Source organism: Quercus robur, chromosome 4, assembly GCF_932294415.1.
Source record: "Quercus robur chromosome 4, dhQueRobu3.1, whole genome shotgun sequence".
Taxonomy (NCBI): Eukaryota; Viridiplantae; Streptophyta; class Magnoliopsida; order Fagales; family Fagaceae; genus Quercus; species Quercus robur.
In genome coordinates this window covers 50,072,590-50,144,678 of record NC_065537.1, presented here as the reverse complement: position 1 = coordinate 50,144,678, position 72,089 = coordinate 50,072,590, and the positions used below count along the sequence as shown (strand labels likewise).

At 36.0% G+C, this 72,089-nt stretch overlaps 1 protein-coding gene across 1 annotated transcript; it reads left to right on the top strand.

Moving 5' to 3' along the window:
- Positions 1 to 34,761: 34,761 nt before the first annotated feature.
- On the top strand, positions 34,762 to 60,034 carry LOC126722111 (ankyrin repeat-containing protein ITN1-like). The gene is made up of 2 exons (XM_050425261.1): positions 34,762 to 35,124; positions 59,426 to 60,034. The coding sequence occupies exons 1-2, from the start codon at positions 34,762 to 34,764 to the stop codon at positions 60,032 to 60,034; spliced, it is 972 nt and encodes a 323-aa protein (XP_050281218.1).
- The last annotated feature ends 12,055 nt before the right edge of the window (positions 60,035 to 72,089 follow it).

Below are 72,089 nucleotides of genomic sequence, written 5' to 3'. Positions count from 1 at the left end.
AATAGGAATGACCTATCCCAATTTAGTTTTCAAGCATGAGACATGGAAAACTGGGTGCACTGTAGTCTTTGCTGGTAGATCCAACTTGTAAGCTACTTCCCCTATCTTTTGTATCACTTGGAATGGACCATGGTACTTAGGAGCTAGTTTCCCAAGAGTCTTGTGACTAAGGGTCTTTTGTTTATAAGGCTGCAACCTTAAGAATACCTAGTATCCTGCTGAAAATGATCTCTCAAACCTATTCTTATCAGCTTGAAGTTTCATACTCTCTTGAGCAAGTACCAAATTATGCTTCAACAACGAGAGAATCTATTTTCTAGATTTCAAATGATAATCCACAGCTTCAACCTGTGTAGTACCAGGTATATAATCCATTAGCTTGGGAGAAGGGGGGGGGGGGTGTAACCATACAATGATTCAAAAGGGGTTAATTTGGTAGAGGTGTGAAAATTGGTATTGAACCAATATTCTGCCAAGGGTAGCCATTTCGCCAAACTAGAAGGTTTGTTAGCTGCAAAAGCCCTCAAATTATGTTCCAAGCTCTCACTAACCACTTTAGTTTGACCATCTGTCTGTGGATGGTAAGCTAATGACATGGCTAATTCAACTCCTTGCAATTTTATTAGTTCAACCTAAAAACGAGAAGTAAAGATGGGATCTTTGTCACTCACAATTGAAGAAGGCATTCTATGGATATTCAGAATATGTTGAACATATAGGTTTGCTACCTTAGAAGCTGTGTAAGGGTGGGTTAAAGGAATGAAGTGAACATACTTGGTGAGCCTGTCCACCACTACCAAAACCACATCCTTCAAATGAGACTTAGGCAATCCCTCAACAAAATCCATGCTAACAGCTAACCAAGGTTTGGAAGGAATAGGCAAAGGTTACAACAAACCAACAGGTTTACAAGTCTTATGTTTCACCCTCTGACAATTGTCACAATCCCTGATATATTGTCTCAAATCCTTCTTCAAGCCAAGCCAATAAAAGTCTTGTTTAAGTCTGTGCAAGGTTTTTAACATATCTAGAATGTCCCCCTAAAGGACCATTATGTACATGCCATAAAACAGAGGGTTTAAGCCCACATTGTGCCCCCAAGAAAATCTTACCCTTATACAATACAAGCCCATTTTGATAAGAAAATTGGCAATTCTCAAGCTGAATGGAAAGCTGAAAGGAGGTTTCGGACAAACTGATTCGTCTCATAACTAGCCTTAAGATCCTAGATCCAAGTAGGAGTAGGAAAAGAGATAATAAACAAGGTCCCCTCAGTAGGAAACAAATCAGTAACCTCTATAGAAAACAAATCAGCAATAGAAACATCCATGGACTCTTCTCTTTGTCTTGACAAAGCATTTGTTACCACATTTTCCTTGCCCTTCTTATACTCAACCAAAAAATGGTAACCAAGGAGCTTAGTAATCCACCTTTGTTGAGCTAGAGTACCCACTCTTTGATCCAGCAAGTATTTAAGACTCTATTGATCAGTTTTTATAACAGAAGGTTTACCCACCAAGTAGTGCCTCCACTTTTGAACGGCTACCACCACAACAAGGAATTCCTTTTCATAAGAAGAAAGAGCCAAACTTCTACCTTTTAAGACTTGGCTGTGAAATGCAATAGGCTTTTAAACTTGCATTAGGATAGCACCAAGACCAAACCCAGAAGCATCACATTCCACAGTGAAAGTGTTGGAAAAATCTAGAAGGGCTAACACTAGAGGATTAAAAATAGCAAGCTTGAGCTGTTGGAAAGCCTTAGCAGCAAGGTTAGACCAGACAAAAGAGTTCTGCTTCAAAAAAGCAGTCAAGGGTGTAGCTATCTGACCATAACCTTTAACATATTTCCTATAGTAACTAGTAAGACCCAAAAATCCCCTCAAGGCCTTAACATCCTTAGGGATAGGCCACTGTTGTATGGCTATAGTCTTCCTTGGGTCAGTTTTCACACCCTCCACAGAGATAAGATGCCCCAATTACTCCACTTCCTTGCAAGCAAACATACATTTGGATTTCTTGGAATATAAATGGTGTTTAGCTAATAACCCCAAGATAGTTCTAAGATGCCCCATATGGTTAGGCAAAGATCTACTGTAAACCAGAATATCATCAAAGAAAACCAAAACAAACTTTCTAAGAAATGGCTTAAACACCTCATTCATTAAAGATTGAAATGTTGAGGGGGCATTTCTTAAGCCAAATGGCATCACTAAAAATTCATAGTAGATTTCATGAGTTTGAAAAGCAGTTTTAGGGATGTCTTACTCTCTCATTCTAATTTGATGATATCCTAATTTCAAGTCTAATTTAGAAAAGAGACAAGCCCCATGAAGTTCATCCACCAATTCATCAATAACAGGAATAGGATACTTCTCTTTAATGGTAGCTTGGTTTAAAGCTCTATAATTGATGCACATTCTCCAAAAGCCATCTGTCTTCCTTACCAATAGGACAAGAGAAGCAAATGGACTCTGACTATTTCTAACAGAACCTACTGCCAACAACTCCTGCACTATCTTCTCTATTTCAATTTTTTGGTAATAGGGATACTTGTAGGGTCATTGATAGATTCGTTGTGTTACTTCTTTGAGGTTGATTTGATGTTCATACCCTCGAATAGGAGGTAACCCCACTTGAGTGGCAAAGACTGCACTAAATTCCAGCAATAAGCTTCAACATTCATAGGACATGGATGCTAAACCACTACAGAACCTTGATCTTCTATGTGGAGAATCAACCCTCTTTTAAAAGGTTTCTTAAAGAACTGAGCTCCTTCTTGGAAGTTAGAGCCTACAATTTTAATTCCTTGTAACACCACCTGTTGCCCACAATGATGAAATTCCATGGTCAAGAGCTTAAAATCCCAATTGATTACTCCTAATGTACTGAGCCAATGAGTTCCTAAAACCGCTTCACAACATCCTAAGGGTAACGCATGTAATTGCACCATAAAAGTATAACCTAGCACCTGTATTGCCACATCTCTACATACCCCTTATGTTTTGATAACATCTCCATTAGCCACCTCAACCTCCAATATTTGAGTAACATCCACTAAAGGCTATAATTTCGGCAACAAAGTAGCATCAATGAAGTTATGAGTAATACCAAAATATAAGAGAATGATCAACCCTTCTCCCATAATCATGCCATTAACCCTCATTGTGCCTGGAGTGGGACTACCAAGAAGTGCATAAAAAGAGTAATCTTAGCCTCTTCTATGCCCTCATCTTGAGACTTAATGACACCCACCATACCATCTTCTTCCATTTCAGTAATTTGCACCCTTGAAGATAGAACTATCTCTACATCTTCTAACAAAAACAGCTTTGCACTCTTACACTTATGACCTGGTGCCCATTTATCATCACAGTTATAACAAAGTCCCTTTTTCTTCCTCTCTTCCATTTGTGCTAGTAAAACTCTCTTAGTAGGTATTCTAGTCTTTGCTTCTATAGGAGAATTGAACTTAGGCAAGCCAAGTATTGAAGACTGACCTTGTTCTTACAGAAGCTTTGCCCCTTTCTTGCAACCCATCCAATATTCCTCTTGAATCATGGCAAGACCAAAGGCTGCAATCAAGGATGGAGGATTTAGCATCCTGACCGATAATCTGATCTCATCTTTAAGCTCACTTAAGAAACAGCCGAGCTTGTGCTGTGGAGATAAACCTTTGATTCTATTAGATAGAGACTCAAATTCGCTCTTGTAAGCTGACACAGTTGATGATCGTCTCAACCTAATGAGAGCCTCCATAGGATCATCATAAGCTGTTGTACCAAATCTGATCAACATAGCCCGAACCAATGAATCCCAAGTCCCAACTATCAATTACACTTGCTTCCTCACCCTATTGGAACCAAACTAAAGCTTTAGCATCGATGTGGAATGAAGCCATTAGTAATTTCTCATTCTTTAGGATCTTGTAATAGCTAAAATACTAATTTTCTTTATAGATCCAAGCAGCTGGATCTTCTCCAGAAAATCTTGGAAATTCTAACTTTAAAGGTCTAGGTGAAGAAATAACTACATTTCTAGGTTGGTTGGTTTGGGGGGTTTATGAAGTTTGTGGGTTTTGCCTCTGTTATACTTAATTTCTGCAGAATTGCAGTAAGTTGCTGATTCATCTCATTTAGAGTACATGTGTGGATATGGATAACTTGGTGAATTTCTTAAATGTCCTTGGAATGGTGATCTGAAGTAGTCCGAAGAGTAGCAATGGCTTCACTGAGAGGAGAGGTAGATCAAGTTTCAGTCATGGTGGATGTAAGGAATTGGGCTCTGCTACCAAATGAAAGAGTTCCCTAAAACTCTAAGACTGACTGAGAATGGTGACTGAGTTCGAGGACAGCTAAAGTCCAAGAAGAGAGAGAGAGAGAGAGAGAGAGAGAGATACAAGTAAACTGAATGTGTATTCTTATTGCTTATCATCAAAGTACATATATCTCCCTATTTATACAATTCAATTTACTAATTGAATACATCTCTTGAAAGAATACAAGTATAACTCATAACTACTAGCCAGCTATCTTAGCCAGCTAACCACATATCAATAACTAACTAACTGATTAAGCTATTAAGACCGCATCACCAATTACCCTCGATGGCCATCATAGCTAGTGTCTTAACATGCTTTCACTCAATATAAAATGCATGCGCCCCTTCATTGGTTGTAGCCAACTTATACGGGTTAGAATTAGATAAGACAATAATGTCAGAGCTAGATAGGTGTCATCGAAATATTGAAGATAAATGAAATTATTTTTGGTATGTTGTATTTGACATTGGATGCCATGAAGGGTTAGGAGTAGGTATATAAAGGAGTAGAAAAGTCTTGAAATATTGAACCAAATAAAACAAAATTTTAATATTTGATTGAATTTTGTTAGTAATGAGTTAATCATAAGAAGAAACAATTATAAATTGCACACACATATCCATTATAATTATTTAGTTCGATTAATGAGAAATATAAAAACGACTTTGGAGGAATATTGTAAAATAAAAGTTTTTGATAAACATATTTTAGAATAAAAGTTAATATAAAATGTGTCTTTCTCTTTGTCCTTAATTCTAAAACAAAATACGTATCTCAAACACCCACAATCAATCACATCCTTTACAAGACCTACAAATCTACAACGTTTGACCTTAAAATCAAAATTACCGCTGTCACTCAATATAAAATGCATGCCCCCCTTCGTTGGTTGTAGCCAACTCATACGGGTTAGAATTAGATGAAACAATAATGTTAGAACTATGTAGGTGTCGTTGAAATATTGAAGATAAATGAAATCATTTTTGGTACGTTATATTTGACATGGGATGCCATGAATGACTATGGGTAGGTATATATAAAGGAGCATAAGTGCAAGAGGTGAAAATGGTAAATTGAAATGCATAGAATTTTGTGTGTATGTGTGAGGAACGAAAAGTGTTGATACATTGAAATAAAAGATACAAAGAATTTTTACTTTTTAATTAGAAAAGTCTTGAAACATTGAACCAAATAAAACAAAATTTTAATATTTAATTTTTTCTTATATCTCTAATGTGACACTATTGAGAATATTTCTTTTCTTTGTCAAGAATGTGTCACTTGGCAGAATCTCGTGCTTTTTTCGCATAAGGTCTCAGCTTTTATATATATATATATATATATTGATTGATTGATAGTATGACTCTCTCTCTCATCCACCTCAAATTAGAAGTAAACGAGGAAGAAAACTCACATGGTAGCCTGTAGAATGGGGAATTATCACTGCACTTAATTCTCTGTACATAATACATATATATTTATTTATTTTGATAGTTCTGAAACCTTGGTTTTTCTATTGAAAAATAGTAGGTTGTAATGTTGATCTAAAAGGTTTTTATAAAAAAAATAGTATATTATAACGTTGATGTACAAGTTTTCTCTATTCAACAGAGTAGGTTATAAAAAACGTAGGGTGATGACAATATTATAGTTGCAAAAACTTTTTTTTTTCATTTTATGTTTATTGAAGATATATTTTATGAGATATATTACGTTTATAACATTTTCATAACAAATTATAGTTTTCAAATTGTTACAGGTTTTTAATTTAAATCCACTACTGAAATTACTTTCTTACCCACCAGTAATAGCAAGTAACAACCTACCACATAAGATTTGTTGTGAAAATGTTGTAGACATAGTATTTCTCATATTTTTATTACTATTATTTTATGTGTCTTAGCAAAGATCATCGCTCGTGAGGAACATACATTGCTCCAAATTTATACAGGAGGTTTTTTTTTTTTTTTTTTTTTTTTTTTTTTTTTTTTTTTTTTTTTTTTTTTTTTTTTTTTTTTTTTTTAAGGGTACATTTATACTGTTTGATTAACCGGTAACATTTTATTATGAAAGGTATACATATAGAAGTGGCTACAAGTCTTACCACCGATGAAACTCGTTTGAATATTCAAGAAGGAGAAAGACAAAAACGCAATAAAGTAAAAAATGCCGGATCAGGTATGTTGCTGCCTAGACTTTCTTCACTCGAGTTTTGGCTTCTAACAATGAGAATCATATTTTGGGCATTTCATTTGTTCTGTTCTGATGGGTATGTTAAAGATTACAATCATAAATTCCTTTATGATAGAAAACTGTAATTGAAGAACAGTTTTTCGTTTTGTGCTGCCGACATTTGTGAAGAAATTACTTTGCTTCGTGCACAATATTTCCTTAAAGTAAACATCGAACATCACATAGTTCGACCAGAAGTAAAAGTATAACAAGTAAATGATTACGCTAAACACTACTCTTTAAGAAACGTCAAACATATCCCAAGTGTCACGTCTAGTGTTTTTTCACATTTACCAAAGTCTGTGAGAAGATTGACACCGGAGTGTCCCAAGTTCCTGTAAGCTCAATCAGATACCAAGTCCGACCCAAATGAATAAGAAAGAAGTCAAATAGTATTTAATTAGTGTCTTCTAGGATGTATGAGACTTTATGTTTTATTTCTCTTAGGCAAACAAGTATTTTTATTGCTCTTCTAGTTCCTAAAAGTCATGTTTGACTTTGGCGCATGCGTGGACGGTCAACTTATTGACGATTTTTGTGCATCATCAATTGGCACTCTATGGGAACAAGTGATTCACCATATCATTGCTTCTAAGACAAAAAAGTTGTATGGTCCTGACGCAGTCAATGACTACCGTCAACCAGGAGATTGGGAACCCATCCAACACCTTGGAAAGACAAGTGAAAACTCTTGCTGCTGCAATCGAGCATCTTACCTAATGCAATCAGGAGTTGGAGCAGTAGTTGACCTAGAGGAATGAACGACGTCCTGACGACAAACATGACGAACGGGACAAAGAAGAGCGGAATGATAGCCACTCCCCGACAGGAGATCGGCGAGAGAGGGATGACCGGGAAGAAAGCAATGCAACCAGCAGGTGGAAATGACAAGAGGACAAGGACCATCCATCTAAATTGGAAAGTGGCATGATGCGCATCACAGGACATGCAGATGATGAAAGAGAATATGTACATAATGATGAATACCATGAGAGGGCGACTGTTTACCAACCTGGATGAACTAGTCCAGCAGACTGGCTCACTCATCACAGCGTAGGTCACTTCCTTCCCCCTCCCAGCCAAGTTCTAGATGTTGCAACTAGAAGCGTACAACGAATTGAAGGATCCACTCAATTATTTAGAAACGTTCAAGACCCTAATGCATCTACAAGTGTTTTTGGACAAAATCATGTTTAGAGCGTTCCTCGCTATGCTCAAAGGACCCACAAGAGTGTGGTTTAGTAAGTTAGTCACCAACCCCGTTTTTACTTTCAAGGAGCTGAGTGGACACTTCATCACCCACTTCATTGGAGGACAGAGGTACAAAAGGTCTTTAGCCAACCTACTGAACATTAAGCAATGGGAGGACAAAAGCTTGAGATCTTATGTCACTCAATTCAACAAAGAGGCTCTACTAATTGACGAGGCCAATGACAAGGTTTTGGTTACAGCTTTTACCAATGGGCTCTAATTTGGAGAATTTCTTTTTTCCATTTACAAGAATGACCTGAAGACAATGGCTGACATGTTGTACAAGGCCACTAAGTATATGAATGCTAAAGATGCCATGATGGCCTAGGGGGGCAGGCCAAAGAAAAGGGAAAGGCAAGATGACTCCTGTTAGGACAGAGAAAGAAAGTCAGCTCGGACGAATGAATGAAGGGACGAGAGAAGATCAAGACCCCTGCCTGGCAGGATGCTCAATTTCACCCTGCTGAATACAATGCTTGACCAAGTCTTTATGCAGATAAGGAATGACCTAGTGCCAATGTGGCTGGACAAGCTGGAGGGTGATTCGAACAAAAGGTCAAAGAACAAGTATTGCCATTTCCATTGGGACTATGGGTGTGACACTTCCAAATGATCCGACTTAAAACAACAGATAAAGACCCTCATCAAGCAAGGGAAATTATAGTGATTCGTTGGGAAAGAAAGAGACAGAGAAAACCAACCTAGGGATCTAGAACCCAATCGATAGACCGAAGAGCGACCAAGAGTCGCCCTCAAAGAGACACAGGTGATTGTAGGAGGAAATACGATGGCTGGCTCATCTAGGAAAGTAAGGAAGACCTACTTACGGATGGTGCAAAGAGTGCAGATCACTGGTCGTCTACCTAAACTGAAAGTTCAAATAGTGTAAAAACACCCTTGAACGTTTAGACCCCCAATTTACAAATTAACCAATTCAAGTTTTATGTCAAACAACTAGTGTGCGGAAAATGAACAACAGCTATAAAACAGAATTGGTAAACAATCTAAGCCAAATTAAAATCACAACCCACAGCAGATAATAAAAGGCAAAGATAAAAGGGAAGGAAGATGCAAACACAAGGACAACACGCGATCTGTTATCGAAGAGGAAACCGAAGCCCTCGGCGTAAAATCTCTCCGCCGCCCTTCAAGCGGTAAACAATCCACTAGAAAATGTAGTTGGGATACATGGACAGCAATAGACCCTCCAAGCCTAATCTACCCAGTGCACCTAAGCCCTCCAAGCTTCTTGCTCCAACGAGGTTTCGCCGAACCTATTTCTTTTCTAGCTTCCCGGATTCCGCTACTTGACCATAGCATCAACCAGTGTAAATTGGTTCCTTCCTAACTGCTTCCCAGAACACCAAACAGCCCTCTCACAGTAATGGATATGGTGAGAAAAAGGTTTTGGTAAAAATGCCTCTCAAGGATTTGACAATGGAGAGGAAGAGAGTTGAGGAATAGGAAGAGACTCTTATGTAAAGATTGTGGATAAATCAATCATGTTTTTCTCTTGGGTTTCTCTCTCAAAATTCTCTCTGGGAGCTCTCTTTCTTTGTATGTATAAGGGGTATTTATATTAGGGTGGGAGAGGAATGTGAAACGTTAGGTTTTTCAAAACAGGACTGACTCGCGGCTTGGCCTCGCGACTTGACTGAGTCGCGAGATCCAGTCGTGAGATAACCGAATAGCCAGTTGTCCTATTTTGTCCTGTAGTGCTCCAGCTAGCATGACGGTTCAACTTCTGGCATGCTTGGCACATGTGTTGCATCTGGCGGCTTGCAGCTGTGAGTCACCCGCGAGATCCAGCTGCGAGTCTCTGTTTTCTTGCACACTCTTGAGCAATCAACACTCTATCTCACTCACTACCCTTACAACAAACCCACTTAAATACAGGGTCACTAAATGCTGAAATACAAGCAAATTTGGCACGGAATAAAACCAACAAAATGGTTGATTAAATTCAACCTTACATAAACTAACAAGGGTCGATGACCCAACCATCAGTTTCGTAGAAGACGATGTCCAACGACTCCACCAACCTCATAACGATGCCCTAGTCATTAGCTTGTTGATAGCTGACTTCAATACTTGATGGGTCTTAGTAGACAATGGGAGCTCGGCTGACATCCTCTACTACCTTACCTTCTAGCAATTGAGGATTGACAAGGAGCAACTTCTATCGAAGGACACGCCACTCGTGAGGTTTAGTGGTACTAAGGTTTTCCTCGTTGGAACCATCACCCTATTAGTGACCATTGGCACTTATCCTCAGCAGCTCACCAAGGAGATCACCTTTTTAGTTGTCAACTATTCTTTTGCCTATAATGCCAACATCCTCAACGTGTGGAAAGCAGCCACCTCTACCTGCCACTTGCTAGGGAAATTCTCGATGAAGTACAAGATAGGAGAAGCGCACAGAGACCAAATGGCGGCTTGTGAGTGCTATATAGCTTTGTTGGAAATGGATGATCATTTCCAAACGTTAAACATTAAAGAATAACGGGTCACTGTAGAGCCGACAAAGGCTTTGGAAGAAATCTCCTTAGACGACAACCGCCCAAACCAAATCACTCGTATTGGCATGCAAGCTAACCTTGTGGTCCGCAAGGAGCTCACCTTTTTCTTATGAAACAATTTGGACGTCTTCACTTGGAGCCATGGGACATGCTGGGGATTGATCCAAGTACCATGGTTTTTTAGCTCAATGTCTCTCCGTCCTTCCCTCCTATGTGGTAGAAGAAGAAAGTCTTTGCCCAAGAAAGAGATAAGGCCATAGTTGAAAAAGTTCACAAGCTATTGGATGCAGGCTTCATTAGAGAGGTCTACTACCCTGAGTGGTGGGCCAATGTGGTAATGCTTAAAAAAGTGAATGGCAAATGGAGAATGTGTGTGGACTTCACTGATTTAAACAGAGCTTGCTCGAAGGATAGCTATCCACTTCAAGAAATCAACCTCTTTATAGACTCGACTGCCAGACATCTGTTGCTAAGCTTTATAAATGCTTTCCCAGGCTATAATCAGATCAAGCTTGACGAATCCGACCAATAAAAGACTTCGTTTGTCACAAGTGAAAGGCTCTTTTCCTATAAGGTCATGCTGTTTAGACTGAAGAACGTAGGGGTGTCGTACCACAGACTTGTGAATAAGATGTTTGCCCAATAGATTGGGCAAAATGTCGACATGCTAGTGAAAAGCAAAAGGGAAGATCACCACCTCGACAACCTTCAGGAAACATTTGAGACCCTTTGTCGCTATAACATGAAGCTTAATCCTAGTAAATGTGTGTTCGAGGTATCATTAGAAAAGTTTCTTACCTTCATGGTGTCTTAACGGGGCATCAAGGCCAACCCAGACAAAATTCAAGCCATATTAGAGATGACGCCTCTGAAGAACATCAAGGAGGTGCAAAGTTTGAATGGAAGGGTTGCAACATTCAACAGGTTTGTTTTGAGAGTGGTGGATAAATGTCTGCCATTCTTTAAAAACACTAAAGAAGGTTGTTAAATGGACCGACAAATACTAGAAGGCCTTTAAGGAACTAAAGGCATACCTTGCGTCTCCACCGCTACTCAATCCATCTAAGCCTAATGAGGAACTCTCCCTCTACCTGGTTATATCCCCAATAGCCATTAGTTCAGCTCTTATTCAAGAAGAGGGCCAAGTACAATTGCCCGTTTACTACACTAGTCAAGCATTTTAGGGGGCGGAAGAGAGATATCCTCCCATGGCACACATCATTGTGGTCCAGATAGACAAACCTTTGTAGAAGACAATGAACAATCCGTAGGTGGCTAGACGGCTGGTTTAATGGGCAATAGAGATCAGTGAGTTCAACATGTTGTATTGTACTAGGACTGCAATAAAGGCCCAGGCCCTAGCTGACTTTGTCATCAAGTTCACGACAAAGGAGGATGAGGGTAGGGTGCAGCATCATGGATAGTCTGAATGGATGGCTCGTCGAACCGACATGCTGGAGGTATTGGAGTTGTCTTGATTCTCTAGAGGGAGATTTGATAGAATGCACAATTTGTCTCCAATTCCTAACAACCAATAACGTAGCCAAGTATGAAGCTGTGCTAGCGGGCCTCGACTTGGCCAAAGCAGTAGGGGCATTGTCGGTAGTGATGTATAATAAGTCCCAGGTAATCGTGGTACATGTCAATGACGATTACGAGGCCAAAGGAGAACATATGTAGAGGTACTTGAGTATGGTTAAAGAAAGGGTAAATAAGAATTTTTTTGGTCAAATTTGTGCAGGTTCCAAGGGAAGAAAATGAGCAAGCTAACCATTTAGCCAAGGCAGCGTTAGAAGAACACATGGCCATTAGCAGTCAGGTACTATCATTCATTCAATATTTACCTGCCATTGCTAATGTGGATGTACAGGTAATCCCTACAGGAGTCAACTGGATAGCTCCAATAATTTCCTTCTTTAAAAATGGGACATTTCTGAAGACCACAATGCTTCCTAAAGATTGAAGGTGCAGGCGTTGTGTTTCATGTTGATAGGGGATGTCCTTTACAAAAGAGGCTTCTCTTGCCCATACTTAAGGTGTCTAGTTCCCGACAAAGCAAGCTACATCATAAGAGAGGTCCATGAGGGATTATGTGGAAACCATTCGGGGGCACGGTCGCTAGTCCACAAGCTTATACGAGCCGGGTATTATTGGCCCACCATGCAAAAGGACGCCTAATCTTACGTAAAAGCTTATGACAAGTGCCAGTGCTTCAGCAACATTAAACAACAATTATTAAAACCACTCACTCCAATGGAAGCTTCATGGCCTTTCACTCAGTGGGGGCTTGATATAATGGGACCTTTCCCTATGGACGTACGACAGCTTAAGTTCCTTATTGTAAGAATTGACTATTTCACCAAGTAGGTTGATAGCAACCATCATGGAAAAGAACGTCAGAAGTTTCATGGCCATGCACTACTACACCAATGTTAAGCCTCAGTACTTTGAAGTGGGAGACCTCGTTCTAAGGAAGGTAACAACAACCACCAAAGACCCCATACAAGGCAAGATAGGCCCTAATTAGGAAGGACCCTACAGGATCATTGATTGCTATAGAAGGGGTATCTACAACCTAGAGACACTCGTAAGATGAAGAGTCCACCACCCTTGGAATGTAAAGCACCTAAGGAGATCTAATAGTAGTGCATAAATTGTGAACTATGTTATTGCTTTTTCTTTAAATTTCGTTAAGTAGACTATTGTGTTTTTCCATTCTAACCAACTAAACTCCAATGGCCCTATGGGCACTTTATCTACATTTTAAAGATTATTTTTAATAAAAGGATTTTTTTTTTTTTTTGGGAAATCATCTACCAACAAGGGAAAGCTATTAAATTCTTAAGTCCTACCCATAGGGTGGACCAATGGACCATGACACTGATGGGTGCTTGGTTACTTGAGAAAAATTATAGGTCCTACCCACTAGTTAGGCCAACAAACCATGGTACTGGCAAGTGTCTGGTAACTTACAAAGCAGGTAGGGTTTTATGGGTCATGGTACTAACAGCTGCTTAATCACTTGAAAAAATTCTGAGTCTCACCCAAAGGGTGGATTGATGACCAAGGACACCGACAGGTGCTTGGCCACTTAAGCTAATTACAAGTCTCACCCAAAGGGTAGACTAACGACCAAGGACATCGACGGATGCCTGGTCAGTTAAGATAATTACAAGTCTATCGACAGGGTGGACCGACAGACCATGACACTGATGGGTGCTTAGTCACTTAAGATAATTGCAAGTCTGCCCATAAGGTGGACCTATAAACCATGACATCGATGGGTGCTTGGTCGCTTAAGATAATTACAAGTCTACCCACAGGGTGGGCTGACAGATGTACAAGTGCTTGGTCACTTAAGATAATTATAAGTCTACCCACAGGGTGGACTAGTGGACCATGACACTGATGGGTATTTGGTCACTTAAGATAATTACAAGTCTACTTATAGGGTGGATCGATAGACCATGGTATCCATGGGTGCTTGGTCACTTGAGAAAATTATAAGTCTACCCAAAGCTAAAAGCAACAGATGCAAAAACTTATCCAAGAAAATGCATCATGCAAACAATTATCAAAGAAAATACATCATGCAAACAACTATCAAAGAAAAAACATCATGCAAACAACTTATCAGAGGAAGTGCATCATAGTGTAGATGAAAAGAAATCAAAACTGATGGAGGCATCAAATATAATCATAGAGGGTGCTTTTTCTTATGTTTTAGGGCCAAAAACAAGGAACCTTCATTGCTTTTGAATTGCCAAAAAAAAAAAGAAAAGAAAAAAAATTCAAGCTTGAACGTCATTGGTTGGCTCAATTGTCTACGCTGGCTCGGTTAGCTGGGTTGGCTGAGTTAGATGTCTGTCGGCCTCTTCCTCCCCTTGACCGTCAGTCACATCAACCACAGGGGTGGTAGCCTTTGTCCCTCTAAGGTTAGTTTCTTCCTCGTCAGGAACATCCTCGCCATGGGGGGTCATGGGAATAGGGGAATTAATCTGGACTTGGGAGAAATCCACACCAAAGAAGAGAATGGTCACTTGCTTACAAAAGTCCTCAAACCTGTCACCATACTGGACCCCTAGTTCGTCAAAATAAGGTTGGTACGTCAGGAATTCATTAACGACGTCAGCCTTGACCTGATCCATCTATTTGCGAAGGGCTGTTAGCTCTGTCACCAAGTTGGTGTTCACCTTCTTGAGCTCCTTAGCCTAATGGGCGCTCCCCTCAAGTTAACATTAGCGTTTAGGTCCACATAGCCTCTTTGTATCTCGTCACTTTTGCCTCCTCGTCAACCAGATGAGTCCTCAACCTCTTGACCAACACCTCCTTCATAGCACACCTAATTTAGAGTGCCCTCATTCTCACCAAGCCCTGAAAACAAATGAGCAATAAGGTTATACAAAAGTTAGCACGAAAAACGACTAAACCACAAAGAGTAACTACTCACCCTCTTCATGTTGAAAAGGCCTGAGTACCTAAGAGCTTTGGTCTCATGCTTTGAGCACTCATCGAGATTAGGGTCATGAACGAGTGAGTGGGCTGTGTCAACTGCAAACACCTTGCTTTTTACTAGCAAAGGGATAAGAGGATGGTATAGGGAAGGGCCTTAGGAGGTCATCAGACCCTTTCCCACACCATGCTGACGAGGCTCAGGCACAGAAGGGGTGGAATATGAGGGGATGAAAGGAGTTGATGAGTAATGAGCCCTTTTGGTGCTCGGACCCCCTTTCGATGAAGGCCTCTTTTTTTGACCGATAGATGTAGAAGGAAGATTGTAAGCTCCTTGTTTAGCACGCAAGGCGGTAGCTTTCCTTACCTGTGCTTGCTTACTCTTAATAGGCTCCATCTCCGAAATTGATGAAAGAGTTAGTAACGATAAAAGGGAAGACACGAATTTAAAGGGACCAAGTAAATCACTTACGAATTCTAGAAATTTTATCTAGTCTTTGGGCCTTTAGAGTAGGAAAGGGTCCACCGCAATAAGCATGGATAGTGTTAAGGGTGACGTGTCTTTTCCAAGACCTTTACGCAAAGGGGATGGCCAATACCTAGCTTAGGAAATCCTCCTGCTTCGAGGTGATCGTCAGGTGTTCCTTAGTTGAAAACAACATAATAAACGAGCGGGGGTTAGTTAAACATGAAGTAAAACCAACGAATTAGAGAAAGGCAATAGACATCCTACCAAACGGATTCAAAACTCCCTAGGAATGATCGTGAAAATCACGTACGCTATCCCACTCGTCGGGTTTGCAAACCCAATTCACCCCTTGGACAAAGAAGAACCTACTTTTCCACATAAGGTTTGAGTCAAGCATCCCAAACACCAACCTCAAGGTAGCCCGACAACACACAAAGTTATAAAAACCCCTTGACGCGGCTATCTCCTGGGGTTTGTAGCAATAAAAAAAAATTCTTCAAGGGTTAGGACTTGGTTACCCCTACTAAGTTGTCCTCCCAACACCTCAGCACCTATAAAAATCCTCCAGGTGTTTGGGGCTAGTTGGTAGACGGATATTCCTAAAACATTTGCTAACCAACAATGAAGAAGGCTAAGAGGTAGCCTCAACCTCGCGATAAAGGCTACCTCGTAGAAGCCAACCTCTGGTGACCGACCCATGTAACACTTCTCCCCGTTGTTAGCCTTCCTAATAGGGATGTTGTCAAGTATCTGAAAACAAAGCCTAAGCCTCTTATAAACCTCCTTCGTCATGCTTACTGGAAAGTCATTTACTGAGCAAATCTAGGGGAGGATGATTTTTCTGGGGACTTGTCGAGTTGGACGGGTCTCTAGCAAAATTAGTCTCTAATCTCTTTCTTTCAAACTTGCTCCTTATGAAGCCGTTACCTCTTCATCCAAACAAATCCTCTAGCACTCCCGATCTATCATTGAGGCATTGTTCATTGTCATTGCACCTACTGGCACCTTCAACGCTGCCATGAGACCTCTAGACTACCTTATTGCCCCACCGGTCCTCCATAGCATTGTCTTTGTCCGTCGCTGCTGCCCCTGCCCTTAGAGATTAAGATTTGAAACCTATTAAGCCGTGACACCTACACGCTAGTCTATGCCATCCAAGCCTCTTTTTGAAGAAACCAACTCGAGTTCGGGGGAATGAGCGAACTAGCATTGTGTAGCTTTTCTATGTAGTAAGTTAGGCAACTTTTAAAAGAATAATAGGAAGTAGCATCTTGAGTTTTAGAAACTCGAGATCCATATTAAAACTCGAGTCCGAAAGGTTCGCTTTGCGAATGTGAAAATGCCACATAGATCTTGAGTCTTTAAGACTCAAGTTTTATGCAAAAAAAATTTCACCTATTGTGGCGTTTTTAAGCCTTACAGTGACGTTTTAAAGCCATATAGCGGCGTTTTCCTAAAAAAAAATTTATAAGATCTAGGAGCCCTATAGTGGCGTTTTTAAACCCTATAGTGACGTTTTAAAACTCTATAGCAGCATTTTTCTGCAATTTATGGAAATCGAATCTTTAAAACTCGATTTTCACGTGGATATTTTTCCACGTCATATCCATCCTCTTACAAATCGAAACTTAAAAACTCGAGTTTTATCTTGGAACTCGAGTTTTAGACACTCGAGATGCTAGTTTTCAACATTGTTTTGAAATGTGACAACTAACTAAATTTTTTTATATTTATTGTTATTTGGCAAGGACGATCCCCAGTTCCTTATGCACTTTCCAAGAACTCACGCAACACCACGCTTCCTAGATCCTTCACGTGCAGGTAACTTTCCAATCTCTAACATTCATTGCTACCGTGTCACCCATCTGTCCCTCACGTGCTATCATGAGCCTCATTGGTTTTTCACACGCCTTCATATGCTGGATTGCCTGCTGATGTCATATAATGACATCATCATATCACCTACACGCTATTCTTACTGTTGACTTTAGCTAAAAGTGAAAAATTTTCAGTTGGGCTATCTTATTCAGTTTCGGTCATTTGCCCCATTTTTCATTATTTATGGGTCTTTCCCACGTATAAAGACTCGCAAATCATGCTTCTTCACGATGTCGTCTTCGCCGTTCTTCTTCAGGCCTTTAGTGTCGCCATTCTCCATCCATAGTAGCTATTCTTGGTTATTGTTGCAACCCTTCATTGGCATTTTTCAAACATTGTCTTCCTTTTGCATGGTTCTTCCTCCATCGTGCCCGAACCTTCCAGTCTCTTCTAATGTCATTCTTCTAATGTCATTCTTAGGCATTCTCCAGACATTTTCATGGCTTCTTTAAGGCATCTTCAACAGATCTCTTCAAGCTTATCCAACCTTAAGGTTTCATTGATCTTCCACCTTGAGTTTGAGAGAGGATGTTAAGAGATATATTTGCCCAACAGAATAGACCCAAGCCCAATCGTACATTGTGTGCAAGTCAAGTCTCCTACTTGTATTTCAAGTCTATTAACCATAGTTAATGTATGGTTAGTTTAGGGTTAAGCCTCCAATATATACCCATGTTAGATTCATTGATACATAGAATTTGTACTTAACTCTCATATAATAAAGATGTAACATTTAAGGGTTTCCTCTATAGATGTAGATTGTGAGGCCGAATCATGTAAGTCTTGTGCTCTTCTGTTCTCTATTTTATACATCTGCTTTCGTGTCTATCCTAGTATATTCAACATGGTGTATGTTAGAACTAATATTCAACATGGTATTAAAGCTGATATTCAACAATAGAAATTGTGTACGTAGTTGGGATTAATGCATGACCAAACTTGGGTACTTGATGTGCTATTTTTAGTGTCTTTCAATGAAAATTTGCCCAAATAACAAGCAAGGAGCCTTGTAAATTTCCTTTTCAATCATTTACCTGCAACGTCTTACCTTATGCATCAACAGAGTCGACACCCATCTTATGATACTTGAAGTCATGGTTGTCAAAATCGCGATTTAAATCGTATGATTGCACAATTTTATGATCCTACCTTACTAAAACGTTTAGAATCGCACTAGGATCGTAAAAATGGTAGGATCGTAGGATCATATGAGATCCTACCAATTCTACTGATCCTAACAAAACATCAATTTTTGGTTTTTATTTATTTATTTTAAAGGGATAAAATTTTGATTTTGATGAAGTTTTAAGGATTTTTATTTTTCTATGTTGTGATGGTATGGCTTTTTATTTTTATTTTTTATAAAATTATGTTAACCTAAGTAAATGTTTTCTAATTTTTAGTACACTTGTAATAAAAATGAAGGAATGCTTCATTATTACTAAATGAAGAATTTATATTGGCTTTGCTACATTTTAAGCTATAATGTTGTTAAATTTTTTTAATCAATATACTAAATTGTGTTATAATATTACTAAAATGTTTTTCTTATATATAATTTTATTAGTATGCTTGTATTTGTATATTGATTAATTGATTTTTTTGAGCACGCTCTGTAATTGTTGCTGAGCGGTATAACTTGAATAGTGGTCATAAGAACCCTATAATGAGAATAATTAAATGTTCACTTCACCTTAATATTAATCTTGCTTTTGGATTTCATATTTTAGTTAGCTAGTTTACATTTGATAACTTATTTTGGATTTTAAACTTGGAACTTGGAACTTGGAACTTAGAACTTGGAAAATATTTCAAATTGTTGATAAATATTTTGGTATTTGGTTGCTAATTAAACATTTATTGAATTTTTTAGATACATTGGGTCAAAACGTAAATATATTTGTTTTGTTAGTATAGACGTAGCGATGTAAGACATGCAAATTACATCATATAATGCAAATCTTTGTTTTTTTATTTATTTAATTTTTATGGATAAATTCACAATCTACGTGATTATTCAATATACAATTCCATTATCAATGTGTTTTTTGATTTAAATATAAAAATATGTATGATCTTACGTTCTACGATCCGATTCTACGTAATTATATTTGTTTTTTAGATAAATTGGGTCAAAACGTAAATATATTTGTTTCATTAGTATAGGCGTAGCCATGTAAGACATGCAAACTACATTATATAATGCAAATCTTTTTTTTTTTTAATGTTATTTTTTTTATGGATAAATTCATAATTTACGTACTTATTCAATATACAAAGCCATATCAATGTGTTTTTTGCTTTAAAAATAAAAATATGTACAATCTTACGATTTACGATCCGATCCTACGTAAGATCCCAATTTTGACAACCTTGCTTGAAGTAATAGTGGAAAGATAACATAAATAATAAATACTTTTTACCGAATTCTTTAATTATTTCAAAGCCAATTTGAATGGAGAGGGAGAGAAAAAAAGTAGAGTAGAGTTAGCGAGAAATTATATGCCGAGGCTAGGCTGTTTAGTCATCAAGATGATAAGGCTCCATGCAGGCCGCATTCAACTAGCTTGTTTGATAGTTGTTAGGACTTAGGTGAAGGATCCGCCCCATTTAGCTTTGATATCGGTAAACTAGTCCTTACAAATGACAACGTTCTCTAGTCAAAGTCTTCAGAGAGCATACTTATACAAAATGATGACGTTTCACAAAGCGTTATCCTGGCAAGACACACGCTTGAAAGGAGTAAACGGTACCGTATAACTAAGCTGATAAATTGTAATAATAAGCCACCGTTTAACACGTGTTTATTTTCTAAATTGCCCATGTGTTACATGATGGCTGGGTGAGCCATGGTTGAGTCTGATATATATATATATATATATATATATATATTATGGGAAATACTGTAACTTTATTAAGAGGAAAACAAAATTTAATGCATCTTAAGCCACAGTCAACACAATCATATTTTAATTTCTTTTATCTAAGTTACTCTACTTAAACATGGCAAACCGGCGAGTTAAGTTAAGTTCGGGTCTAGTCAATCTAGATGTAGGTCAAGCCGGGTTGACCCATATTTTTTCATTTGAATTTTTTTTTTTTAAAAATGTATTTGTCATTTGGAAGGTAATGCAAGAAATAACTTGATGTAAAATGTATTACTTTGAATTCACCACTCATATCAAGAATGAGCTCATCTAAACAAATTAATACTTGTTGAATAATTTTAAAACTATACAAATTCCAACATTACTAACCCAAACAAAAGAGCTCAAAAGATAATTAAAATTTGATTATTTACTTGTACGTTTTTAGACCCCTTAAAATACAAGTTGTTTAACCTAGTTATTTAGCCAAGTGATTACTTAGATAAATTATTCAGATCTAAGTTAATACAAGAAAATCATATCATGTAAATAATGCAGAAAAGTAAATAACATATGATATGATAACCCAGGAAAACCAAACCGGTAAAAAACTTAGGGAGGATTTAACCTAACTATCCTCAAGGTAAAACAGATCTACTATAAAAGAATAGAAGTTTTTACAATAAGACTTAGACCACTAATATCCTATTGCTACCTCGAGTAAAAAACTTACTACCATGACCACATGACAGCTCTGAGTCCACGGACTATTTCTTTCCTTGATATTTTGCAGCCACAAGTTCTCCTACTTGTGATATTCTTTAGGGTCTATAAGCAGCAACTGAAACAATCACCAAGCTCTTGACATGAATCTTGATCTTGATAACCCTAAGTGTATATGAAGGTAAACACCTTTAGATTTCACAAGAGATTCAACACACAATACATCAATAACCTCTAAAATGTAGTTAGGGTTTTTCCTTTTATACTTGGAGTAAAATATAAAACCCTATATGTCAAACCGAGCTTGGGCTGAGTTGGAAAATTCTGCAGAAAAATAATTTGCACAAAGTTCGATCGATTGAGCCTTGTAGATTTGTCCAATAAATCCTGCAATTCACTCGATTCCAACTTTACAAATAAACACACTTTGAGTAGCCTAAATTAAGACTCTAAGTTTTGATCATGGTTTGCCAACACATTACAAATTGAAGTTCTAATACATTTAGTTCCTAAAGTCTTAGAACCTAACAAGCTCCCTCTTAGGCAATTCGTGACAAAACACATCACAAAGCTGAAATGCTCGAAGTTACAAAATAGGCCATTAAAAATAAAATGCCCAAAAACAATTCAACCTAACTACTATCTATCAGTTGCTAATGTAGACAGCAGCACGATTGAATAAACCTGTATATTTTTGAAACACTCAACAAACACATAAATGCATGTGTGGAAAGTACAAGTAAAATAAAAGTAAATTCTTGATTTTGCAAAATAGAAAATAGAAGACATATATCAGGAATAACCTTATAATATAAATCAATAACCAATGTAGCACATGTGAAACAAGAAACAATAAAAGAAAAAAAAAATAAAAAAAAGTGTCTCCTCCTAACATACACAACCCATAAAAATATAAATACATCATGTGCCAAAATAAAAGAAATACATCAAGAATCTCATAGATACAATCTATAAAACCAAAACTCCAACTCCCCTTATCTCCATGCACAATATGTACTCCCCTTTGTTGTGACGAATTGCCAAAGGGCAATCAATGCTCATCATCAAAAGGAGGCAGTGAAGGAGACCATCGAATACTCACCAAATCAGCATGTAGAGCCTGAAGCTTAGTAAGCATATCCACCAAAGTTTGTCCTTGAGCCGCCTGAACGGTCATGACAGTCTCCAGCATACTCCGTAGAGAAGTATCGCTTGAAAAAGAAGGTGGAGGCTCAATAGTGGCGGTGGGATCGACAAACTCCTCAGCAGATGGATCACCAAATGAAGAAGGATGAGATGCATCACCTATGGAAGACTCAACTTTGGGGCATTTAGAGCTAGCTTTCATTTGAGTTGCTCTTTGCCTAAGAAAGGTGGCATCTATGGGAGCAATGATATTGACAAGCTCGGAAGTAGGAAAATCCTTTAATCCTAAATGTAACAAAATCCTATGGATAAACGCTGGAAAGAAAAGACCATGTGATTTAGAACTACTTTTATGAACCTCAACTAGAGATCGAATGAAAAATGTAGGAAAACTCATAGGAGCATTAGTCACAAGGGCATACAAAAATGCACATCTCTCAATAGGAATGGTGTGCAAGTGAGAGATAGGCCAAATCAAATGACAAGCAATCCGGAAAAACAAATAATTGAGCTTATTAAGTTCATGAGTAGTGATATGAGGATCAGAACCTCATTTAATGGTAGTACCGGTAATGTGAGACATGATCTCATCAAGGGGAGGGACCTCAAAGTAAGGATAGACGAGTTGTCGTACCAAAGGTACACCAAGAGTAGAGGCCACTACATGAGGTGTAATGACATACTCTTTACCCCTTATCCAACTCATCACAAATTGAGTGTTGGAATCATCGGAGTGGATAGAGAGGTTCAAGTAGAACTCTCTAACCAAAACAGCCAGAAGGGGATGAGAAATATCCAAAAGTGGTAATCAACCCCTACTCTCAAAATTCCTTCATATCTCCGGATTTAACTCATCAAGGATCACTTTACGCTCAGCCCACACAGATCTATAGATATACAGTTTCTCATAATTCTCTTGGTTTTCTCAAATCGGAACCTATCACTCTCAAAAACAAGGTTAGAGGAAGAGGAGGTTTTCTTATTTGCTCTAGTTTTCCTAACCATGATGCTAAGAGATATGAATGAAAGGAAAACATAAACAAAGAAAGAAGCACAAGGGCAGACTGCATTAGAGAGGGTTAGAGTACAAAAATCTCAATAAATAACAATCTATATGATGCATGTAATGAATGCACATATGATGCATGCTCTAATGCATTGAAATTTGTTCAAATTTACTTCATAAACCATCAATTGACTTGAACACAGAGTTATGAACCAAAAAACCCCAAATTTTAAAAATCCCAATTTCAAAAATCCCAACAAATTGATCAAATTGTCACTACACTAGTTAGATAACATCATGTAATGATATAATCAATCAATAACACAAGTCAATTTCATAAATTTTAGCCCAATTGAACAAAATCCCCAATTTCTTAAACTTTCAAGCCCTAGAATTTCAAAATTTTCCCAAATCACAAAATTAATCAAATTAATGCATGAGAATCATGTTAATAACATCCAAGGCCAAAAACCCACTAAACAAAATTGATTAAAAATAATTGATTTGAACAAAAATCCCAAAATCCTTAGGTTTGAAATTTTGAATAAAAATGCATGAAAAATGTGAATAAATTGAAAAAGAAAGGGTAAAAGTGACTTACAAGCACTAGAAGACAAAAACCCTTGAGAAATTTGAGGAAGAAAACAACGAATTTGGCTTTGATTGGATTGGTCGAGCAAGAAAAGAAAAAAGAGTGTTTGAAAAGTTTTAGAAAGTGTGAAGAACACGTGAGAAAACTATTTTTAAAACACTCACTGACTGATTTTCGATCGATCGAAAATTAGCTTTGATTAGTCGAAAAAAATATTCAATCAATCCAGCATCAATCGAGCATCGATTGAGCCAGGCAGATTGTAACCGAAATTTTTATCGCATCTTCAATCGATCGAGCAATAGCTTCGATTGGTCTAAAATCTAGAAAACTCAAAATTTTGAAAAACAGAGAAATTTAATGTAGAAACTCCTCAAAGCACAGTGTTTTATGAATGAAATGCATGAGTATGAGATTAAGAGTTTTTCAAAAACACTTGCATTCAACCCAGATCTTCCAAAAACAAGTTTTTCAATCAATTTCTCTTAAAAAACTCAACCATAAAACACATTTTGCATTAAAATCAAGGGATATATAATCTTGGATGGCCAAAATAAATTCACACACAATATCATGTACTAAGTTTAGCAAATAAAAACTTGTTTAGTGTGTGCAGCTAGCAGCTTAAGATACATGTGAGGTAATAAGTAAATAGTGATCAATAATCTACACACCAATTTTATTTCATTTATGAATTTATCATAGCCCAATAATATACACACCAATTTTACCATCAATTCAAGGTTACACCTTATGTTCTTTTTGTGCATGTGCTACATCTTATCGAGCACAAAATCTTATGATATGTACTAAGGTGTTCATGATTGGCTAGTAAACAGTGGTGAGATGGTTATTTATACCTTTCTCATTAAGTTCAAGTCCACACAATCAAAAGAATGTTATTTCAGAATCAAGATTAAGTGATCAGAAACTATAAACAGCTCACACACAATATGTACTACATAGCTAAAACTAGTAAAGTACAGTAAAATAAGCTCATCCAATTTAAACACGGTACACAAGCATGTTATGTAAAGATAATATGGCCAACCTTGATTATAAGTCCAAGATAAATGATGCAAAACACCCTTTTTTTTTTCCAAAAAGAATAACAAAAACAACCTATCGTGAAATGCATGAATGTTATACAATGCAAATCTTAAAAACAAAAGGAACCCAAAACAACAAAAGAGGAATGGTCACAAAAAGTAGAGAGATGAAGTACAAGGACCAAGAAAGACAAAGATGACTAGGGACACAGAATCACACAAATTACTTGTCGAAGTCTCTCAAACTTACTTCTATCAAGAAGTTTGGTGAAGATGTCAGCATTCTAATGTTCAGTAGGGATATATTCAAGAGCTACAATCTTTCTTTCAACCAGATCCCTAATAAAGTGATATCTAATCTTTTTGTGCTTAGTCTTAGAGTGTTGAATAGGGTTTTTAGAGATATCAATAGCACTAGAATTATTACAACAGACAACCATGGTGTCTTGTGATATCCCATAATCACTCAAAAGCTTTTTCATCCAAAGAAGTTCTGAACAACAACTTCCAGTAGCAATATATTCTGCTTCTGTAGTAGACAGAGAGACAGAATTTTGCTTTTTACTCATCCAAGCAACAAGATTGGCTCCTACATAAAAACACCCACTAGTGGTGCTCTTTCTATTATCGACATTGCCGGCCTAATTTGAATCTAATAATCTAGTAGGAGACAAGTTTGACTCTTTGCTATAAAACAATTCATAATCACAAGTTCCACTAACATATTTTATGATTCTTTTAATAGCATTCAAATGTGAAACCTTAGGATTAGATTGAAACCTATAACATATACCAACATTGAAAGCAATATCAGGACGACTTGCGTTTAAATACAAAAGACAACCAATCATGCTTTTATATAATGTAACATCAATAGACTCACTCGAAGGATCATTGGTTAACTTTGCATTAGCAACCATTGGTGTTCTAACATGTGCAGTCTTTTCAAGTCCAAATCTCTTGACTAAATTTCTAGCATACTTTGCTTGGTTGATGTAAATTCCAGAATCTGTTTGCTTCACCTGCAATCCCAAGAAATAAGTTAGTTCATCAACCATACTCATTTCAAACATCTTCTTTATTTCATCTGCAAAAGATTGAGTACGAGAATCATTAATAGCACCAAAAACAATATCATTAACATAAATTTGAGCTACTATAAAATAATTTTTATCCTTTCGTATGAAGAGAGTAGTATCTGCAAATCCTCTTTTGAATCCATGCTCAGTGAGATATGTAGTTAACCTATCATACCATGCCCTAGGAGCTTGTTTCAAACCGTAGAGGGCTCTTTCAACTTGAAGATAGCATCCAGTCTGTGAGGATCAACAAAACCTTTTAGTTGTTCAACATATACCTCTTCTTACAACATCCCATTCAAAAACGCACTCTTGACATCTATTTGATACAACTTGAAATTCAAATGACTAGCTATGACCAAGAGTATTTTGATGGATTCCAGTCTTGATACTGGTGCAAAGGTCTCATCAAAATCAATCTCTTCCACTTATGTGTATCCTTGAGCAACAAGTCTTGATTTGTTTCTAATAACGGTATCATGTTCATCTGACTTGTTCTTAAAAATCCACTTAGTTCCAATCACATTTACTCCCTTTGATCTAGGAACTAATTCCCACACATCATTTCGAACAAATTGATGAAGTTCTTCATACATAGAATTAACACAATTAGCATCTTGAAGTGCTTCGTCCACTTTCTTTGGTTCAAATTGGGATAGATAGCATTAGTGAGTAATTACATTCAAGGCTTTGGACCTTAATCTCATGTTATCATTTAGACTACCCAAAATGTTTGTGACAGGGTGATTTAACTTTACTCTAGAAGATGGACCTTTAACTAGAGATGTGGATGTACCTTTTTGTTCAAATGAAGAACTAGGCTCACTTTGTTTTTGTTGAATTTTGCGAACAAGTGTGGATGGTTCTAAACTCGATAATACTGAAACAACATCATTAAGCAACTGTAGTACTTCATCACTATGCTTTCCAACATAATCTTCAGGAAGAGAATCATCAACCTCCATAGTCTTTTCTTGAACTTAAGGAGTGCCTTCTAAATGAGATTCTGAACCCAATTCATCATTGATTACCACGTTTGAAGACTCCATGACTGTTTTAGTTCTCAGATTGTACACTCTTTATGCTTTGCTGTTGGAAGAGTATCCTAGAAAGTATCCCTTGTCGTTCTTTGCATCAAACTTTTTTAGGTTTTCCCTTCTCCAGAGTTCATAAGGAGTTTTCTTGGAATCAGGTTTGAAATACACTCAGTTGAGTGTATGACAAGCAGTGTTAACTGCTTCTCTCTAGAAGAACTTGGGCATATTTTTGTTATGTAGCATGACAGGAGCCATCTCTTGAACAACCCTATTCTTTCATTCCACTATTCCATTTTGTTGTGGAGCCTTGGGTGATGAGAACTCTTGATGTGTGCCTTGATCATTGCAAAAAGTAGCTAGTTTTGTGTTTTCAAATTCTCTTCCATGATCACTTCTAATTCTGGCTATCACAGTAGCTTTTTCAACTTGCAATTTCTTGCACAAATGTATCAATTTTTTAGGAGCCTCAGCCTTATCTCTTAAAAGTACAACCCAAGTACATCTAGTGAAATCATCCACTACAACTAGAATATACTTCTTTCCACTTCTAAAGGTCTTGAAGTTTGAACTTCAGTTACAGACGAATGCTTGGACTTTACTTGTTTACCCATTTGACATGGTCCATATATGCACTTCTCTATTTTTTCAAACTTGGGCAAACCAATAACTGCATCACACTTGTAAATCTTCTCTAATTGCTTGTGACTTGCGTGTCTCAACCATTGATGCCATAAGTCTACTTGATTGATCTATGCACTAAAACACTTGGTGCTTATACTTGGTGTTATACCATAATAGTTATCAGCTATCCTAACAGCAATACACATGCTGTCACCTCCTCCATCAAGTATCTCACATTCATACTTGGTAAAGAGAACATTCAGTCCATTGTCACAAATCTAATTGATGCTAAGTAAGTTAGACTTTAGACCATTCAGTCCACGAACTACTTCTTTCCTTGATCTTTTGCAGCTACAAGTTCTCCTACTTGTGATATTCTTTAAGTTCTTTAAGTAGCAACTGAAACGATCACCAAGCTCTTGACATGAATCTTGATCTTGATAACTCTAAGTGTGTATGAAAGTAAACACCTCTAGGTCTCACAAGAGATTCAACGCACAACACATCAACAACCTCTAAAACATAGCTAAAGTTTTTCCTTTTATACTTAGAGTAAAATATAAAACCTCATAGTCAAACTGGACTTGGGCTGAGTTGGAAAATTCTGCAGAAAAATAATCTGCTTGAGGTTCGATTGATCGAGCCTAATTTTCAATCGAACGAGTCTTGCAGATTTATCCAATAAATCATGCAATTCACTCGATTCCAACTTTACAAATAAACACACTTTGAGTAGCCTAAATCTAGATTCTAAGTTTTGATCATGGTTTGCCAACACATTACAAATTGAAGTTCTAAAACATTATTTTCCTAAAGTCTTAGAACCTAACATTACTTATTTATGTATTCTAACATTACTAATATCAATTGTGGTTGGCACTATATTTTAATTTGAGAATATACAATAAAGTTTGATTGTTTACTTATTTATACATGGTCTCTTTTATGAATATCATGTCATTGTTAAGTAATACACATTTCAAAAAATATAAAGATTTATTTTGAAAAGCCATTTATTTTGGACTTGAATTGTTAAAAAAAAAAATTGGACTATGCATCGATAATTTATTTTAATTTCATTTAAATACTTTGGTTTTACTCTTTTCACACTTAAGAATGTTTCTCATACATGTCTACAATTTTAAATATATGTTTTTAACTCTATCATAAAAAAATAATCTTGGCTTGTATTTTGTTATTTGAAATTTAAAAATCTCTACTCATTACAGAATATCTCTCATCTTTCAATTTATTTATATGTAGTTATGTAAATGTAGTGTTTTTAATGCCATTTGATGATGATTAAATGGGCTAAATCTAATCGTTGAGGTTCACCCACCCATTACATGGCCTTAGATTTTTAAATTTTTAAATTTTTTTTTGAAAAATCATGTGGCCTTTAGATTTACATCTACCATCTTTCTTTTCTTTATAAAATTTGTTTAATGTCTAGTTATCTACATAATAACTTAAAGAAAAAATTTAGCTACAAAACTGGTAATAGTATATGACTATAACTTTACTCAATAAAATAAATGTCACTACATATTTTGAAAATCCAACCGTTGAATTGTATGTTCTACATGCTTTTAATACAGATACCAAATTTGTTGTTAATCAGATATTATTTACTATATAATCTATAAGCTTATATATTATGCATAATTTTCAATTACAAAAACTTAAAATTTAAACAATTTATTGATAACATATCTATTCATTTTTAATTTTTTAGAAATTTTGCAAGCATGAAGGATATAAAAAGAAGATGTAATCCAGTGTTGGATTTTTCAAAATTCACCCCCAATAAAAAGATATTGAGTAAGATTATAGCCTTACTCTACAATCAATTTTGTTGCTAAACTTTGTCCATAACTTAATAAGCGCTTTTTTATTTCACTTGGGCTATCTTATTTTGGCACTTTCTTCTTTCTTTCTTTCTTTCTTTTTTTTTTTTTTTTTTTGGGTTTTGACTTTCATTTTCATTTTAATACTCTTCTCATAGCTGTGGTATTTGGTATTAGTATGGGAAAAATGTAACAAATAATCAATTGGATACTCACCTTACAACTTTATGTGAAATTAGTAAAAGTAAAATAAGTTAAAATTTGTTTTATATTTCATAATTAATAGTAGTATTAGTTAAAAACTTATCATATATTTAATTAATTATTTTTATAATATAAAAATTATTAAATAAATTATATATGACGTCACCAATCAACCATCGATTGGACCATAAAATTGAAAACCACTTCCTTTTACGGTTCTTTGACCGTCTCAATTTTTAAAACCATATTATATTAAAAATTATTATTATTAGGCAAAAATACATTTTTGGTCCTTACATTTTGAGTTTATTCTCATTTTAGTTCTTAACTTGATTTCACGCCTACCTCAATCTTTGAAAACAAAAAATCATATCCATTTTGGTCCTTACCGTCAATTTACTAAAAAAAAAAAGTCTTACTTAGCAGTTGGAGTGCATTATTTGCACAACAAATGTTAACCTAGCTAATAAAATAATAATAAAATATTTATTTGGCATTTTAAGTTTTTCAAAAAGCCAAGTCAAAAAATTTAAATAAAAGAAGCTAAATTAAAAACAAACCTTAATTCTAATTGAATTAAACATTTTAATTAATTTTTTTTAAAGTTACTTTTCATTATTTTTTAAGAAGACAAAAATTAAAAACAAAATTTTGAATTAATTCTTTTAATCTTTGATCAAACTTAAATGATATTTTTTTTCCATTAGACCATTTTGTTTATATGAATTGGGTTGAGAGAGAGAGAGAGAGAGAGAGAGCTCCTTCTTTGGCTTCTTTGCTTCTCCCTCTTTGGCGTCTCTCTTAACCAACGGTGAGTAGATCAAAGAGCTGATCTTTGAGGTTTTGATTATGGAGGCCATAGGGTCTTGAGGCAGAGAAAACGATGGGTAAAATTTGGGGTCTTACTGGTGGGTATTGGGAAACACGGATCGTTGGTTTGTGGCTGTGGTGTTGTGAACCCAAGGTGGTGGTGGTTGGTGGTTGTGGATTGGTTTGGATTCGCTAGTTGCGGCGGTTTGTTGTTGGTATGGGTTGATTGGATTGGGTTTGGTCTCTCTTTGGTCAGTTGGGTCTGTTGATGATTTTGGCTTTGGTTTATTGGATTGGGTTTTCTCTGGTATTTGTAGTGGATCTGATGGTGTTGGGCGATTGGGTGATTTTCTGTTTTCAAGTACTGAGGTAGGCGCGAAATAAAGTTAGGGACCAAAATGAGAATAAGCCCAAAATATAGGGACCAAAAGTACATTTTTGCCTTATTATTATTATTATTATTATTAGTGCATATGTATGGTACAATTAAAAATAATTACAATTACACACATATATGGGTTCAAATAATACCTAGTTTAAGAGTTACATATTTTTTTAAGCCACAGATATATACATGACTTTTACACTTTTTTGTGTTTTTGTTCTTTATTTTTTTGGATATACACATGAATTTACTTTTTTTTTTTAATTACGTTTTTATGGTTTATTTACCTTTTAAAAAAAAATTAGATAGGACACATGACACAAAATTAGACAACAATTACAATCTAATTTAGAATCTAATTGGATTTTCTCTTAACTTTGGCTCTAATTACTAGTATGTAACTCGTGCTTGCACATGAGAATGATGAATTATAGTGGTGCTATTGATGTTAGCTTGGGTTATAAAACATATATGATATTAGTTTGACTAGGACTTTTGGAGGTACTAGAATAGTTTTTTCTTGAAATTTTTATGATATTGGTTACGCCAATTTTCTCATTACATTACTATTATGTATATAATTATGAAAATCATTATTGGATAATACATATACAATATCAATTTACAATCACTATTTGTGAAATTCTACTAAATACAACACAAAATATAAGGATAAATTGGTCCAATAGTATCACCTAAATTGAATAAGGATAGGTGCATGGGATCGTTTAATTCAATTACAATTTGTTACATTTAAGATCCTATCATACAATGTTTTTGAATAGAAATAGTATTAAAAAAATGCTCATTAGTTCAGAGAAAAATAATAGTAAAAATCTAAACAATTTAATTTGTATGAAAAGCAAACAAAGGCAAAATTCAATTTTGAATCTAATTAAACTTTCTCTAAGCATTGGTTTAGTAATGGACTGTATATAGTTATGGTATATATATATATATATATATATATGATTAGGTTTTTTATCATTTATTTATATTGAACTCCTTGTTTTCTATGTTGAATTGACTCACTTAGCACCAAAAAAAAAAAAAAAAAAAAAAAAAACCTTACATTAGATGAGACGTGTGGCACAAAATTGAACTCTAATTGAATTCTAATTTTTACACAAAATTAACTAACTTGGTACAAAAATTTGAAAATTTAGATTAAATAAGACACATGGCGCAAAATTAGACTATAATTGAATCTCAATTTGAAATCTAATTGGATTTTTTCTCATCCTTACCTATATGTGTGTGTGTGTGTGTGTGTGTGTGTGTGTGTGTGTATATAGACTTTTGTGTAACCCCATATATACGCATGGGTACAATTAAAAAAAAAAATCATAATTACATGGTTCAAATCATAATTTTTGTGCCAAGTGAATTATTAAATGTAAAATTCGAAGAGTTCAATTCCAATTAGATTCTAAATTGGATTTCAATGGGAGTCCAATTTTGCATTACATGTCTATCTAATTTTTAAACTTTTGTGACAAGTGAATTATTATGTGTAAAAATTAAAGAGTTTAAATTCTATTAAATTCTAGATCATATATATATATATATATATATATATAGACTTGTGTGTAACCCTGTATATATGCATAGGTACAATTAAAAAAACAATCATGATTTCACGGTTCAAATTATACATTTTTGTTTTTAGAAAATGTTAAAATTATACATAGTATTAGCTTGTACCTTTTTTAAACCATAAATTTCTAAAATATGTAATAGTTTCTCATTACACACACACACACACACACACACACACATATATATGATCTAGAATTTAATAGAATTTAAACTTTTTGATTTTTGCACATAATATACATTTTTGTTTTTAGAAAATGTTAAAATTATACATGGTATTAGCATATATCTTTTTTAAACCATAGATTTCTAAAATATGTAATAGTTTCTCATTATATACATATATATTTATATGATCTAGAATTTAATAGAATTTAAACTTTTTGATTTTTGCACCTAATAATTCACTTGCCACAAAAGTTTAAAAATTTGATAGACACATAATGCAAAATTGGACACCCATTGAAATTGAATTTTGAATCTAATTGGAATTGAATTCTTCGATTTTTACATTCAATAATTCACTTGGTACAAAAATTATAAATTAGATGGGACAAGTAGTGCAAAATTAAGAATCTAATTGAAATCTAATTGGATTTTCTTTGACCTTAGGCTTTTAATATATATAGATATTATAATTATGATTATTTTAAAAATTATTATTATTATTATTATTACTTTTTAACAGTTTTTACTAAACGTTTTGTTTTAAAAAAAGAGCCTAATTTCATATCACACTTTTAAAAATGCTACTTTTTCAAAAAACATAGTTATAAAAAACTGAGCCAATATCACTCTCGGTAAAATTGCAAATAGTTTTTCATTTCCATTTTCTCTAGCTCTTAGTTTTCGGATATTGTGTTCTTTATATGGTTTTCACACATTCCTGGAAAGGAAATTGAAAGGAAGGGTGTCAAGGATTGAAATGTTCTTATCCTTTCCTAGGAAAGTTATCATCATTCTTAAGATAATGTCTGTGTTAACTGATTCTTAGGTCGTTGATACCTTTTCCATTTTTAGTACAAATTGCATCTTGCCAAATGTAAATGTGCCCTATATTATCTTGTATTTGTTGGAAAAATTGGTGGACCTTTCTTCACTTGCACTCCCAAACACTCCCATAATACTTAAAAAAATTGACTTACGCTGACATAACACGAATGGAGAGAGTGAAGAGGGAAGAGTAAGAGAATTAGGGCAGGCTCAAGGCCCATCACAAAAAGTTTCTACCCATAGGAAAAAATTCCCCATACCCCATTATAAAAGGGCCAAAAACTATTATAAATTTTATAATTTTTTTAATGATTGTGCACTTTTGTTTTTTAATGAATGATGTTAGAGATATCATAAATTTTACTATAGATTTATAAACTGATATGTTATTGGTGAAGTTTACCAATCACAGTAATTGTTATATCATATTGTAAACATTTTATAGTACTTTTAGCATTTTTCTTTTTCGTTTTTAAGAAGGCTTCCAAAATACAATACCAATAAAAATATAATCCAACTGAAAGCCTAAAATGTTTCAAGAAAAACTTGCAAATGTGTTAGATCATCAATGGTGAGTAATCTTCCTTAATAGTTTCATGAGACTATAAATTTTGTAAACCAATCTCCAATAAAGCACGCACCCAAGAATCTCTCACTCTCTCAATAGCAAGATATTAAATTAAAAATTAGATTACAACTTTACTTAATTATGGTTCATCATATATTCAATTAAAAAAAAGTTTCCTTTTTAAAAATAATATAATTTTATTTCTGTTTGTTAAATTTATGCTTTGATTATGATTCAATTCTCTATATGAAATTAACCTTAGTTTAATTAGTATTACAAATTATGTATTTATTGCATTATATTAACCATGATTTGATTAATATTAAATAATTTTATTTAATTAATATTTAAATGTAAAAGGCTCTACACAAATTTTTTGCCTTAGGTCCCAAATTATGTTGGAACAACCCTGAAGAAAACTCTTCAAAGACAAAATTCAAACTCAAGATTTTTGTTTGATGACAAAAGACTTTATTAATTAAGCTTATTAGAATATTCTACTTTTGAATGTCATCCAATGAATGAAACTTGAAGATTGAACGTTTATTAATTCTATTTTTTGGTAATAAAGTTCTAATTAGGTTGTAACTTGTGCTTTCGCACAGAAAAATTCAGGAATGACAATAATGAGGTAGTCTTACTTAGGTGAGTGAGATAGTCATCTCGAGTTTTGTATTGAGTATTATGAATATTTGATTTTGTACAAAATTTAAGAATTAGACTGGAAACTTTGTGCAAAATTAGATTATAATTTAATTTTTATATTGATTCTATTTGGATTCCAATTGTGCTTCTATTATATATGATATGTTATAACTGAGCGAATCTAGTCTACTTTGCAGTGCAAGGACGACTGTGCCATCCTGTTTCACATCTCCATGAGCTCTTAGGTATACTGCATCCAGACTTCTACTAAATGAATATCACTTTTTTTGGGGGGTCATTTATCTTTAATTATTATTCTTATTCGTATGCTTGTTGTTAAGTTTATTGTCTAATAGTATATGTTTCCATCTGGTTTAACTAATGGCATTAGAGCAATTATTTTTCAATAGGAATCCGGCAGTTACATGAAACGAAGTCGATCCATGAGCATTCCCGAGAACTTCTGAGAGCCATGTGCAAAAGGATATCACCTTTAAATGTGGGAAAGGAAAAAAAGGTTGTTTATTTTGCCATCTTCTGTGCTATCAAAGAAGGGCATTATAAGTTTGTTGAAAAAGTCCTAGATGCAGATCCATATGTTATATGGGGTCGTGATAAAGATGGGATCACCGTATTCCAACAAGCTGTCCTATGTCGTGAAGCAAAAATCTTTAGCCTTCTACATGGGCGTGCCGTGAAGGATTCTGTGATGTATATTACAGATAACTTCTGCAATAACGTATTACACATGGCAGGGAAGTTACCATCTTCCATTCGGTTTAAACACATTCAGGGCGCAGTTCTGAAGATGCAAAGCGAACTACAATGGTTTAAGGTCATCCCTCTCACCTTATATTTTACTGGTACATACTTACACTACTGTTAAAATTGAGGTAACCAGGGGTGACCGTACTAAATATGGTAGGTGTGCATCATCATACACCACATTCTCTTCTTGCTCTACGTCCTACAAATGAAAAATTATTAGGAGTTCTTGTAGCACGTAGAAATGATAGTTCCTGCTCTCACATTCATTATAAATCCTACCACAAATTTAACGAAAGAACCCTAATATGAATGTGAGAGAAGATAATATTATTTTTCATATTTTAGGAGTACTTAAGAATTACTTCTTATAAATAAGATACTATGACTCTGATTGGATAGACTATTAATTAATTTCCATCATTTTTGTTCTATGTTATAAATATATACTTGTTGGTTCTAGTTCAATTAGTAAAATATCCTTTCTTCAAATAAAAAATATAGGAGTTCGAATGTTATAGATTGAAATCCTAGGTGGATTGAAATCCTAAAATAAATAAATAAATAAAATAAACACATAATCCTAAGTGGATCAATGACCTTATAAAGAAATCATCAGATCGTTGGGACCTACGAAAAAGCCCATATGCAAAGAATTTTGCAGAGATTTTATAACCTATAACCCACCCCTTGTCCTTAATATGGGTGCCTACTTTTAGTAATGCTTATCGCCTATAGGAGTCTTAAAATAAGGCTTGAGCTTGACTTGACTGAATAAACATGCGTATGCTAAGTTCTGGGGGAATAGGGATAGGGCGTGGGTTAAGACTGCAAGGGCAATATGCATAAATTCTTTTTAAAAAGAAAACCTTTTTTTTAAAGAGACATTTAAAAAAGATTATGATTTTTTTATGAACAACTAAGTTTATTAATTAAGGCCTAAGATGATACTTTTAAATAAGTAATATTTAGTTAATATTATATATTATAATATATTAATTTTAAATCCATAATTCATAGTTGTTAACACTACTAATTCACTTAACAATGTTAGGGTTGAATTTCTATTAATTATGAAGTTTATTAGAAAAAAAAAAAAAAAAACTAAAGTTATTACAAATTTTGCTAAAAAAAACTTGTAAGTTAATGTGTCAATTGTTGATACTTCAATCTCTTGCACCTGCCACGTGGATGCTCCATTTTGCGTGAAAACTTCGTTTGTGCATTAGATTATCCATTTTTCCCATTTTGAGGGCCAAATTTGTGGACTTCCATGGGAGGCTTTGCAGATGTTTGATTTCAATGATTTTGGTACCGTCAGAAAGATTGCAAACTCTACTTCCAGATGGTTCCGGTTTCAGGTCAACTGGACCTCTTGTGAGAGAGTTGTGTACTTCCGAAGTTGGGGGACAAAATGGGCTTCTATCCTTTTTGGGCAAATTAATTAGCCTTTTACCTTTCTTCCCAAACTAAATAGGGAAATACCCCTCTTTTGAAAATCAAAATTTTCAAAATCGATTTAAGCCCTATAATGACGTTTTCAAGGACCTATAGTGACGTTTATAACGACCTATAGTGGCGTTTTGTAACTTGATATCCATGAAATCGAGTTATAGGCAATAAGTTACTATAGGTTCTTAAAATGTCACTATAGGTCCTTAAAAACGTCACTATAGGGCTCTAGAATTTTTTTTTTTCTTTTAAACTCGATTTTCAAAAGAGAGGCATTTCTCTATTTAGTTTGGGAAGAAGGGCAAAAGACTAATTAATTTGCTTTAAAAGGGCAGAAGCCCATTTTGTCCGAAGTTGGGTGATTGAAAAGGTTTCCTTTGAAGCCTAAAAATGTTTGCTTTTCAATTTCAAGGCTTGATTACGAGCAATTTGAACGTCTAGCAGACAAGCCGAGAGTGCCACACATGGAGGAACGACTTGCCTACTTTGAGAAATTTGGAGCACATGTAGGTCGTACGAATGTAGCTTGAAAATCATGAATTCCATCAAGATTTGAGGATGGAAAACATGCGATATCTCACCCCTCCAAGATTTGAGAAATTTGGCCGCTTTCACACTTTTTTCTGCGATATCTCACCCCTCCATTGTCCAATTTCAGTCCATGAGCTATCATTTGAAAGACTTTTCCATGCTCTTTATGATAATGATGAATTTGCTTCGATCAAGCAGTTGGAGTTTTAGTCAAATTGCGGTCAAACTTGGTGAACTCTAGGGTTTAGCTTAAAATTGGCTAAGTTTGATCCTTTAGGGCACCTTGACCTTTGTGAACCATTTTTTTAGACCATGAAATGAATTTCCTCCATCTAATTATCACAAACTAGCCTTCGGTGAATTTCAGGACTTAATTATTTTGCATGATATTTTAAGTTATTCAGGTCAAAATAGAGTTATGATAGTAATCTATCTATCCAATCATTGTCTCACAAGAAGTGTACAAGAAAAAACACCACAACAAGCTTGGAGCATAAAGAATCCTATAGTTTCCCACTTACATGTGTTTGGGAGCATTGCATATGCACATGTACTAAATCAAGAGAGGTCCAAGCTAGTTGATGAAATCTTGATAAAAAAACTACTAGAGCTAATTAAGACCCCCAATTTTTGAATTACGGCTTAATTGCATTTAATCTAGTCAACTAGATGTGGAATTAGAGTAATCAATGCGCAATTAACTATGACTATTTCCTAGTGCATGGACATACATAATTAAGAATTAAGTATAAAACACAAGGAGTAAGGGAAGGGAGATGCAAACACAAGATAAAATGATGATGTGTTATCAAAGAAGAAAACCGAAGTGCTTGGCATAAAAACCTCTCCGTGGCCTTCCAAGTTGAATCAATCTACTAGTAAATAAGTTGGAGTTCAAGGATTACAATATAGACCCTCCAAGCATAGACTACCCTCTGTACTTAGACCCTCCAAGTCCCAACTACCAACAGGCTTCATCGAGCCTTGTCTTCACTAACTTTCCAAATCCTGCAATTATCACTAATTGCATCCACCATAGAATGGCATGTTCCAATGCTTTCCAAGAGCTCCTAAACAACTCACAACACTTAGAATGAGTGAGGTATGTGTTTAGATTAAGAACCTCTCAATGGATATGGAATTATAAAGGAAGGAGTATGAGAAAAACTAAGAGAAATGTGTAGAGAATTGTATGTAGGAAATCTCTAACTTTCAAATGGATTTTTAGGGTTTTCTCTCTAAAACTTTCCTTACAAATTCGTGGGTAATGTAGGCTTTTATAGTTAGGCAAAGAAATGAGGAAATGCACACAAATAGGCTGGTAGTGCATCTTGTGAGTTGGCTAAGTCGTGAGTCACTCATGAAATGCCATCGACACTTGAACCTTTCAACTTCCAGCATGTGGTCCTCCCATGACCCTTCGCAGGTTGCACCACTTGCAAGTCAGTCGTGAGCCAGTTGTTAGTTGTCCTGTTCTTCACAATTCTTCACCAATTTCACACATTGAACCCATTACATTGAGTCCCACAAAAATATAGGAAAATGATTGAAGAAATACAATTAAATTTGAAACGGAATTAATGCCAACAAAAAAATTGAAAATAAAAAATTTACAAATGACAAGAGAAAGAAATATGTGTTTATTGACTGTAATCCAAGCTCTATAAGTTCTATAATATGATCATTGGAAAAGTCATTGCTAGTCAAGATGTTGAATTTGATGAAGATGGCAGATGAGAATAGAGCACCTAAAAAGGGGAGAAATGTAATTTCCTTCCTTAACTAGAAGAGGAAGAGCAAGTGAATGAAGTTCAAGAAGAGCATGCCACTCCACCTCCATCACCGGCATCTCCCATTCATGAAAGTCCATTCTCACCATCATCATTGGAAAGAAGTTCTAGTGAAAGACCAAGAAAAATGAGAAGTATCCAAGATCTCTAGCTATGATTCAATAGAAATTATAGATGAACACTTTTTTGTCTATTTGTTAATTGTGAACCAACAAGAATTAAAGAAGTTGTGCAAGACAAGAAATTGAGAAATGTTGTAGGTGAGGAGATGAAGGCAATAAAGAAGAATGATACATGGGAGCTAGCTATTCTTCCACATGGAGAAAAGGTGATTGGAGTAAAATGGGTTTACAAGATAAAGAATTAAAGAGAAGAGGAGGAGAGATACAAAGCATGATTAGTGGTTATAGGCTACAACCAACAACAAGGTATTGATTATGATGACGTGTTTACTCTAGTTGCTCATTTAGAAACTATATGATTGCTAAGAACTCTTTAGCAGCTTAGAATCAATAGAGAATTTTCCAATTGGATGTAAAATTTTCCTTTTTGAATGGTTATCTTGAAGATGAAGTTTATGTTAAGCAGCCTATAGGCTAGGTTTTCAAAGGGTAGAAAGCTAAAGTTTTGAAGTTGAAGAAAGTTCTATATGGACTGAAACAAACACCAAGACCTTGGAATAGAAGGATGGGTTTTGTAAATGCTTGCAAGAACACACACTTTATTGTAAGGTACATAAAAATGCAGATATTCATTTCTCAAAAAATATATGCTAAGGAGATCCTCAAGAAATTTGAGATGTTAGTTTGCGAGCCAGTAAGTACCTCCATGGAGTGTGGAGTTAAATTGTCAAATCAAGATGATAAAGAGAAGATAAATCTAATATTCTTCAAGAGTTTGGTTGGAAGCTTGAGGTACCTAACATGCATAAGACTGAATATTCTCCTTAGCATTGAATTTGTAAGTCATTACATGGAAGCACTAACCATGGTTCATTTGAAGATAGCCAAGAGAATTGTTCGCTATGTAAAAGGTACACTGGATTTTGGACTGTTCTATTCGCCTTCTAAAGATTTTAAACTTGTTGGCTATAGTGATAATGATTAGGCTGGAGACACGAATGATAGAAAAAGTACTAATGGTTTTGTATTCTATATGAGTGATACTGCATTTATATGGATATCCAAGAAGCAACCAATTTTGACGCTTTCCACTTGTGAAGCCAATTAGGTTGCTACTACTTCTAGTGTTTTTCATGCAATTTGGCTTAGAAGTTTGTTGAAGGAGTTGCAGATATTGCAAGTGATAGGCCAAGAATGTATTGACTCCTTTGGTAAATTAATCAATTAATTAGCCAAGTGAATTAATTAGATTCAATTATATGCAATAAGCATGGTAGCACAAACAAATCACTAACTAAGTTAATATGCAGCGGAAAATAAATTTGATACATGTAATTTGTTTATGAATGAGAAAAACCACCAAGCCAAAATCCTACTGGGTGAATTTAAGGTCACCAATCTCGAGAATCTACTATTATCAAAACAAGCGATTACAAGTAAAAGGAATCCCAGTACCTAATACCAACCTACAATTGAACCCTTACCCCAATACATAATTGGACTTGCAATGTAGTGATAATCTCTCCTTTCAATGCAGAGCTCCAAGTACTTGACTAACCAATTGATGCACAGATCCTAGTATGTGACTAACACACCAACTTGAGAAAGATGTTGGTTGCAAATTTTTTCAGTTCATCCAGATGATAAAGATCAAGAATCCCCTTGGTTACAAAACCCTTGGCGCAAAGACGCAACAAGAGAAAGATGAATTAGGAAAAATTGTCTTCGGTCACAATTTGAATGAATAATCACTTTGCATCAAGTTGCATCACCTTAGATAGCTCTTAAAATAATCTTTATATATGTCTAGGGTTGTGAGAAAAGAAACCCTACACAAATAACTTGGATATGCGTGAAAAACAAATTTGAAAATTTGAATTTCGTAATTCTTGATAGATACAGCTTTTGTCAAGAGCTGTTGAGAATTATAAATTAAATCTCGATAGGTTCATTTGTCGAGCTATTTGTCGAACTTTAATGAACAACACTTCTTCACTTGAGTCTTGGACAGACTTGCATGGTTTCAATACTAGACTTGAACTCTTGTTTCTTGAAGTATTAAACACATTTTAGATCTACCCAATTACAAGTAAAGTGCATTTTGTTGAAGGATTAGCCAACTCTACATGACATATGTTCTAACAATTTCCATATATGTCCTAACAATCTCCCCCTTTAGCAATCCGTGACAAAACCAAAACAAACAAATAAGGTATGAGAGAAGTCATAAATCACTTAACTCATAATCACTTGTTGAATACAATAAAATCTAATCCTAACACAAACTCTTGAAAAACTTTGCAAGAAGAGAGTTCATGGTATGATAGATTTTAACAACCTGTCTTTTTGAAACACTTTAAATAAAACTCATCAAGGCATCTTAGTGTGAAATAGAAATAAAAGATTGCATACATAATAAGAAACATGTGTATAAAGAGAGAAAAGAAATAACACATGGAGAGATAGGTGAAAATGATAACAACATCATATATATATATATATATATATATAAGATAAATGAGTACAATGTTTGCTATCAATAAATGGTCACAAGACTGATGTACAAAAAGATAATGTATCTAAAAGATAAAGAAAAGAAAAGATACATAAATTCTCACTACATCCCTCAAAATATAAACACTCCCCCTAACAAAAAGGTCCTATGCTAAATCTCCCCCTAAGTATATGACTACTCTTATCCCAAAACTACTTCCCCTTTTTGTTACGAATGACAAAGGGCAAGTCACTAAAAAGTGGTCATCTCCTCTTCACCGGAAGAGCTAGCATCCTCATCCTCATCATCATCATCATCATCATCATCATCGGAGCCATTATCATCATCTCCATCCTCTGAAGGTTGTGGAGATGGAGAGGGAGATGGAGACACAGTGAAGCCATCCATGTAAGCTTATTCTCGTGCGATATGACTAATACGGGTGTTCACTTGATACAACTCAATAGTGAGTGTATCAAGGTGAGCATTCATGCACTCAAGCTGCACTATAACGACCTCAAGCATCACACCACATGCAGAAGAAGAAGAAGGAGGGGAGGTGGATGGAGCGGAATGGGCTGGAGGAGTCGTCGTCTCGATCTGTGGCCATTTAGGTTGAAGCTGGGCCTCGCTCCATCAAACAGACGCCGCACTAATGACACCAATGACGGTGAAGTAAGAAGACTTGAGATAAGGAGTAGAAAAATGGCGTATGATCCTCGTGATAGTAAAAGGAAAGATAAGCTTATCATGGGTCGCCGTATCTCTATAGACATCTATAAAGGAGAGAATAAAGTGAGAGGGAAAGTCTATAGTAAGGTCCTCAATGAGGGAAAGCAAAAAGTGAGCATGAGGCTCCGTAATGGAGTTATAGTGAGACAATGGATGGAGAACAAAAGTTATCACCATAGGAACCTCGGACCTTTTGCAAAGCCTGAGCATGAGGTGTTTTGACGATCATCCTATGAAGAAGGTGTCACACAAAAGAGAGACAGAAGTTCATCTTTGGACACAGTCCATAGATGTGGACACAAAGGATAATCAGGATGCGATACCCTCGGAATGTGTAGTACCTTGGAAACGATGTTCGGAGTGACTATGATACGTGTACCTCGAATACGCGTAGCAAACTGAGGTATAGAGGTATCAAAACTGTGCATGTTGGAGTAGAACTCCTGAATGATCATTGTAGGACAACTCACGGGCATCTCACATAGAGATTCCCATCCCCTATTGTGAATGACAGTGGGTAGAGTAGTATCGGAAAAATTTGATAGAATCATGCTGCGCTTCGAATGAACACCATGTCTGGAGAAGTTCTCTAAGAAGTCCTCTTGGGCCTTCTTATCATGGAACTAAACGTGAAGAGGAGTAGGATCAAAAGAAGATGCCCCGGAACGAAGAGGGTTTTGGGACGAAGCAGATTTGCGTTTGGGTGCCATGCGCAGACTATGAGAGAGAGAGAGAGAGAGAGAGAGAGAGAGAGAGAGAGAGAGAGAGAGAGAGAAACAAAAAAGCACCATCAACAGAGAGTACCAAATTTGAAAATGAAAAGGTACGTATGCATGAATAATGCATGAGCATTTGACGTGCAAAGAAAATTGCATCATGGGTTCAACCCAATCCAATCCTTCCAGCACACAAGTTTCAACATATAAACACACATCCATAATGCATGAAACATTGTAAAAATGCAAATGTAATGCAATGCATGAGCATATAACATCATATAAGCAAAACCAGCCCAAAAATTTCACAAAATACTCAAATATTTTCAAAAACCCCCCAAAAAAATTCAAAAAAACCCAAAACCTAGGTCCAAATGCGTGAAATGGATGAAGAAAGAGAGATTAAAGAAGCATACCAGAGGGAAAATGCAAGGTTTACGTTGAAATCCAAGGGAAAAAATTGGCGTTTGCCCTTTTTTAAAAAAACAATCCAGTATTTTGCCCCCTTTCCCAAACTAATTAGGGAAATGCCCCTCTTTTGAAACTCAATTTTCTCAATATCGAGTTAAGCCCTATAGTGGCGTTTTTAAGGAGCTTATAGTGCCGTTTTAGGGGCATATAGTGGCGTTTTGAAACTCGAGTTCCTTGAAATCGAGTTATAAGCAAAAAAATGGAAAAAAAAATTGCATTTAACTCGAATTCATGGAGATCGAGTTACAAAATGCCACTATAGGTCCTTAAAACATCACTAAGGGCTCCAATATATATATATATATTTTATTTTTAATTTTAACTCGATTTTGAAAAAATCGAGTTTCAAAATAGGGGCATTTTCCAAATTAGTTTGGGAAATGGGACGAAATGCTGGATATTTTTTTTGAAAGGGGCATTTGCCCATTTTCTCCGAAATCCAAGTGGGGAAGATGAAAGGGTTAAAGGAAAAATGTTTAGGAAAGAAAAAGAAATGTTTCTGTCAAAGAGAAAATGAGAGAAATGAATTAAATTTCGTGCTGAAGCTATTTAAGGAAAATGCATCTCAATGGATCAAGGATCTATTGAGATTCTGTCAAGCACTAATTCTCGACAGATAAATCTGTCGAGGTGCTGTTGAGAATCTATCGACGGCAAAAGTACCTAGATGGATCGAACAGCTATTGAGAAGCTGTCAGCCAGGAAGAATCTTTCTCGATGGATTGAGAATTTGTCAAGAAGCTATCGAGACCAATTCCAGAAAGTTTCGATGGATCAAAAATGCATTAAGATCTATCGAGAAAAGAAGTCCAAAGGTCTCGATAGATAGCTATCTGTCGAGAAGCTGTCGAGCTTGATAAAAACAGTTTTTCAAAGAGAGGAAAAATACATAGAAATGAATGCAATCAAGCAAGCTACTCAACTACAGATCCAAAAAACATTTTAAGCTTTCAAAAACATCTCTCGACAAGAAAAATGCAAAGCATTCGTAGATCCAAAACACATACACACACAATAAACAAGTCTAAATAATTTTATATTTAAAAAACCAGTCAAGACAGTTTAGTGAGTATGCATTAACATATGTATCCCTTGTGATGGTTAAATCACATTGTACCTGTACATGTATCAAAAGTTGCAAAAAATTTGCGAGTTGTGTGTGAAAAAACATTGCAAGTTTGCATAAGTGTCTCATGTTATAATGATTTGAGATATAAGAAAATCAATTTAACTCACACATAATCATAACTGCTTGATGAGAACTATCACCTTCGAGGTACATCCTAAAACTCCGATATCTTCTAGAAATACGTTTGCAACCATATTTAAAAGTATTTTGATTCTTTTTGCTTTTATATTCTTTGCATATTTTTTTTTTCTTTTAAGCATATCATGCATAGGCATATAAGAGAGAGAAGAAATACCCAATTATGATAAGGTTTAAACATCACAATTTTGCTATACTGAAGCATACAGATGTTATCCATGATTGTTGGGCTTTAGTTATGAGATGGTTATTTATGCATTTCTTTTAGAATTTTTTAGTCATTCCCGTAAAAAAGAGTGATATGAGTGTTAAGTATAAGAGATTACTTAATCGTATTCATCACAAACATGAGTTACAAAGTTCACTTGCTTAGTTGTGCATTAAGATGCTCATCTAAGTTACAAAAGATACAAAGTTTAGAAAACTTTGTTTTAATGGTCATACAAAGTACACAAGTACCAATGCACACAAAACACACATTGTTTTTGTATTTTTTTTATTTTTCATTTTTTTTAATGAAAAAAATAAAGCAAAACTGAAAACAAACAAACAAAAACATGTTAAACAAAGCATAGCATAGAACTAGACTGACTCAAAACAAGAAAGTAAAACACACAAGTAATGCATAAACGAAAGGAGAGAGAGGGTAAAGTGACTAAATCACTTAGAGCCTTTTTCTTTCCACACCTTGGAAGAACCTTTCCATTTAGCAAACCTTTGATCCGACGGTGAGAAGGAAGAATTGAAACCGTTCAAGTTTAAAAGGAACATGGGGGCTTTAAGAAGATCTCCAAGAGAAGCAAAGAAGGATGGAAACTGATTCTGGTTTCGAGATGAGATCATACTGTTACTTTGTTGAGTGGCTAACCGTTTATAACAATTAGGTTGAGTATGTCCTGTAGCTCCACAGTGATGACAGAGATGCTGCTTCTTCTGTTTAGACTTTTGATTATTTTCATTTTTAGTTCTAGGGTTTCTAGTCTCTTTCTTTTCAAGCTTAGGGGGGCTCCTAAGATAGTTTATCCCTTGTCTATGTTCTTACTAGCAAAAACAATTTTAACATCATTGTTTTCAGAATTAACATTATTACCAGGTGAGACAAACACAGTAGTACTAGAAGAAGCAATATTTGGAGAAGAGAAATCATGCCCTAAATTGGTTTTATTAGATACAAATTTCTAAAAGCTAAGCATCTCATTAAGCTTTGCACTGGAAGTCCTCTCCAATTGGGCTCTAACTTGAAATAGCTCCACTTCAAGCTTCTTGGTCTTTTCAGCCAGGAAATTGTTCTCAAACCACAGTGCTCCAATAGTCTGATTAGTTTCGTCAAACTTTGTGGAGAGCTCTTCTCAATCAAGTTCCACATAACTCAGCTTCTTAGTGGCTAGCCTATACAGTTTCTCATACTTCTTAGAACCTTGTTCAATTTTTCATAAGCTGTATGGATATCATCTTAATTGTCCATTTTCTCAAACTTAGAATCCACCAAGTCCTCTTCATCATCTACTGTTTCTAAAACCCCATTAGTAGGATCAACTATAGCAATGAAGGCATTCAAGATTCCCTCGTCATCATTGTCATCTGAATCGTCCTCAGGCTCGGTGTCACTCAAGGTAGCAACAAGGGCCTTGCTTTTCTCAGTAGTCTTGAGATAAGTTGGACATTCTTGTTTCATATGTCCGAAACCTTGACATCTGAAGCATTTTGGTCTGAAGGGAACAGTGTACTGACCGCCTTCCTTAGCATCCTTCTTTCCTCTATCTAGGTTCTTGAACTATGACAAAGTGGACTGCTTACAGTCTTTATCAAATCCCTTTGCCTTGGCATTCTTCATGAACTTTTTGAACTACCTCATGATATAAGATTTCATCTTAGAATATCAGAAGACTCATAAGTAACACTGCTTTTGGCCTTCAAAGCCATGCTCTTACTTTTGCTTGATTTCCCTATCCTAGTCAAACCCAATTCATAGGTTTGAAAGTTGCCAACCAACTCTGTTAAAGGAATATTGTCAATATCCTTCGATTCCTTAGTAGTAGTGATCTTGGCATGAAATCTCTCAGGCAAAGATCTGAACACCTTCCTTACAACCTTGGGTTCGGGAATGGTTTCCTCAAGATTAAAGGCAGAGTTCACTATTTCCTTTAGCTTGGCATAGAACTCATCAAACAACTCATCCTCCTCCATCTTAATCTCTTAAAAGCTCGTAGTAAGCCTTTGAAGCTTTGAAGCCTTAGTCCCTTCATAGGTTGTCTGGAGGATAGTCCATGTTTCCTTAGCAGTTTCAGTGGAGGATATCTTCTTGAACTCCTCATTGGTGACTGCACTGAACAAAGCATTCAATGCTCTGCTATTGAAGCTTGCCCCTTTGATCTTAGCATTATCCCAATTAGCTAGCGCTTCCTTTGGCTTGGTCCAACCTATCTCCATAGCTTGCCACACTTTCTTATCTAGTGACTGCAAGAAAACTCTCCTACATACTTTCCAGTATGCATAGTTAGTGCCATCAAATAAAGGGGGATAATTAAAGATTATCCTTTATCCATGACAAATAGGGGTCAATGGATCACACAACAAAGATTAACCCTAATCAGAGTGTGCTCGCTCTGATACCACTTAATAGGCCAAGAATGTATTGACTCCTTTGGTAAATTAATCAATTGATTAGCTAAGTGAATTAATTAGATTCAATTACATGCAATAAGCGTGGTAGCATAGACAAATCACAAACTAAGTTGATATGCCACAGAAAATAAATTTGATACAGGTGATTTGTTTACGAATGAGGAAAACCACCTAGGCAAAACCCCATCGTGCGAATTTAAGGTGACAACTTCTGAGAATCTACTATTATTAAAACAAGCGGTTACAAGTAAAAGGAATCCTTGTACCTAATACCAATCTACAGTTGAACCCTTACCCCAATACATAATTGGACTTGCAATGTAGTGACAATATTTCCTTTCAATGCACGACTCCAATTATGTGACTAACACACCAACTTGAGAAAGATGTTGGTTGCAAAGTTCTTCAGTTCATCTAGATAATGAAAATCAAAAATCTCATTGGTTACAAAACCCTTGGTGCAAATATGCAGCAGCTTCTTCAAGAGAAAGATGAACTAGGGAAAATTGTCTCTGGTCACAATTTGAGTGAATAATCACTTTGCATCAAGTTGCATCACCCTAGACGACCCTTAAAATAGTCCTTATATATGTCTAGGGTTGTTAGAAAAGAAACCTTACATAAATAACTTGGATATGTATGAAAACATATTTGAAAATCTGAATTTCATAATTCTCGATAGATACAGCTTCTGTCAAGAGCTATCGAGAATTATACATTAAATCTCAATAGATACATCTGTCGAGCGTTAATGAACAACACTTCTTCATTTGATTCTAGGACAGACTTACATGGTTTCAATACTAGACTTGAACTCTTGTCCCTTGAAGTATTAAACACATTCTAGATTTACCCAATTACAAGTAAAGTGTATTTTGTCAAAGGATTAGCCATGAAAGTTCAAATAGTGTAAAAACGTCCTTGAACATTTAGACCCCAATTTACAAATTAACCAATTCAAGTTTTATGTCAAACAACTAGTGTGCGAAAAATGAACAAAAGCTATAGAATAGAATTGGAAAACAATCTAAACCAAATTAAAATCACAACCCACAGCAGATAATAAAAGATAAAGATAAAAGGGAAGAAATATGCAAACACAAGGACAACATGTGATGTGTTATCGAAGAGGAAACCGAAGCCCTTGACATAAAACCTCTCCGCCATCCTCCAAGCGGTAAACAATCCACTAGAAAATGTAGTTGGGATACATGGACAACAATAGACCCTCCAAGCCTAATCTACCTAGTGTACCTAAGCCCTCCAAGCTTCTTGCTCCAATGAGGTTGCGCCGAACCTATTTCTTTTCTAGCTTCCTGGATTCGCTACTTGACCATAGCATCAACCAATGTAAATTGGTTCCTTCCTAACTGCTTCCCAGAACACCAAACAGTCCTCTCACAGTAATGGATATGGTGAGAAAAAGGTTTTGGTAAAATGCCACTTAAATATTTAACAATGGAGAGGAAGAGAGTTGAGGAATTTAAAGAGACTCTTATGTAAAGATTATAGATGAATCAATCTTGTTTTACTCTAGGGTTTCTCTCTCAAAATTCTCTCTGGAAGCTCTCCTTCTTTTTTGGGTATAAGGGGTATTTATACTAGGATGAGAAAATAATGTGAAACATCAGGTTTTGCAAAACAGGAGTGGCTCGCGGCTTGACTGAGTCGCAAGATCCAGCCGCGCGATAACAAAACGGTCAGTTGTCCTATTTTGTCTTGTAGTGCTCCAACTAGCATGACGTTTCAACTTCTAGCATGCTTGGCACATGTGCTGCTTCTGGTGGCTTGCAGCCGCGAGTCACCCGCGAGATCAAGCCGCGAGACTCTGTTTTCTTGCACACTCTTGAGCATTCAATCACTCTATCTCACTCACTACCCTTACAACAAACCCACCTAAATACAGGGTTACTAATTGTTGAAATACAAGCAAATTTGGCACGGAATAAAGCCAACAAGATGGTTGATTAAATTCAACATTTACAATCTCCCCCTTGGCTATTCCGTGACAAAACCCTAAAACAAACTCTAGACTTAACGTGTGAGTTGGGAACAGTTGAGGAAAACTCCCTCATACCTAATTCTAGAAACTGTAAAGCACTTGAATCATATTAGCATGAAACTCCTGAAACATAACAATACACTATGATCATTGTATGCAGAAAACATGAAGTGCATATGAGACAGGCATAAGGTGATCAAGCAAGGATGAAGATAAGAAACAAACCATGGCTTGATCAAACAAGTAATCACTACAAGGTAGTGATCACAATGCTCATTCACACTTGGAATGAACACTTGAACATACAAGCAAACAAGAATAATGCAAGTTACTTGTATGCCTAACACTTAACCAATGCGTAATACACTAAATATATGCATCTAGGAACAATCCTACTAGGGCACACGAGTGACAGTACTTATAAGAAAATGTAAGACATTTAGATAGAAGTACTGATTTAAACAAAGCATAAAAGGCTGCATAAAGCATGGTACAGACCATAAAGCCTACATATATGCATAAAAACATAACCCTAAAAGCTTACATAAGCAACATGGGTATAAAATACAATATACACAGAATAACAACTTAAACTGAAAACAACTTAAAGTAAAGTATTGAAACTGCTTGCAGAAATATTCCCCCTTAGGTAATATCCTCCCCCTTTGATCAAGCTATCACTCCCCTTTTCATCTCTTATGACATCATCTCCCCCTTTTTGTCATGGAATAGCTACACATTCTCTTCTAGCTTCCTTTGAATATGATCCAATTGAGTTTGGAGTGAGGTAAACTTCATATCCCATCGAGTGCTGTGATGGTGTAGAGTAGATGTGAGTCTGGACATCTTGGTATTCAACTTGTGTACAGAGGATATAATGTGATCAAGTTTTTCGTCAAAGGAGAGGGTGCTGACATGCAAACCACTGTGAGATGTGGAAGTTTCTGGTTTGGCTCTCTTCCGACTATGACCAATGCTTGCGTTGAATGTACGCATGTTGATTGGAGTAGGTTTTGGGCAAGGAGATTCATTTGTCATTGGATAGATTCCTTTGAGCTTCAAGATCCTTGAAATGAGACAGCAGAAAGGAACACATATTCGGGACTCAGTTTGTAGAACTGTTTTGTACAGAACATGAAAGATATGGGCACAGATGTCAATCTCTACATCAGAGATTAGATCATGAAGAAACAAGGCACATCCGAGGTTCATATACCCAGTGCTTGATAGGGGGTACAAATTGTGAAACATCACAATTGTAAGCACTCTCAGTTTTGGGGGAAGAGAGGAAACACTGACGGAGTTTCCATTGGATGAGGATTCTAAGTCTTGTCCAAGACCCTCCTTAAGAAGTTCCTCATCAGGACAAAGATCATCATAAACCAGTGAGTGTCGAAGCATTGGTCGGTTGATGTGAAGGATCTCTGCCAAATATGCAGGAGAGACTGAAAAACTCTTTTTCCTAACCCAGCACTTAAGTTCGTCTCCTTCCACAATCGCGCTGGCATAAAATTCCTTTACCAAATTTTCATAAGCTTCATCCAGATCAGATAGAAGGTAATTCCAATCCTTGTGAGCAAACCATTTCGGAATGTCAGTGTCATGAAGTGACGATTGGTCAACAGGTCTTTCTAGTAATGGTGTAGCATTTCGGAAATAATTCTCATGAGACTGAAAGGTAGCAAAGGATCTGAACTTGTTGGGATTGAACCCTCTTGATGAAGAACGAGTCCCTTTTGTTTGAGGTGAGTAGTCATCAACATTAATGACAGGTTCCTTTTCTTTGGAACAACCTCCTTTCACAACTGCTTTCTTGAATGGAGACATTTCCAGACTGTATCATGTAATAGAGGAAAAGAAATAACACAATCCAACAGACATTATTAGCAGTGGGTTAGATTTAAATTAGGGATAATGAAGAAAACCCTAAGAGCTAGATGGAAATGACTAGAAAAGAAAAATGAGGGACAACAATGACCTAGAGAACAGAAGACAGATGCACACATCAGATGAACAAGCACATAATCAACACAGTATAGCCAACAAACAAAACAAGAACATTTTGAATCAATACATCAAAATAAGATCAGATAAGATGGGTAAATAATAGATAATAAACCCTAGCTAAGCACAAGATGAAGACCAAAACCAACAACTTAAACAAGTTCAAAATAAATTAATAGCCTCCACTAGCTAAGCACGGACAAAGAGCAACAGCTGAAACAAAAACCCAACTCAAATCACACAAAAATGCAAATATTCAAGAGGGAAAAACACAAAATCAAGAAAAATTGAGTTCGAGAAATAAAACTCATACCTGTTACTTGAAGATTTTGAGTAGAAAGGAAGCAACAATGGAGTTTGAAATGGGTTGCACGGAGTGTTTGGGAAGGAGACAGTTGAGAGAGAAGATGAACAGTCACAAAATGTTCGAGGGAAAACTGAAAAAGATTTTAAAAAACAGCCTTCACTGTGCAAAACACGAGTTTTTCACGGCTGAGGTAGGTCGCCAGATAGTCGCCAGATTCACCCGCCAAAACACTTTAAGACAAAAGTTTTGAAAAAATTTTTAAGTGTTTTTCGCGACTGGAAGTCTTACTCGCTAGGGTGCCACAAGCTGAGCTTCGAAAATCTCTATGTACCCCTAGCGACTGGACCTTCCACTCGCGAACAAGTCGGCAAAATTGACCCGTAAGCTCGTGACTGTGGCGTGCGACTTGACTTACCCGCAACTGAGTCGCCAAAACAGGGCAAAAATGTTTTTTGAAATTTTCAGTTTTTGAAGAACAAAATACTTTCCAAAAACACCAAAAACACTCAAAAATCTTTTTGTGCTTGAATCAACAAAGATTGAGCATGTGAAAAACACATTTCATCAAATACAATCACACAAATGAGTATGGCATTTGTTGAACATAAACTTGTGTGTTGTGTGTGGATATCAACAATGAGATAGTCCTTAGTCTAATGTGAAGTTTCAATGATCAATTCAACCAAGGTATACACAATTAGCACTAGATCATGTGACCTATCTCAATTATAGAAGTATGCATATATGACCTCCCACAAAACTTGATAACATAATTTTGGAGCTTTACATTTGACTCCACTTTCAATCATAACATTTGATCTTTTTGATCCTTTTGAGACAATCACATCTCATTGTGAGAGTGATATTTGATATTTCACTTTGATGAGATAGCCTTTGGCTTTTTGAAAAACCATTTACTTTAATTTTTGGTCGCTTTCCCTTTTTCCTAGTCGAATACTAGTATGTGCGACAGGCTTTTGCAGCTCAAAATCTCTTTTCATTTGGAGATTTACATTTGGTGAGCTCTGTTTAGCAAAAACAAAAATAAAGAGTGGGAAGATATATAGACAGAATTCTATGCGTGTCTCAAGATCAACAAAACCGTTCACTAATCATTCATGACAAGTTTGAAGATCTATTTACAACAGTCACATAGATTTCAAGATTTCTTCCACCGTGATAAGAGTGCAAAGAAACAAGCTACGCTCGAAAATGCACAAAGCCATTAGCTCAAAGGTACAAGGCAAAACAAGTTTTGAGACAAAACTCAACAATGTCAATCAAACTTTTTGATTTTCTATTTTTTATGTGATTTTTGGATTTTTGACACATAAGAAGAAAAAGATTGATCAAAAACAAAAATGAACAAAAGTATGCACAAATAGACAAACAAACAACCACCAACAAAATCAATAAACAAACAATCAAACACCGTCACAAAGCATAGGAAGAATTGATGCATGGACATGTTGTAATGCTTATGCATGAGTACCCTTTTTCACCCACACATCACTTGTGTTTGGGATAATTTCCTTATAGAATTGGGTACGAGAGTTAGGGCTTTCAAACCTTCGTGTGAAGCTTTCCAAGTAGTTGGTGAATGCACCAATCATCTTCATCACGTTCATCATTCCGGGATCACCGTTTTGATCTCTTAATGGTTAACCAGCCCAATTTCTCCTATCATTTCTAGGTCCTCGTGACCTTTGAGGAGTTGCACTATTCATTGCTCTCAGCTTTTGACAATTTGGTCGAGTATGCCCTTGAAGTCCGTAGTGATGAGACACATAGTTTGATCTATGACCCTTTTGTGGTCGTGGACGAGACTTGGCTCAGGATTCAGATTTGCCCACGGATTGATTATGGGGATTCAACAACCGTTTGTTCTTCACGTTCCTCTTCTCCTCTATCTTGGGCTTCTCAACAGTAGGGCCAAATTCAACTGGCTCTTTGGCCGGTATAAACTTCACTTCTTTTGTGACATTGCCAGATGAGTTACTCCTTCTGGTATATTCCAATCCGGATTTGTCTGAAAAATGCTTTTGAGATGAAATAACATCATTTAGCTTCTTTGTGGAGACCCTCTCTATCTTAGCATTTGCTTGCTCAACCTCTTGCTCTCACTTTTATGTAGGCTTCTGACAACTCACCATTCAGTGTTTCTATCTCACACTTGGCCTCCTTATAGCGAATTAGGAGACTTTTATAGTCCTCCTCTGCCTTCTTCATCTTTCTCACAGCTGCCTTTACCACCTTTGTGTACTCACCCGACCTTTCCAGGAGTGAGTTATAATTGTCTTAAAGATTGGCTGTGTTTTCATCTTCTTCTACACCTGATTCCTCAACAACTCCAAATGATTCTTCATCACTATGTATTCCAAGCTCTTGTACAAGCAGATTCAACTCGTCTGAAGACTCAACATGGGCAATAGTCATAAAGGCTGAATAATTCCCTTCTCCGTCACAGCTTTCCTCAAACTTTGAGTCGGATGAATCCGAGTCACTCAATGTTGTGGCATACACTTTGCCTTTCGATTTTAAATAATTCGGACATTCTTTCTTAAAGTGTCCATGCCCATTGCATTCGAAACAAGTGACACCTTGTGTAGATTGTGATTCTTTTCCATCTTTCTTTTTGAATTCCCTTTTCTCTCTTCCTGAACTTTGGAATTTTCCTTTATCACAAAATTTGCCATTATTCTTGAATTTCAAGAATTTTCGGAAATTTTTTACAAGGTATGCAACATCTTTGTCAACCACATCTTCTTCCGATGAGTCATGGTCTTCCACCTTTTCATTAATGGTCTTAAGAGCAAGAGATTTACTCTTCCGTTGATTGGGTAGGGACATTTCATAAGTCTGAAGAGAACCAACCAGCTCCTGGACTTTTATGTCATCAAGGTCCTTGCTCTCTTCAATCGCTGTCACTTTGGCACGAAAACTTTTCGGCAATGATCAAAGGATCTTCCTTACAATTTTAGAATCCTCCGTTTTCTCTCCCAAATTGAACTTGCTTACAATCACGTCGTTAAGCTTGTTATAGAAAGAGTCAAAGGACTCATCCTCACTCATTTTTATCTCCTCAAACCGAGTGGTTAGCATCTGCAGCTTGGTATCTTTAACTTTCTTCGTGCCTTCGTAAGTGGTCTCCAATATCTCCTATGCTTCTTTGGCAACGGTAATGTGAGAGATCCTGTGAAATTCATCTGGAGACACACCACAGAAAATAGCATTTAGTGCTTTACTGTTAGCATTAGATGCAGTGAGTGCTGCCTTATCCCATGTGGATTTGGCTGCCTCAGGTCTTGTCCATCCTATCTCAACAGCATCCCAAACAGATTCATCAATGGAACACAGAAATGCTCTCATGCGAACCTTCCAAAAAGCATAATTACTACCATCAAAATATGGAGGTGCATTTAGGGATTGAGACCGATCCATCTCAAAAGGGAGTCAAGGATCACACTATGGTAATGAAACCACTAAAAGTGTACCCACTCTGATACCAATTGAAAGTTCAAATAGTGTAAAAACACCCTTGAACGTTTAGACCCTCAATTTATAAATTAACCAATTCAAGCTTTATGTCAAACAACTAGTGTGCAAAAAATAAACAAAAGCTATAGAATATAATTGGAAAACAATCTAAGCCAAATTAAAATCACAACCCACAGCAGATAATAAAAGGCAAAGATAAAAGGGAAGGAAGATGCAAATACAAGGACAACACGCGATGTGTTATCGAAGAGGAAACCGAAGCCCCCGGTGTAAAACCTTTCCACTGCCCTCCAAGCGGTAAACAATCCACTAGAAAATGTAGTTGGGATACATGGACAATAATAGACCCTCCAAGCCTAATCTACCTAGTGCACCTGAGCCCTCCAAGCTTCTTACTTCAACGAGGTTACGCCGAACCTATTTCTTTTCCAGCTTCCCGGATTCCGTTACATGACCATAGCTTCAACTAATGTAAATTGGTTCCTTCCTAACTACTTCCCAGAACACCAAACAACCCTCTCACAGTAACGGATATGGTGAGAAAAAGGTTTTGATAAAATGCCTCTCAAGGATTTGACAATGGAGAGGAAGACAGTTGAGAAATTTGAAGAGACTCTTATGTAAAGATTGTAGATGAATCAATCTTGTTTTACTCTAGGGTTTCTCTCTCAAAATTCTCTCTGGAAGCTTTCCTTCTTTTGTGGGTATAATGGGTATTTATACTAGGGTGAGAAAAGAATGTGAAACGTCAGGTTTTTCAAAACAGGGGTGGCTCGCGGCTTGGCCTCGTGGCTTGACTGAGTCGTAAGATCCAGCAGCGCGATAACAAAACGGTCAGTTGTCCTATGTTGTCTTGTAGTGCTCCAGCTAGCATGACACTTCAACTTCTGGCATGCTTGGCACGTGTGCTGCTTCTGGCGGCTTGCAGCTGTGAGTCACCCGCGAGATCAAGCCGCGAGACTTTGTTTTCTTGCACACTCTTGAGCATTCAATCACTCTATCTCACTCACTACCCTTACAACAAACCCACCTAAATACAGGGTTACTAATTGCTGAAATACAAGCAAATTTGGCACGGAATAAAGCTAACAAGATGGTTGATTAAATTCAACCTTACAAGCCAATTCTACATAACATATATTCTAACAAGTTCCACATATGTCCTAACAGCAAGAAGCAGCTATAAAGATATTTGTGGACAATAAGTCGGCACTAACTGTTGCATAGAATCAAGAAGAAGTTACAAGGTATAATTTTATTTGAGAATATATTGCTAGAAAGGAAGTTGATCTTAAGTTCGTGAAGTCACATGATCAATTTGCGGACATACTCACTAAGCCACTCAGTTATGACACATTCAACAAGTTACAAGCCTTACTTGGAGTGATTAAAAAAACAATTTTAATGGGGGGTGTTAAAAGTCAAACTTGTTTTTAATTAAAATGTCATTGATATGTGTGACTTTAGTAAGTTAAATAAAGTTGTAGTGAAAAAGAAGAACATAAAGCTTTAAAAAGTTCTCTCTCTCTCTCTCTCTTTTTGCCATTTATGATTGTAGGTCTCTTCTATACATTGAGTAGTGTGTGAGTGTGAATGTGAGGAAAGGATCGTAAATATTTTTTCAACATTTCTTTCTTTAAGAAAAAAGAATATCACATCACTCTGTTGTGAGAGTACCTAATAATTTTCAATGCTTAATCTAATGCTGGTAAGTATGATTATTAGCGATAGTGATAGACCCAAAAATGAGAATAAAGTAACGGCAATTGCACAATAAGCTCGGAATGCGTCAAAAGGAATGTCAATAAACACAATGGGAGAGGATTTTCTCTCTTTCATTTCACCTCAGAAGTAGACAAAGAAGAATTCTAGTATACTGTCCGTGGAATATTTATGGTAACTTGGTAACGACTTAGTGCCGAGACAACTTGGTAGAAATGAAGTGATAGATTGGTAGGTGACCTGCATTTTACCTTTACAAAATTCTACGTTCAGGTTCACAATGTGCTCCTAGAATATATGACAGAATCCAATACCCAAGAGATAGGTTTTAAGCTTGTTAGATTTAAGCAACTGATGGTTTGGTGAAATGGGAAAAATTCTTAATAGTCACAGTTTAAATCGAAGGGGAAAAAAAGAAAAAGAAAAAAAAAAGGGATTCCGTGCAATAGCTACACCACTAAATCCCTTACAAAAGGTTTCAAATTTTTTCATCTTTTACCTTATGTCTATTTAAAACAACTTATTTAGTTGAAATTGAAAACTTTTTACTGAAAGTATAGAAAAATGTTGAAAAATAAATTGAATTGTATAGTGAGGCCTATAAATAATATCAAAAAGTATAATAGGACTCATGAATAGTATCAAAGAATGCAATGAGACCCATAAATAGTAGTAAAAATAAGTTAAAAGTGGAGATAAGCTGAAAAATTCAGCTCATTCTAAACACACATTCATCTAACTTTTAACTTTCTTTACTCTTTAAACCTCTTTGATCCAATAATTGATATTAAAAGTAACCTTCTCACAAGCAGCTTTTGATCACAATTATTAAAAACGTATTGCAAGGTGCAATAGCTGATTTCAATCCAAAAAAAAATTAAAAATTAAAAAAAATCCGTTGAAGTTTTGTGTGCTTTGCATCGTGTGGGTCTAGCCCACTCTTTTGTCAAAGAGTATAAGTTCATTTATTATTAGTTTGTCTTCTCAAGCTTTAATTCAAGTTAGCTTTTGGTTTAATAATAATGTTAGGATACCATGCGCTTACTCATTGCACCAAAAATTATAGCTGTTGATAAGCGTGCAATTTTTTTATTATTAAAGGGTGGCAACCTAGCGCCCCAACCTAGCCTTCGCCTCTGCAAGATGTTGGACTTGGCCTACTAGGCGGAGCGTTGAAGTGTTGTGTGCTTTGCATCGTGTGGTTCTAGCCCACTCTTTTGTCAAAGAGTATAAGTTCATTTATTATTAGTTTGTCTTCTCAAGCTTTAATTCAAGTTAGCTTTTGGTTTAATAATAATGTTAGGATATCATGCGCTTACTCATTGCACCAAAAATTATAGCCGATGATAAGTGTGCAATTTTTTATTATTAAAGGGTGGCAACCTAGCGTCCCAACCTAGCCTTCGTCTCTGCAAGATGTTGGACTTGGCCTACTGGGCCTCTGCCTAACAATCCCACCCCTAACACTTGTATATGTGCAGTAGGAGAGTCGAACCTGTGACTTAGGTTTGATACCAATTGTTAGGACCAAGCCCTTAGCCACTACACCAAAAGATATAGCTTATGGTAAGGATGCAACTTTATATCCTTAAAGGGTGGTAGCCAGTACCAACAAGTTAATTGAGACTTGGCCCAACTAGGCTTCTGCCTTTGTAGGGTGTTGAACTTGACCCACTAAGCCTCCGCCCAACAAATGAGAAGTGATGCAAAGTGTGTCTCTCATGCTAAAGAGGAGAAGAAAAAAAAAAAAAAAAAAAGCTATTCAGCCTAAGTGACAGCTGAAGTAAAAAAAGACACACACACACACGGACAGAGTGTGTTTTTGGTAAAATTGTGCGAGAGGCCATTCAACCATTGGAGAGGTGCAGTACAATATTTAGAGAGAAACATAGTTAGAGTGTGTGAGAGTGAAAAAGTAAAAGGAGACATTTTCATTTGCTTAAGCTACACATAAGGAAGATAAATTGGTGGAATTTTGTTGGAGAAGTTTTGAGTGCTACAACCATAGAATGTTCGTAGGAAGATTTTACTACTAGGTTTTGTGGTGAGACTGTGTTTTACTCATTGAAATTTATTTATTATATCTGCAACTTATTGTGCACTCAAGTTTGGAATAAACTTTAGAGTTTTAATCTCTATTTTCATAGTGGATATTTTTCGGAGTTGTCCTATGATTTTTTCCTCTACGCTAGAGGGTTTTCCACATAAAATTTGGTATTCTTGTGTTGTGTTTTTATTGGTACTTGCTAAATTTTTTTTTCTATAATATTGTTATTGCTTGGTAATCATTTATATATTAATTCACACATAATGTTATTTTAATTTACACATAAAGGGGATTTAGGTTCTTTGCCCCAACATGAAGAAGGGTCTCCATTTTGATAGAAAACCTCTAGAATATTTTTGGATTCAAATTAAGTATATGGGCAGATCATATCTCTGATTTAGTTACAATGAATTTGTTAATTCAAGATCATATCCCCCATCACCTCAAAGCACGGAGTTTTGAGTGAAAAACTTTTAACCAAGGGTTAATGGCGCGATGCAGCTGATCAAAAGTCGAAGGCCAACCATTGTTCCTATTAATCAATATGTAAGTTCATTTATATTTTGGTAACATTTTGTTTAACAAATGCAGGAACTGAAGCAAATTGTCCATCCCAAGACGAGGGAAGAAAGAAACAAAAGTGGTTTGACTCCACAAGAATTGTTTACGAGAGAACACATTGACATGAAGAATGAGGGAGAGAAATGGATGAAGGAGACAGCAACTTCTTGTACAGTGGTTGCTACTTTCATTGTTACCATTATGTTTGCTGCAGCCTTTACCGTTCCAGGTGGTAACGACCAAAATACAGGCCTACCAACCTTCCTAAATGAAAATTTGTTTATGCTCTTTATAGTAGCCGACGCTCTTTCACTCTTTTCTTCCTCAACTTCGGTGTTAATGTTTTTGGGAATCCTCACTTCACGTTATGAAGAAGAAGATTTTCTTTTCTCCTTGCCTAGAAAGATGATAATAGGCCTTTCCACCCTTTTCTTATCTATTGGAACCATGATGATAGCCTTTTCTGCTGCTCTTTTCCTTATGCTGCGTGGACAACCATGGATTTTCCCCCCTGTCATTTGTTTTGCTAGTGTTCCTGTCACCCTTTTTGGAATCATGCAATTCCCACTTCTTGTTGACATGTTTAAATCAACTTACGTATCTAGCATCTTCGATCCGAAAATTAAATATTGGTCATAACCTATTCGTTGTGTAATATATAATGTAGGGGTGTCCTGTTAAGAATTGGCATACCAGCCAAAACTGAAGATTTTTTTTCTTCACCTTGGACCTATAGCTGATGGATTTTCAGCTTATGTTGCATGCTTCGTGATTCAATGTGTTATATATGATGTAGGGATGTCTTGTTAATAATTGGCATACCAGCCAAAACTAAATATTTTTCGTTTTCCTTGGACCCATAGTAGATGGAATTTCAGCTTGTGTTGTATTCTAGCTAATGCAGTATTCTTCGTGATTCACTGGTTTACATTAAAATGCTATCACATAAATCATGCATCATTATATATTTTTACTCTTTTTTATTTTTTTTAATTTATTATTTTCTTTTAGTTATAGTTTGCAGAAGGTAAAATAATTCCTAGTTGATAACTCTTGCATTAAACAATAACATTGATACAAATATTTTGTTCGGTTCTAAATATTTAGAAATAAATGTTTAGATTTTAAATGATTTGTTTGTTGGCAAACTGTGTACGTAAACTTGTCTAGGAATAGATCTTAGTGTCTATGAAGTGTATTAGACATTGCTCAAAGGGGTACAAGTTATAATTCAAGAACATACAAGCTGCAGGTTCAGGAATTTAAAAACTAATTCGCTCGACCGATTGAGAGAATCCTTCGATTGATCGAGATGTGATCTACAGATCTTAATTAAAGACTGTTAGATCGTCCAACGTTTAGGGTTTTGGTCCAAAATTACTTGGGTATATAGGGAAAACCCTAAAATGTGTTTTTCAAGTTTTGGAGAGCTATTCTTATGAGATCTGAGAGGTTCTGTATTTTCTACTCTTTCAACCGTCTACCAAAGATTATTCATATATTAAAGTACTGGTGGAACAAGGTTGCAGTCCAAGCTTTAGATATCAAGCGTGCTGAAGATCAAAGGAATGAATTAGAGGTTCATGTTGGAGCAAATCCACATCAAAGAAGTCTGAGGGTTTCAAAACTAGGTTTGATAATCATAGTTAAGTTTAGTACGAATTAAATATTTTTTACTATAAAATTTTATTTGATAATGGAATGTTTTTCTTGGAATTGCCCCCCCCCCCCCCAGTTTTTTTACCTTAAAATTGGTTTGTTTCATTTGTTTTCCTGGATAATCATATCTTGTGTTATTTAGATTTTCTGCTACATGATATGTTTGATTTAAGTTTAATCTAAGGTTTGCATAATTGACTTAATTAATAACTTGGTCATTGTTTGTTCAGGGGTCTAAAAACTAACATATTTTATATAAGGTATGAAATACTGTAACGTAACACATTCTTTGGATTCCTTCATTTAGTCTTCTATTTCATTTTGTAATTAATTTCATATGTCACTCTTTTTTAAAAGGGAAAATAAGTATTATTCATTTAACCTTTTATCCTTTCCTAAAAAAAAAAGAGAAAAAAGAAAAAAAAATTCTACCCATATCTGTCAAAATGTGAATTGTATCATGAATTGATTTTGTTAGGGTTATATTTTTCAGGTCTTGGCATATTCTTTAACAAAACACATTTTACTTTTATTTGGGTAGTTCTAAGTGGATTCTAGAATATCATGAAATATACCTCTTAGCTATAACAAGTGGTATTATTGAAGACATGAAGGTTGCACAAAGAAACAAGTGGTAAAAGTTGAACTTAGTGAACCTCATCACAAGCTTGATACAATGCTTCTATCAATAATTAATGAAGAACATTGATACCTCTCGATCTATCAAGTTTCACAGATCCATAATTTCCAATTCTATTTCATTCAATAAACTTCTAGGGGATATAAGAGGTTTATTTTAAAGTCATCATAAGATACAGAGACTCAATTAGAGAAGTTAAACACTTATTGTGAAACTACTACGTTTTTATATGCCTTAAGATTTTGTGTCCACGTATTTCCTTCTCTACAAGTGTATTGAAGAACTTTGCATTCAACAACTTCAAGTTGTTAGGAGTTAATCATGTACTGGGATCCGTGCAAATGAAAGAAATTTATACAAAATTAAGACCAAGTGGGGATTGGCATAAGGATCCAATTGTAGGTTAGTACTTTGGAATAGGCCAGGTTCAAGGTAAGATTCCTTATACTTGTAATCTCTTGATTTTTATTAGTGATTCTTGAGAGTGATGACCTGGAATCACCCAGTGGGGTTTTTTTCTTGAGAGAGGTTTTCCCCATTAGTCAACAAATCAGCGTGTCAAATTTACTTTCTGCTGCATTCTAGTTTATTTGGTGATTCATTCATGCCTCCATGATTAGTATATAATTTGACCTAATTAATCAATCGGGGTAATTGATTAAATTATCTGGGGTCAATCTATAACCCAACAAGTGATATCAAAGCAGGCTGTTGACACCCCATTTTGCAATCCGCATTTAACCTCACATAGAGGGGAAAAGAGTAATTTCACCTTGAAAATAGGCATTTTAGTTGTGGCCATTAATTTAATTTCATCAAAATAATATTGATGTTGTAACGAACAAATTAACTTGTCATGAGTCTTAATCAGATCATTAGATTAAAAGATATTATCAAATCAACTTTTAATAGCTGACATGCACTATTATAAATTGAGTCTGACTATATGTGATGTTGAACAATTAATTCCAATTGGTTATAATTATAATCAATTTGAAATTAATGATATGTCATAATTTGATTGGCTAGGACTACAACTTATTGTAAGGTTGCGTACACTTGATTAATTAGATAATTTCAAATATTAATTATTCAGTGAGTGATTTGTGGAATTATTTTTTTTAATCAGGGTAAAATTTGGACTAATTAATTCTAAAATGGAATTAATTCGAGTCTATTAATGTTAATTGGAAACTAATTTAGGGTCTATTAATGTTAATTGTGCTAAACCTATTTTCCAACAAATGACCTCTACTCATCATTTCGTTGATATCTCTTAGAATATTTTGAATATGTGAGTAAGGTTAATTTTGCCAGAATCTAGACATTTGGAGCTTTAATTTGAGCACAACAATGAGGCCATTTTGATCAGAATTGAGAAGGATATGGTTTTTCTAAGTTAGCTCTAAGAACTATTACAGGAGCTACGGGAAGAACTGAGGTTTTAGTAATTTTGCTTGCTCATCACACCTACCAACCTCTAAATTTAATACATCAGCTTTCTTTAAATACTAAACTAGGGTGTAGGTTCATGATTTTCTTGATCATTTGTCAACTCTCATTAAAAGTTTTTCCATTCATATTTTCTCTACCACTACTATATAAACTTCCTCTCTCCTCCATTTGAACACAAAAATATTCTCTCTTCTCCTCTCTTGAGTTCTAGTGAAGTAAAGTTAGTATTTTCATATCTTGATCTTCCTGAGACTCAAGGTATTGAGTGAGACTCACTCTCCCTCTCCAAATTATTTTCTTTACTCCATCCTTAGGACCTCCATAAAAAGCCTCCTCCTTTACTGTGTGGATCTTGCATGCAAGTATAATCTCTTTCCCTAACCTGCTTTTTCATTTTACTATAATGTTAATTTAAGATTAAATCATGCTAGTTGATTATTTAAATTCCTTGAATATGTTTGAATGTTATGGATATTCTTAAATGCTCATATGCATTCTTTACATGTTATTGATTGTTCATCACATATTCATGCATGACACTAGCTTTGATATTAAATCCATATCCAAAATATGAAAAACATGTTAGTTTTATAATTCTCTCAAATCCTTGAATCTACGATATCACCATTCACACACATTCACCATAATTTATTTTTCAATCCAAATACAATGTGTAAGATTGAATTTAATCAACCATCTTGTTGGCCTTATTCCGTACCAAATTTGCTTGTATTTCAGCATTTAGTAACCCTGTATTTAGGTGGGATTGTTATAAGGGTAGTGAGTGAGATAGAGTGTTGAAATGTTCAAGAGTGTGCAAGAAAACAAAGACTCACGACTGGATCTCCGGGTGACTCACGGCTTCAAGCTACCAGAAGTAGCACACGTGCCAAGCATGCCAGAAGTTGAAGCGTCATGCTAGTTAGAGCATTACAGGACAAAATAGGACAATTGGCCATTCTGTTATCTCGTGGCTGGATCTCGCGACTCAGTCAAGCCCGAGGCCAAGCCGCGAGCCAGCCCTGTTTTGAAAAACCTGACTTTTCACATTCCATTCTCACCCCAGTATAAATGCCCCTTATACCCATAAAAGAAAGAGAGCTTCCAGAGAGAATTTTGAGAGAGAAACCCTAGTATTATATAAGATTGATTCATCCACAATCTTCACATAAGAGACTCTTCAAATTCCTTAGCTCTCTTCCTCTTCATTGTTAAACCCTTGAGAGGTCTTTTTACCAAAATCTTTTCTCACCATATCCATTACTGTGAGAGGGCTGTTTGGTGTTCTAGGAAGTAGTTAGGAAGGAACCAATCTACATTGGTTGATACTATGGTCAAGTAGCGGAATCTGAGAAGCTAGAAAAGAAATAGGTTCAACGTAACCTTGTTGGAACAAGAAACTTGGAGGGCTTAGGTACACTGGGTAGATTAGGCTTGGAGGGTCTATTGTTATTCATGTATCCCAACTACATTTTCTAGTAGATTACTTCTCGCTTAGAGGGTGGCAGAGAGGTTTTACGCCGAGGGCTTTGGTTTCCTCTTTAATAACACATCATGTGTTGTTCTTATGTTTGCATCTTTCTTTCCTTAATATTTGCCTTTTATTATCTGCTGTGGATGTGCTTTTAATTGGCTTAGATTGATTACCAATTCTTTTTATAGCTTGTGTTCATTTTCCGCACACTAGTTGTTTGTCAAAAAGCTTGAATTGGTTATTTTGTGTTTGGGGGTCTAAACGTTCAAGGGTGTTTTATATACTATTTGAACTTTCAATTGGTATCAGAGCGGGTACACTTTTAGTGGTTTCATTACCATAGTGTGATCCTTGACTCCCTATTGAGATGGATCGGTCTCAATCCCTAAATGCACCTTCATACTTTGACGGTAGTAATTATGCTTTTTGGAAGGTTCGCATGAAAGCATTTCTATGTTCCATTGATGAATCAATTTGGGATGCTATTAATATAGGTTGGACCAAGCCTCAGGAAGCCAAATCCACATGGGATAAGGCAGCACTTGCCGTATCTAATGCTAACAGTAAAGCACTCAATGCAATTTTCTGTAGTGTGTCTCCAGATGAGTTTCATAGGATTTCTCACATTACCATTGCTAAAGAAGCATGGGAGATATTGGAGACCACCTACGAAGGGACGAAGAAAGTGAAAGACACCAAGCTGCAGATGTTGACCACTCGGTTTGTGGAGCTAAAAATGAGTGAGGATGAGTCCTTTGACTCTTTCTATAGCAAGTTGAATGAGGTGGTTGTTAGCAAGTTCAATTTGGGAGAGAAAACGGAGGATTCTACAATTGTAAGGAAGATCCTTCGATCATTGCCGAAAAGTTTTCGTATCAAAGTGATAGCGATTGAAGAAAGTAAGGACCTTGATGACACCAAACTCCAAGAGCTAATTGGTTCTCTTCAAACTTATGAAATGTCGTTGCCCACCCAACGGAAGAGCAAATCTCTAGCTCTTAAGACCATTAATGAAAAGTCGGAAGTCCATGACTTATCGGATGAGGATGTGGTTGACAAAGATGTTGCATACCTGGTGAATAACTTCTGAAAATTCTTGAAATTCAAGAATAATGGTAAATTTGGTGATAAGGGAAAATTCCAAAGTTCAGGAAGGGAGAAAAGGGAATTCAAAAAGAAAGATGGAAAAAATCTCAATCTACACAAGGTGTCACTTTTTTTGAATGCAACGGACATGGACACTTTAAGAAAGAATGTCCGAATTATTTGAAATCGAAAGGCAAGGTGTATGCCACGACCCTGAGTGATTCGGATTCATCCAACTCAGATTCTGAGGAAAGTTGTGACGAAGAAGGAAATTATTCTTCTTTTATGACTATTGCCTATGTTGAGTTTTCAGACGAGTTGAATTTGCTTGTACGTGAACTTGGAGAACATAGTGATGAAGAATCATTGGGGGTTTTTGAAGAATCAGATGCTGAAGAAGATGAAAGCACAACCAATCTTCAAAAGAATTATAACTCACTCCTGGAAAAGTCGGGTGAATACACAAGGATGGCCAAGGCAGCTGTGAGAAAGATGAAGAAGGCAGAGGAGGACTATAAAAGTCTCCTAATTCGATATAAGGAGGCCAAATATGAGATAGAAACACTGAATGGTGAGCTGTTAGAAGCCTATACAAAAGTGAGATTTCTTGAGCAAAAGGTTGTGCAAGCAAATGCTAAGATGGATAGAGTCACCACCAAGAAGCTAGATGATGTTATTTCATCTCAAAAGAACTTTTCAGACAAATCCAGATTAGGATATACCAGAGGGAGTAGCTCATCTGGCAATATCACTAAAGAAGTGAAGTTCATAAAGGCCAAAGAGTCAGTTGAAGTTGGCCCTATTGCTGAAAAGCCCAAGATAGAGGAGAAAAGAAATGTGGAAAACCAACGGATGGTGAACAACCCTTGTAATCAATCTGTGGGCAGGTCTGAATCCCGAGCTAAGTCTCGTCCATGATAACAAAGAGGTCCTAGATCAAACTATGTGTGTCATCATTACGGACTTCAAGGGCATACTCGGCCAAATTGTCAAAAGCTGAGAGCAATGAATAATGCAACTGCTCCAAGGTCACAAGGACCTAGAAATGACAGGAGAAATTGGGTTAGTGAACCATCAAGAGATCAAAGTGGTGATCCCGGAATGATGGACATGATGAAGATGATTGGTGCTTTCACCAACTTCTTGGAAAGCTTCACACGAAGATTTGAAAGCACTCACTCTCGTACCCAATCCTATAAGAAAATCACCCCAAACGCAAGTGACGTGTGGGTGAAAAAGGGTACTTATGCATAAGCATTACAACATGTCCATGCATCAATACTTCCTATACTTTGTGACTTTGTTTGGTTGTTTGCTTATTAATTGTGTTGGTTGAAATGTGTTTGTTTGTTTTTGCATTCTATCGTTTATTCTTTTTTGTTGTTTTTGATCAATTTTTTCCTTCTTGTGTGTCAAAAATCCAAAAAACCACATAAAAAGTAGAAAATCAAAAAGTTTGACCGATATTGTTAAGTTTTGTCTTAAAACTTGTTTTGCCTTGTACCTTTGTGCTAATGGCTTTGTGCATTTATGAGCGTAGCTTGTTTCTTTGCACTCTTATCATTATGGAAGAAATCTTGAAATCTGTGTGACTGTTGTAAATAGATCTTCAAACTTATCATGAATGATTAGTGAATGGTTATGTTGATCTTGAGACATGCATAGACTTGTGCCTATATATCTTCCCACTCTTTATTTATTTTTTTGGTAAAAAGAGCTCACCAAATGTAAATCTCCAAATGAAAAGAGATATTGAGTTGCAAAAGCCTGTCGCACATATTAGTATTCAACTAGAAAAAAGGGAAAGTGACCAAAAATTAAAGTGAATGATTATTCAAATAGCCAAAAGCTATCTCATCAAGGTGAAATATCAAATATCACTCTCATAATGAGAGGTGATTGTCTCAAAAGGATCAAAAAGATCAAATATTTTGATTGAAAGTGGAGTCAAATGTAAAGCTCCAAAGTATGTAATCAGGTCTTGTGGGAGGTCATATATGCATACTTCTGTAATTGAGATGGGTCACATGATCTAGTGCTAATTGTGTATGCCTTGGTTGAATTGATCATTGAAACTTCACATTAGACTAAGGACTATCTCATTATTGATACCCACACACAACACAAAAGTTTATGTTCAATGAATGCCATATTCATTTGTGTGATTGTACTTGATAAAATGTGTTTTCATATGCTCAATCTTTGTTGATTCAAACACAAAAAGATTTTTGAGTGTTTTAGGTATTCTTGGAAAGTATTTTGTTCTTCAAAAACTGAAAATTTCAAAAAAACAGTGTTGCCCTATTTTGGCGACTCAGTTGCGGGTAAGTCAAGTCGCATGTCACAGTTGCGAGCTCACGAGTCAGTTTTGGCGACTTGTTCGCGAGTGGAAGGTCTAGTCGTGAGGGTTACACAGAGATTTTCACGGCTCATTTCGCAACTCTCTCGTGAGTGAAACTTCCAGTTGCGAAAAACACTTAGAAAATTTTTCAAAAACTTTTGGCTTAAAGTGTTTTGGCGAGTGTATCTGGTGACTTACCTCAGCCATGAAAAACGCGTGTTTTGCATAGTAAGGGCAGTTTTTAAAATCTTTTTCAGTTTTCCCTCAAACTTTTATGACTATTCACTTTCTCTCTCAACTGTCTCTTTCCCAAACACTCCGTGTAACCCTCTTCGAACCCCATTTTTGCTTCATTTCAACTCTATTCAAGAAAAAGATATGGGTTTTCATTCTCACAGTCAGTATTTTTTGTTTTTAAGCTTTTCCCTCTTGATTATATGTGTTGTTTTTCTGATTTGCATTGAGTTTGTGTTTCGACATTGTTCTCTGTCCGTGATTAGCTTGTTGAGGATCTTGGTTAATATGAACTTGTTTAGGTTGCTAGATTTGTTCTTTATTATTTGTCCTCTTTATGCTTAGGGTTTGTTGATTGACTTACACCCATTTTGTTTGAATCCACTTTATTTAGTTGATTCAAAATGATTGTGTTTTGTTTGTTTGGTTATATTGATTTGATTCTGTGTTTATTTATCTAGTATGTGCATCTGTCTTGAGTTTTCTGTGTCATTTCATACTCATCAAAATATATGTCTCATTGGCATATGTTTGTTCTTTAGGTGATGTCATACTCTGCAGCATTAGAACTCTTCTGCGAAATGTTAGTTGTTATCAAGTATCTCCCATTTAGTACACTCATATGTGCTGTTAGTTTAAGTTTGAGGCTTTTCCTTTATACATGACTTTCAGCCTTCTTTGGTCTTGCTGCTCTACACTTATCATGTTTTGACACTAATAGAGTACTGATTTGTTTTACACATGTACTATACTTTGTTGTGGTGGCCTTTTCTGCTTGTTTACAGATGGCTCCTTTATCCCCAAAGAAGAAAACACCTGCCAAGAAAGCAGATAAGAGAATGAAAATGGACCCCAATCTATTTAGGTCTATTTCCCATTTTGAGGGATACAAGAATTTCTTCTTAAAGTCAGGAATCATTCAAGAAAGGTTTGTGGATTTGGAGAATTTGAGAGACACCTTCATCCCTAGTTGTTTTGAGGGGAGAGGATGGGAAAGACTGCTAAATGATTTCCCAGTTGTATGTGAACCCCTGATTAGGGACTTTTACTCCAATGCTGTGATTAGGGAAGATGAGCTGAGCTGCTAGGTTAGAGGTACAAAATTCACCTTAGATGCACATGACATTGATGATGTGCTAGGTCTTGAAGGGTTAGAAGATCATGAGTTTGTCAACTACAAGGATAGGATGTTGTCTATTGAAACTATGCAACAGAGGATAGGTGGACAGAGAGAAAGGAAATGCCTAAATACCACAGCTTTTCCAGTGGACATGAGGTGTCTCACTATTATCATGATGTTTAACCTGTATCCCATAAAGAAATTGACTACAATTAACAATGCCAGAGCAATTTTTCTGATGAAGCTTAAGGAAAAGACATTCATTGATATCAGTTCCCATATATTTAATACAATTGTGGATGAGACTAGAACTATTTCTAGGCCTAAACTGATCTTCCCTAGTCTACTCATGAGGATTTTTAGAAAGAAGGGTGTTGCAATCCCTCGAGACGTCAGTCCCATGTCTACACCTTCAGCAATTAACAAACTAACCTTCAAGAGGATAAGTGTTTGTCTTCCAGGTGAAGAAGATGAAGGTGATGAAGAAGAGGGTGTCCCAATGGAGACTAAGGCAGAGGCAGTAAGTCAGGCATCAGCTTCAACCCCCAGAAGGAGTGGCAAGAGGACTAGAGCATCAACTTCTTCAGATACACCTCCAGATGCATTTTAGGTCATTCTGGAAAGACTTGATGGAATCAGAGAGGTCCAGACCGAGCAGTCTGAGAAGATAGCAGCCATGCAAGACCAGCTTGATGTTCTCTCAGCAAAATTTAACAGCTTCGCCACACATCATGGGCAGTGACCCTTTAGCCATTCGGGTCAAAATTTTCTTTCGAAGCAGCTCTTGAGGGGGAATACTATTTTGAGGGGGAGCAATCAAAAATAGTGTCTATCTTGTTAATTCTGTTTATGTTTTGGATTAGTGTTCTTTCTATGGTTTTGAAACTTTGTTGGTTATGGTTTATGTTTGGTTAAAACCCATAACTCTTGGATGGTTTTGATACTTGGTTTACTTTATATATATTATTGTTGTTTTTCAGTATATAATGTGTTTGTACCCATGTTGCATCTGTAAGCTTTTAGGGTTTGTCTTCTTTATCTGTAGGCTTTATGGTCTGTACTATGCTTTATGCAGCCTTGTATACTTTGTTAAATCAGTACTTTTAACTAAATGTCATGCATTTTCTTGTTAAGTACTATCACTCTTGTGCCCTTCTAGGATTGTTCCTAGATGCATATACTTAGTATATTATGCATTGGTTGAGTGTTGGGCATACAAGTAACTTGCATTGTTCTTGTTAGCTTGTACGTTCAAGTGTTCATTCCAAGTGTGAATGAGCATTGTGGTCACTGCCTTATAGTGATTGCTTGGTCGATCAAGCCATGGTTTGTTTCTTGACTCCATCTTTGCTTGAACACATATTGTCTGCTTCATATGCATTTCATGCTTTTCTGCATACAATGATCATGGTGTATTGTTGTGTTTTAGGAGTTTCATGTTCATATGATTCAGGAGCTTCACAGTTTCTAGAGTTAGGTGTAAGTGAGTTTTGCTTAACTATTCCCAACTCACATGTTAAGTCTAGAGTCTGTTTTAGGGTTTTGTCACGGAATAGCCAAAGGGAGAGATTGTAAGGTTGAATTTAATCAACCATCTTGTTGGCTTTATTCCGTGTCAAATTTTCTTGTATTTTAGCATTTAGTAACCCTATATTTAGGTGAGATTGTTGTAAGGGTAGTGAGTGAGATAGAGTGTTGAAATGCTCAAGAGTGTGCAAGAAAACAGAGACTCGCGACTGGATCTCACGGGTGACTCACGATTTCAAGCCATCAGAAGCAGTACACGTGCCAAGCATGCTAGAAGTTGAAGCGTCATACTAGCTGGAGCATTACAGGACAAAATAGGACAACTAGTTGTTCGGTTATCTAACGATTGGATATCATGACTCAGTTAAGCCACAAGGCCAAGCCGCGAGCCAGCTCTGTTTTGAAAAACCGAACTCTTCACATTCCATTCTCACCCGAGTAGAAATACCCCTTATACCCACAAAAGAAAGAGAGCTTCCAGAGAGAATTTTGAGAGAGAAACCCTAGTGTTATACAAGATTGATTCATCCACAATCTTCACATAAGAGACTCTTCAAATTCCTCAACTCTCTTCCTCTCCATTGTTAAACCCTTGAGAGGTCTTTTTATCAAAACCTTTTTCTCACCATATCTATTACTGTGAGAGGGCTGTTTGGTATTCTGGGAAGCAGTTAAGAAGGAACCAATCTACATTGGTTGATGCTATGGTCAAGTAGCGGAATCCGGGAAGCTAGAAAAGAAATAGGTTCGGCGCAACCTCGTTTGAGCAAAAAGCTTGGAGGGCTTAGGTACACTGGGTAGATTAGGCTTGGAGGGTCTATTGCTGTTCATGTATCTCAACTACATTTTCTAGTGGATTACTTACCGCTTAAAGGGCGGCGGAGAGGTTTTATGCCGAGGGCTTCGGTTTCCTCTTCGATAACACATCGTGTGTTGTCCTTATGTTTGCATCTTCCTTCCCTTAATCTTTGCCTTTTATTATCTGCGGTGAATGTGATTTTAATTGGCTTAGATTGATTTCCAATTCTGTTTGTAGCTTGTGTTCATTTTTCGCACTCTAGTTGTTTGTCATAAAGCTTGAATTGGTTATTTTGTATTTGGGAGCCTAAACGTTCAAGGTGTTTTATATACTATTTGAACTTTCACAGTGATTAATAA

Coding starts and splice junctions, on each gene's coding strand:
- LOC126722111 (XM_050425261.1), top strand. CDS start 34,762: ATGTGCAAAAGGATATCACCTTTAAATGTGGGAAAGGAAAAAAAGGTT. Junction 35,125..59,425: donor GCGAACTACAATGGTTTAAG/GTCATCCCTCTC, acceptor TAACAAATGCAG/GAACTGAAGCAAATTGTCCA.